At 39.8% G+C, this 72,089-nt stretch overlaps 2 protein-coding genes and 1 pseudogene across 2 annotated transcripts; 1 reads left to right on the forward strand and 2 right to left on the reverse strand.

Annotated features, from left to right (window-relative positions):
* The first annotated feature begins 22,430 nt into the window (after window positions 1-22,430).
* On the forward strand, window positions 22,431-24,333 carry LOC142171571 (cyclin-D3-2-like). The gene is made up of 4 exons (XM_075234519.1): window positions 22,431-23,181; window positions 23,263-23,464; window positions 23,575-23,705; window positions 23,806-24,333. The coding sequence occupies exons 1-4, from the start codon at window positions 22,696-22,698 to the stop codon at window positions 24,088-24,090; spliced, it is 1,104 nt and encodes a 367-aa protein (XP_075090620.1). The 5' UTR covers window positions 22,431-22,695; the 3' UTR covers window positions 24,091-24,333.
* A 6,315-nt stretch (window positions 24,334-30,648) lies between these two features.
* Window positions 30,649-32,357, reverse strand: LOC142161658 (ADP-ribosylation factor 2-B-like). Its single transcript, XM_075234520.1, has 6 exons — window positions 32,039-32,357; window positions 31,669-31,739; window positions 31,450-31,569; window positions 31,256-31,374; window positions 31,011-31,092; window positions 30,649-30,900 (listed from the first exon to the last, which is right to left on the reverse strand). Exons 1-6 carry the CDS (start codon window positions 32,184-32,186, stop codon window positions 30,895-30,897), a joined length of 546 nt encoding a protein of 181 aa, XP_075090621.1. The 5' UTR covers window positions 32,187-32,357; the 3' UTR covers window positions 30,649-30,894.
* A 16,590-nt stretch (window positions 32,358-48,947) lies between these two features.
* LOC142171938 (ADP-ribosylation factor 2-B-like) lies at window positions 48,948-59,904 on the reverse strand (annotated as a pseudogene).
* Between the last annotated feature and the right edge of the window lie 12,185 nt (window positions 59,905-72,089).

Genomic DNA, 72,089 nt, shown 5'->3' on the forward strand with positions numbered 1-72,089 from the left:
ATTGGGTAAGGCATCATTATGCTCTTTCGAACTTTGACTTAGTTTCTGATATTTCTCACGTTTTCTTTTTTTACCCTTTTGTAGGCCTCGGTACTTCATCACGAAAGATTTCTTTGGTATCGGGCTTAGGTCAACGAGCTTGATCTTGAGGTCAAGGAGCTTGCCGAGAAAAGATATATGTACAAGCTTATCAGCGAGCAACACGAAAGGGCCATCAGGAACCTTCAGGCCGGGTTGGATGAGGCTCATAGGGAGGCTTCAAACCTGAGGCGGGAATATGTCGATCTGGTAAAAATGGTAAATGACCGGATCGACCAACACCCATAGGTTCAGCAGAAGATTGACCGAATCGACCAACTACGAGCTTAACTGAATGAGGTCCAAGCCATGGCCGATGGTTGGAAGAGCAAAATGGGCCGGCTAGCTTCGGAGAATAGCATCGGTAGAGGTTTAACTCTGGGTGGCAAAAGAAAAAGCCGACAAGTGGTACCAATTGAATGATGGACTCCGACCATAATTGAGCTCAGATCCGGTAGAGCGGGATGCCCTCGGTAACGAATGTGAAGCTATAAAGTCTCAGCTTTGCACAACCTCTGCCGATGCTGAAGAGATGGTAGCCCAGTATAAGGCCGATGTCGAAGCAGTCGAGGCTTGCCTGAAGACTACTGGTGAGTACGTGAGGCGGCTATCCCGGAGGGACACCCTCAAAGAGATCCATGCCCAAGGCTTTGACCTGTTGGCCGAGATCGATGAGGCGAAGAGACTTGAGATAGAGGCCAAGAAGCTAGGTGAACTCGAAGATGATAAAGGCTCCGAGGGCTCCGAAGAACTCGAAGGCCCCAACGGCTCGGGTGACGAGTTGGTTTCTGGTGAAGATCAGGCGTAGATGCCTTAGGATTATTTTGTTTTGCTTTTTTGTATCCTGTACATATATTTTGTTGAGGCCATTTTTGTTGGGCCTTTGTAAAGATATTTCGGAATATAAAATATTTCTCTTTTGGCAATGTGAAAGTCTATTATCTTAGCATCTTTTTACGATTACAAATATTTTTAATGCCTTATCGCAGAATCAAACGTAGTAATAAATTGCTTTTCGGAGGTCCAAACAAGACCTGTCCTCGATATAATTTTTGCACGAACTTGTGTAAGCTGGGAGTGAATGAAAATTTCCCCAAGATACTTCTTAAATGTTGTTAGATTGTATCTTTGTCGAGGGTAACCTTTGAACAAGTTTACAATTTTGTTGAAGGCCTTATGTTTTGATTACGGGCTTCGGAGGTCTCCGAACCACTTTTAGGGTGGCCGTAGCCTTTTACGTTTGAGCACTGCCTAATAGGTTTTGTGCCCTCGAGTTTCGATAACCCGAGCCGCCCGAATTTATCTCGGAAGGCAGTCCCCGAGTGGGGGTAGCCCTTTGGGCTCGGATAAGGGCGGCCCTTGGGCTCGATAGTTCCCGGGTAAGAGTAGCCCTTAGGCTCGATACTTTGAAGAAGCAAAAAATGTTTGTTAGCAAGGTAGAAACTTTCTTCTTTCATTTCTGTGTGTAACGTATAAGGTTATAAGCATGCAAAAGCTCGTATTATGTCCGGGGTGATCTATGCGGGCACGGTTCATTCGATCGTTTGGCCCTTACAATAAATCCTAACCACTGATCCTAAACTGTTCGAGCACAAAGTTTCCTTCCTTAATAAATATCATGACTCGAGGGTGATGGCCCCCAGTGTTCGAGGTCGATCTTCGAGCAGGCTCGGATACTGCTGATGCGACCATTGACTCTAATTTAAAACTAGTCTTCGACTCTAAGTTAGCATGATTTATTGTTGTCTCGTTAAAAACCTTACCGAAAAATCCATTTGGGACAAAACCGGTTCAAGAGAAAAAGAGTACAATGCGTGCTTTCAGACCTGATAACTACATTTTCCTTTGGATGTTGCCTGTAAGTGTTAGCCCAATGCGTAATTTAAAAAATAAAGAAAGTAAAAGAGGTTGTACCTTAGCAGTAGTAGCATTCTAAATGAGTCACGTTCCAGTTGTTTGGTAGTTGTGCGTTGTTTCCTGCTTCGAGTTCAAACGAACCTTTATCGGTAATCTCGATGACTCGATATAGATCTTCACAATTCGGTCATAACTTTCCTTCGTTCGAGTTCCGAATGTTCTGTGTTACCTTTCTTAACACCAAGTCTCCGATATTGAAGTGTCAAAGGTTGGCTCTTCGGTTGTAATATCTTTCTATATGCTGCTTTTGGGCGGCCAGCTGGACTAGAGCGGCCTCGTGCCTCTTATCCAGTAGTTCTTAGCTCGTGCTCATGGCCTCGCCGTTTGATTCTTCGGTTGCATATCGGAACCTGAGGGTCGATTTTCCCACCTCGATCGGTATTAGCGCTTCGACACCATAGAACAATGAAAATAGAGTGGCCCCGGTACTGGATTTTGAGGTCGTGCGGTATGCCCACAAGACTTCGGGCAAGATTTACTTTCATTTTCCTTTGGTATCGGTTAACCTTTTCTTAATGTTTTGAAGGATTGTTTTGTTCGTCGACTCCGCATGTCTGTTCCCACTAGGGTGATAGGGTGTTGACAAAATCTTTTTGATCTTCTGGTCCTTGAAAAATTTGCTTACCTTGCTTCTGATGAACTTCTTCCCGTTATCACATATTATCTCGGCTGGTATACCGAACCGGCATATTATGTGGTCCCAAATGAAGTCGATGAGTTCTTTTTCCCAAAACTTCTCAAACGCTTGAGCTTCGACCCATTTAGAGAAATAATTAGTCATAAATAGTATAAATTGAGCCTTACCGGGTGCCCATGGTAGGGCACCGACGATGTCCATTCCCCATTTCATGCATGAACGGCCAGGGCGATAGGACCGAGTGTAGTAGCTCTCTGGGTTGGTGGATCATTGGTGTGTGCCTCTAACAGTCGTCGCATTTTCGCACAAAGTCCTTCGCATCTTTCTCCATATCGATCCAGTAATAACTGGCTCAGATTATCTTACAAACTAACGATATTGCCCCTGAATAGTTTCCGTTGGTGCCCTCGTGAACTTAAATTAAAACATATTCGGTTTCTCCCGGACCCAAGCATATGGCGAGTGGGACATCGAACGTTCTTCTGAACAGAGTATCTTCAGACAAGTTAAACATGGTTGCCTTTATGGGCAGAGCTCTCAATTCTTTGGGATCCGAGGGCAACTTCCCAGTCTTCAAATAGTCTATATACTTGTTTCTCCAGTCTCAAGTTAAACTTGTTGAGTTTATCTCAGTATGGCCTTCTTTCACTACTGATTTCATGAGTTGTACGACCGCTCCCGAGATGAATTCATCGTCATCATCGACGAACCCAAGTTAGCAAGAGCATCGGCTTCGCTATTTTGATCCCGGGGCACGTGTTATAGGGTCCATTCCTTGAATCGATATTGCATTACCTGTAGTTTATCCAAGTATCTTTGCATTTGTTGCTCTTTCACTTCGAATGTCCCATTGACTTGATTTACCACAAGGAGAGAGTCGTATTTAACTTCGATCAATTCGGCCTCTAGGCTTTTAGCCAATTCTAGACATGCAATCATGGCCTCATACTCGGCCTCATTGTTAGTCAATTTCATAGTTCTAATAGATTTCCTAACTACGTTACCCGTACGCGGCTTCAACACAATGTCGAGTTCGGACCCCTTTGCATTCGAGGAACCATCCATAAAGAAGGTCCAGATTCCCGAGGAGGTCCCTGAGGTTAATAACAATTCCTTTTCATCTTCGGGTATTAAGGTCGGCGTGAAGTTAACCACGAAGTGTGCCAAAATTTGAGATTTGATGGCGGTTCGGGGTCGATGTTCGATATCGTACCCGTTAATTTCCACGGCCCATTGGTTAGTCGTCCCGAGAGCCCGGGTTTGTGCATTAAGTTCCTCAATGGGTAAGTAGTTATGACACATATGGGATGGCATTTAAAATATAGATTTAACTTCCTTGAGGCGCTTAGCAAAGCAAGCGCCAATTTCTCCAGATGAGGGTACCTTGTTTCGGCCTCGCCTAGAGTCCTGCTAACATAGTAGATCGGAAATTGCGCACTTTCCTCTTCCCTGACACAGGCTCCACTTACTGTTATCTCGGATACCTCCAAGTATAGGTACAACTGCTCGTCTACATTCGGAGTATGAAGCAAAGGTGGAATCGAAAGGTACCATTCAAGTTCTTCCAAAGCTTGGTGGCATGTATGTGTCCACGTGAAGTTATTCTTCTTCTTCAATAATGAGAAGAACCGATGGCTCTTATCAGAGTACCTTGATATAAACCGACCCAGAGCGGTTATGCGCCCGGTTAGCCTTTGACCCAAATCCTCTATAGCTTTGATTTTGTCGGTATTGATCTCGATCCCCTGGTTGGAAACCATGAATCCAAGGAACTTCCCGGACCCGACCTTGAATGCGCATTTCTCCGAGTTCAGTTTCATATTGTACTTCTTCAGTATGCTGAAGGTTTCCTGCAAATATTCCAAATGGTTCTCTACTCGCAGGTACTTAACTAACATGTCGACAATATAAACCTACATTGATTTTCCTATTTGTTCTTCGAACATATGGTTTACTAGGCGTTGGTAAGTGGAATCGGTGTTTCTTTAGTCGAAACGACATTATGTTATAGCAATAAGTGTCTAATTTAGTGATGAAGGAAGTTTTTTCTTGATCGCCCGGATCCATCCGAATTTGGTTGTACCCGGAATAGGCATCGAGAAAGCTGAGTATCTCGTGTCCGTCCATCGCATCGATCATGCAATCGATGTTAGGAAAAGGAAACGATTCAACTCTTTATAATCTACGCACGTTCTTAATTTATTTCCCTTTTAGACACTACCACTATGTTATCTAACCAATCTGGATACTTAACTTCCCGAATGGAACATATTTTAAGGAGTTTGGATACCTCGTCTTTTATGAATGCATGCTTGACTTCGGACTTCGGACTCCTCTTCTGTTTAACCGGGTGGAACTTCGGATCCAATCTCAGCTTGTGAGTAGTTATTTCTGGCGGGATCCTTGTCATATCAAGATGGGACCATGCGAAACAATCTATGTTAGCTATAAGGAATTCCATGAGTTCTTTCCTCAGCTCGAGAGGTAACACCGTGCCCAGGTATACCTTCTGATCAGGCAAATGTTCGATCAATATGACTTGCTCTGGCTCCTCGACCATTGACTTGGTGGCATCGGAATCGTCGGGGGCGATGAACGACCTAGGAACTCCGTAATCATCATTCACGCATGTTTGTTGCTTCTCCGGTTCGGTCGGGACCGGTGTCGGTGATTGCTATTTAGTTTCTTCTTTCCTAACCGACTCTGGTTCTTTGATGTTGAGAGGGCGGATATCAGGATCACCTCATCGACTTCGAACATTTCTTTTGCGGCCGGCTGTTCTTCGTAAACAATTTTGATCTCTCACGGAGTGGGGAACTTCGTGCAGTGTCGAGGGTATTGCCCTCATGTTGTGAATCCATGGCCTTCCGAATAGAGCGTTATACCTCATGCCCCCTCGATGATGTAGAACTTCATTTCCGGAATAGTTCCAACGGCAGGGTTATCTCCTCTTTAGTAGTTTCACATGCCATGTTGAATCTGTTTAAGACCCGGACCATAGGCAATATTTGGTCTTGTAGACCCAGCTGCTCTACGACCCTCGAGATTTATTTATGTGTACAAAAATTACCAGGGCATCGTTATTCGGTTGCACGATGCCTTCAGCGTCTTGATCATTGAAAGAGACAGTCTCCTCCGGCATGTAATCTCGGGTTCGTTTTTCCCTTGTAATGGACACCTTAGTGCGCTTCAGCATTGGCCCCTGAGAGATGTAGACTCCACCGATGATCATGTTGATAACGTTCTGAGGTTCCTCTTGCTCAGCCTGCTTATTGGAGTCCCTGTTCCTGAAGTGAGTTTTGGCTCAATCACTCAGAAACTCTCGGAGGTGTCCGTTATTGAATAATCGGGCCACTTCTTCCCTTAGCTGACGGTAGTCTTCGGTCTTGTGACCGTGGGTGCCATGGTACTTACATATCAGGTTAAGGTCTCTTTGAGCAGGATCAGTCTGCAATGGCCGAGGCCATTTGGTATCCTTGATGTGTCTGATGGCTGATACGATGTTGGCAGCATCGACGCTGAAGTTGTAGTCTGATAGCCTTGGTGCCTCCCTGGTCCCGATTGGCCTGTCGAAACCGTTTTTGCTCATGAGTCCCAGGTTATTATGACCTCGATCGCTTCTTTTTTCATTCCTCGCTGGGTTACGTCCGGATCCACTACCCAATCGATCTCTGCTATATGGTTGGTACCGATCTCTACTCGGTCTTGGTTCATAGTTGATGGCTCTTTTAGACTTGTCATTAGTTCTGATGGGATACACGGACCTAGAGGGGGGCCCTAGCTAATCATCCTCCACTCTGATTTTCGATTGGTACCTGTTATGGACGTCGGCCCAAGTTACCGTCAGGTACTCTATCAAATTCAGTTTCAGTTGCTTGAACAATCCTTCCTTTCCATTTGAAACCTCGACACGAACTCCCTGAGCATTTCGTTATCTCTTTGCTTGTCTTTAAAGAGGTCTGATTTTCTAGTCTCGACTTTGATGGGCCCAACATGAGCTTTTACGAAGGCATCCGCAAGCATGGAAAACGAATCAATGGAATTAGGGGGAAGATTATGATACCATATCATTGCTCCTTTAGACAGGGTTTTCCCGAACTTTTTCAGGAGAACCGATTCAATTTCGTCATCTTCCAAGTCATTTCCCTTTATGGCACACGTTTATGAGGTCACGTGTTCATTCGGATTAGTAGTCCCGTTATATTTTGGAATTTCGGGCACACATAACTTCTTCGGGATCGGTTTCGAAAGCTGCGCTCGGAAGGAAAGGTTTTTGGACGAACTTCTTGGAATCCAAGCCTTTCAATATCTAGGGTGCTCCTGGGATTTGATCAACCTTGGAGTTTTAGGTCTCCACTTTTTTGTCGTTGGCTTCGATTTTTTTTTCCTCCTGATTTTACCCGTTTTGTCAGTTCCTCAAGCATCTTTATTATCTCGGGGTTGGTTCCGGGTTCAACTTCACCCGGGCTTTCTGTGGCTGGTTCATTTCTGTGAGTATTTTTTCGGGATGGTTTAGGCTCAACTCTATTGGGGGCGCGGCTTTGGCTCTGCAACTAGGCTATCACTATCTGTTGAGCCTGTAACATTTTGAAGATCACCCGCAAATTGATCTCATCACCTTCGTCGTGGTGTGTACTCCGGGACATCGATCGGGCTCCCCCGCGAACGTTGTTTTCGGGGTCGGTAGGCAAGTTTGCGTTGATAACTATATGTGAGTTAGTATCGTTCGGGTCCGTGACTGGAACTCCGTTGGGGTCAATATGGGTACCTCGTTGCTGGGTACTACATTGTTGTTCTCGCCCTGGTGGCCAGACTCAGCACCAACAATCAAAGGTGCAGATTAAGAGTTCGATATTTTTAATTTGACCTGAAATTAAAATATCAAAGAACAAGTGTAAAATAGAGTGTGTTATGAAAATTTGTATCAAATTACCACTATTATCCCTAGTCCCACGGTGGGTCCCAAACTGTTTACCCTAAAAAATGGATAACAATTGAATTTATATGTGGTTTTAGGGATATGCGGATTAATTCAATATAAATGATAAACGGCATTAGATTAAACAAGTAAAAGACGTAATATATTGTCAAACCAATAAGAAGGGTGGTCCCAGACTCATTAACGGCTTAACGAAGTGCTTGCCTTCGATCCCAGGCTTACACTAATGAAGAACTGATAAACAAAAGTAAGAATTTTGGATAACATAGAGAATACGAGTATATTGCCTTGATATGCGAGCTACAATGTGTTTGATGAACAGTTAGTTTCCCCTTTATATAGTAGGGGAATTTCACCTTAAGTACAATTCTAAAAAAAAGATAAAAATCTTTCTTTATGCTAATCACTAATTCACTGCTGATACGTGCCGAGATTTACGTCATGACATCCGGTTGGGCACGGATGTCACAGCTCTTTGTTAGTCGTTTTCGACCGCTTGGTAATGCTCTCCGAAGTTGAGGGACTCGAATCAGACCCGGGAGATGTGGCCCCGATGCTTCCGAGGACGGATGTTATGCTCGATCCCCGATGTAAGAGGTTTTCCACCCAAACTCCGATTCCTTATGATTACGTTCCAGTCCCGTTTGTCTTACCGGGAAACCGAGATGTTCAAGAGGCTCGATCTTATCTCTATACACATATAACGGTGACTTGACTTCCCCTTTTTCTTTGCTTAAATATAAGGCTTAATCTAGATGACCAAGTCTTTGGTTGAACTGAATTTCCATTGCTCTTCAAAAAAGCATTTAAAATGAACGTGAACTACATCTTTTCTGTTATAAAAAGCTTACTGTTCCTTAAAAGAAGTCTTTAGTTACTTTGTCCTTCTTCTTTTCTCCAAGTCAATAATACCAGATTACCTAAGATTCTTCATGATAACATGGACGCAGCCTTAATTATCAGAGGATTTCTGGAACCCGTTAAAGCAGTTAATAGTTTGAAACTCCAAAATAAAACAAAACAAAAGTAAATTCAAGCATCTTATGTTACATATATAGAACAGTTTGTTCTTAAGAGTCAAACGATTGCATAGTACTTGACTATTATGTTATACTCCATTTTAAACTCAATTTTTTACTATCATGCCATATTTCTTATCATTTCCAGAATTTCTAATTAGATTTTACATCTTGAGGAGTGTTGGTCAATCGTGTTACATACTAGGGAAATAACTATATGACTCAAGTGGCAAAATCAGGAATTCTAATCAGGGCGGAGGGAGAGTAGAAGCTACGGATTCGGCCGAACATAGTAGCTTTGATTCAAACCATGTATCGTCGTAAGAAATTTATTGAATATGTGTAAATTAGTAATTTAGAACTCAATAACATAAAAGATTTAAAATTCCTAAACATGTAAGCTTCAAATCATGGCTTCGACTCTTATTCAAATAATGGATTAAAAAAAAAACTTGAAATTAGACCTTATAACCTAAAAGATTTTTGACCACTACACGTCTAGCACCATGTAGCTCTACCCTTGCATGGGGTACAATAAGCACTAATTCTCAGCATTAAAATATGACCTCCCCCCATCCCACCCCCGCATTAGTTGCTTTAGAATAGTAGGGAGTCCGAATCAAAAGTGTGTTCAATGAGGAGAAGTTAGCAGGTTTTGCCAAAGAATATATATATATATATATATATGATACCACAATTAATGTTGTAAATGGTCAGGACTTGCTTATGTACTTCTGACAATTTTTTGACAAGGCTGAATAAAATCATATCATATCTCCTATTGCATGAAAAAATCCACTTTGTAAGGTAAGAAGAATAACTCGACGATAAGAATAATAGTCAAGGCTGAATTCTGAAGGCAAAAACAGTCTTTCAATAAAGCACTAGAAAGATGAAAAGGAATATTTGCTTCGTGCAAATAGCAGAGAAGTAGTAGGAAGCATTAATTCACGAGTAAAAAGTTTACGTTCCAAAACCAACTTGTTTAAAACCGTCTTCTCTTTCATGCTTTCCTCGCAAATCGAGCCATTACTAAAGCAGAGAAAAGCTTTAATTTATAGCCCAAAGCACTTGAAACAGTTCACTAACACAATTCCGTTGAATCTGAAATGTTGCTTTAATTTCTGGAATCTGCATGCATGGTGAATATCTGCATCTTACGAAGATGATTCCCTTTTCAAAAGGATAACAAAAAAAGAAAGAGAGATGTGTAAGTAGGAAAGAAAATGAAGTGTTTCTATTTCAGCATTTGTTAATTGTTATGCTGGTTCAATGACTTGCAGCTGGCAATGCATTGGGGGTGATTCAGTAACTTTATCGTACGTAATGCAATAAAAAAGACGATGATAATATACTTTCTCTGTTCCCTGTGGTTTAAAATAAGTTATAAATAGTTTTGTTTTTGGCTAATAAGTTATAAATAGTTGCATGAATATTAATCATTTCATCAAGAGTAAATTAACATTTTAAAGTTAAATTGTACTAAATATAAAAAAATATTATTCTTTTTTGGAATAGGATAAATGGAAAGAGTGTCATATAAATTAAGATAGTAAAGACATGGGAAGAGGTTTAACTTATATATATATATATATATATATATATATATATTGTTATCCTTAGCCCCACGGTGGGCGCCAAACTGTTTATCCGAAAAATCGGATAACGTTGAATTTATGTATGGTTCTAAGGGCAAGTAGATTCCTTTGATCTGAAAATAACAATACACGTATTTATGGTGCAAAAATAAAAAATGATGAACAAAGATATTTAGTGAGCTTTAGAAAGATAAACACAATGAATTCTTAATCTCACCGAAGATGCCTTCTATTACAATCTATCTTGCCTTTTATAGCCAAGGATCACTACTTTATCTATAGCAACACGATGGAATAATATTACTAGTGGAGGACCCATGATGGTGTGTCTCCTCCTTAATTCCCGCCGAGATTCTCTCCTTTGGTGCGGTTGTAACAGCTTTTTGTCTGTGAACTCGATACCGACTCGAGCTCGGCATCGGATCGGAACCTTGGCCATGGTTTCGAGCTAGGTGATCACTTTCGGGCATCGATGTTCGGGACCTGTATCGGTCGACGTTACCTCGGTCGATTCGAACGCCCCGAGCTCGACGCCCCCATCTCGGAATTCGTTCAGGTTCTCCATGAAGATACCCCTTGACTGAAATATCATCCTCGATCGATCTTCATGATCGAGGATCGGTTTTAACCGTATACAGATAGCCCCTCGTTTTTTGGAAAGGAGATGACGAGAAACGATGTGACTTCCCTAAGGTTTGACCGAATCAATGATGATGTTTCTATCGACTTTGACTATGACGTGCGTGATAGTTGTCCCATCAATTTGGTTTTATCGAGGCATTTAATGTGTGTCAGTCGGTGGTTAACGTAAACTCTGAGTAAACATAGCTTTTTCAATGTTTCAAATTCGATTGGGTCCTTGTTCGAACTCAGCAGCCCGTAGGCTTTAATATTTGAGTGTTTATCTCGAACTCGATATAGAAGTGGCCCGTGGGCTTAATATTCGAGTGTTTATTTTGAACTTGAGATAATGTGGAAGCCCGTAGGCTTAATATTCGAGTGATTATTTCGAACTCGATGTTGAAGTAACCCGTAGGCTCACCGGTCGACTGAGTATTTCGAACTTGATATAGAGGTAGCCCGTAGGCTTAATATTCGAGTGTTTATTTCGAACTCGAGATAATGTGGTAGCCCGTAGGCTTAATATTCGAGTGTTTATTTCGAACTCGAGATAATGTGGTAGCCCGTAGGCTTAATATTCGAGTGATTATTTCGAACTCGAGATAATGTGGAAGCCCGTAGGCTTAATATTCGAGTGATTATTTCGAACTCGATGTTGAAGTAACCTGTAGGCTCAACGGTCGACTGAGTATTTCAAACTTGATATAGAAGTAGCATGTAGGCTTAATATTCAAGTGTTTATTTCGAACTCGAGATAATGTGGTAGCCCATAGGCGTAATATTCGAGTGTTTATTTCGAACTTGAGATAATGTGGAAGCCCGTAGGCTTAATATTCGAGTGATTATTTCGAACTCGATGTTGAAGTAACCCGTAGGCTCAACGGTCGACTGAGTATTTCGAACTTGATATAGAAGTAGCACGTAGGCTTAATATTCGAGTGTTTATTTCGATTCGTTGCTTTTGTGCGGCCAACCGGATGAGGGCAGCTTCTCGTCCTTCGTCCGATAATTCAAGGCTGGTGTTCATAGCCTCGTTATTTGATTCTTCCGTCGTGAATCGAAATCTGGGACTAGGCTCTCCGACTTCGACAGGTATCAATGCTTCGGAGCCATATACTAAGGAGAACGGGGTCGCCCCTGTACTGGATTTCGATGTTGTTCGGTACGCCCAAAGGACTTCGGACAGGATTTCTCTCCATTTTTCCTTAGCGTCGTTCAATCTCTTTTTCAGGTTTTGAAGAATAGTTTTGTTTGTTGATTCGGCTTGTCCGTTTCCGCTGGGGTGGTATGGGGTTGCTAGTATCCTTCTTATTTTGTGGTCTTCGAAGAATTTTGTGATTTTGTTGCCAATGAATTGCTTCCCATTATCACATACTATTTCGGATGGTATCCCGAATCGGCATATGATATGATCCCACAAAACGTCGATAACCTCTTTTTCTCTTACTTTCTCGAACGCCTGCGCTTCAACCCATTTAGAAAAATAGTCAGTCATAAACAAAATAAGTCTGGCTTTACCTGGGGTCGATGGTAGGGGGCTGACGATATCCATTCCCCATTTCATGAATGGCCATGGCGATAGGACCGAGTGAAGTTGTTCTCCGGGCTGATGGATCATTGGAGCAAACCTTTGACATTTATCGCATTTACGAACAAATTCTTTTGCGTCTTTGCCCATATCGATCCAATAATACCCTGCTCTGATCACGTTTCAAACTAACATGTCGGCACCAGAGTGATTGCCACAAGTGCCATCGTGTACTTCCCGGAGGATGTAATTGGTATATCCCGGACCTATACATACCGCCATCGGTCCATCGAATGTTCTTCGATATAACGTTCTGTCCGCAGTCAAAGTAAATCGAGCATCTTTAGTTCGAAGGGGCCTGGACTCTTTGTGGTCTGAAGGGAGCTTTCCCTTAAGCTAGTAGAATTTATTTCAGTGTGCCCTTCTTCGATTACAGATCTTGAAAGTTGAACGACAGTTTTCGAGTTCAAATCATTCACCTCGACCGATGATCCCAAATTAGCAAGCGCATCGGCCTCGTTATTCTGTTCTCGTGGAACATGTCGTAGACTCCATTGTTTGAAATGGTTCAAAGTGATAAGCAGTTTGTCCAAATACCTTTGCATTCTGCTTTCTCGGACTTCGAAGGTTTTGTTTACTTGACTCACCACTAGCAAAAAGTCACAATTGGCCTCAACGACCTCCGCTCCCAAATTTCTAGCTAGCTCGAAACCTGCAATTATGGCTTCATACTCGGCCTCGTTGTTAGTTACCGTGATAGTTTTAATAGCTTGCCTAATAATGTTACCCGTGGGAGATTTTAAAACTATGCCTAGCCCGGACCCCTTTACGTTTGAAGCTCCGTCCGTAAAGAGGATCCATGCCCTTGTCGATAAATTTGATTTTAACAGTAGTTCTTTTTCGACTTCGGGTACGAGGGTCGGCGTGAAATCAGCCACGAAGTCTGCTAAAATTTAAAACTTGATGGCCGTTCGAGGTCGATATTCGATATCATACCCGCTGAGTTCGATGGCTCATTTGACCAATCACCCCGATAGTTCAGGCCTATGTAAAATATTATGAAGTGGGCAGGTGGTTAATACGCTTATGGGGTGGCACTGGAAGTACGGTCGTAACTTCCTAGAGGCGCTAACCAGTGCAAACGCCAATTTTTCCAAGTGCGGATATCTAGTTTCCGCTTCCCCTAAGGTCCGACTTACGTAGTAAACAGGAAATTGCGTACCTTCCTCTTCTCGAACCAGGACGTTGCTTATGGCGACTTTTGATACTGTCAAGTACAGGTAAAGTTTTTCGTCGGTTTTTGGAGTGTGTAGCAGTGGTGGGTTCGATAGATATCGTTTCAGTTCTTGTAATGCCAGTTGGTATTCCGGTGTCCAAGCGAAGTCGTTCTTCTTTTTGAGTAGAGAGAAAAATTTGTGGCTTCGATCTGATGATCTCGAAACGAATCGGCCTAAGGCTGCTATTCTTCCTGTTAACCTTTGTACAGCTTTCACGCTGTTCACGATGGTGATGTCTTCAATGGCCTTGATTTTGTCTGGGTTTATCTCGATTCCCCGATTTGACACCATGAAGCCGAGGAACTTACCCGAGCCGACTCCGAAAGCACGTTTTTTGGGGTTGAGCCTCATGTTGTATTTCCTCAGAATATCGAATGTTTCCTGCAAATGGGTCAAATGGTCTTCTGCGCGCAGGGACTCATCTTTTATGAATGCGTGCTTCACCTCCGATTAGGGTCTTCATTTTTGCTTCACCGGTCTGAATCTAGGGGACACACTTAGTCGATGTGTCGTTATGTCCGGCGGGATTCTTGTTATATCTAAATGGGACCAAGCAAAGCAATCGATGTTATCGATAAGAAATTGAATGATTTTCTTCCTGAGTTCGGGTCTCAAACCCCTTCCCAGGTATACCTTTCGTTCGGGCCAGTGATCGATCAAAATGATTTGCTCCAATTCCTCAATAGTTGATTTGGTGGCATCAGAGTCATCGGGGGTCACGAAGGATCGAGGGATCCACTGATCATTATCTTCTTCGATGCTCTGCTTATCTGGCTGGGTCGGGGCCGATATCTTTGGTTGCTATTTGGCATTCCGGTCTTCGACTGTGCCTCCTTTTGAACCCGATCCATTCACCGGTGAAGACGAAGATGTTGGTTTTGCTTCCTCGATGGAGAACATTTCTTTTGTGGCTGGTTGTTCTCCGTACACTATTTTGACACCTATCGGTGTTGGGAATTTGAGGACCTGGTGTAGGGTCGAAGGTACAACTCTCATGTTGTGGATCCATGGCCTTCCGAAAAGGGCGTTATATTTCATATCGCCTTCGATCACGTGAAACTTTATTTCCTGAATTGTTCCGGCGACGTTTATCGGTAGGGTTATCTCACCTTTGGTGGTTTCGCATGCCATATTGAATCCGTTTAAAACCAAAGTTGCAGATACAACACGATTTTGTAGGCCGAGCTGCTTTACGACCTTCGATCTGATGATATTGGCCGAGCTACCTGGATCAATTAACACACGCTTAATTTTAATTTTATTCATGAGTACGGATATTACTAGTGCATCGTTATGGGGTTGGATGATTCCCTCTGCATCTTCATCATTGAACGATAAAGTCCCTGAGGGAGTGTAATCTTGAATTCGAGATCGCTTTTCCCTCACAATCGGCGTTTTAGCGCGTTTGAGCATAGGTCCCTGAGGGGTATCGACGCCGTCGATGATCATGTGAATGATGTGCTGTGGTTCTTCTTCTTCGTTTTGCTTGTCGAAGTCCTTGTTTTTAATATGGTTACCTGCGATTATCCCTAACTGTCTCATGTGCTGAACCGTGATTCACCCGATCTGTGACGTACGGCTGGTATCAGTCTCTGTTTGACCTTTGTTCTCTGTTGGTTTCCTCCAGAATTTTAGTGGTTGCGCGGTTCTGACGCGTGGGTTCATACGAAAATCCCAATTGATCATCTTCGACCCTGATTTTTGATTGATACCGATTGTGTATATCCGCCCAAGTTATTGCAGGGTATTCGATCAAGCTTTGTTTCAGCCGACGTGGTGCTGTCGAACTCAGTCCGTTCAACCCTTGGGTGAAAGCTTGTACGACCCAATCGTCTGTGACTGGTGGCAAATCCATGCGTTCCATTTGAAACCGGGATACGAATTCCCTCAGTATTTCGTCACCCCTTTGTTTTACTTTGAATAGATCTGATTTCCTCATTGCGACCTTTATGGCACCAGCATGTGTTTTTACGAACGAATCTGCTAAGATGGAAAAAGAATCGATAGAATTCGGTGGCAAGTTGTGATACCAGATCATTGCTCCTTTTGCGAGGATCTCTCCGAACTTTTTCAATAATACGGACTCGATCTCATCGTCTTCCAACTTGTTGCCTTTGATGGCACATGTATAGGAGGTGAGATGTTCGTTAGGATCGGTCGTACCATTATATTTGGGAATTACGGGCATACGGAACTTTTTTGGGATCGGTTTCGGGGCCGCGCTAGATGGAAAAGGCTTTTGTATGAATTTCTTCAAATCCAGCCCTTTCATCATGGGCGGAGCCCCCGTGATCTGATCGATCCTAGCATCATATGTTTTGATTTTTTTGTCGTTGGCTTCGACTCGTTTTGTGAGTTCCTCGAGCAGTTTAGCAATTTCAGGAGCGGTTCCTGATTTTCGCTCGTTTGATTTCACTGTGCCGGGCTCCGTTCTGGGGGTTACTTCTCGAAGAAGTGGATTGGAGTTAGAATTACTTTGCATACGAGTTTGGCTCTACAACTGAGCTATCGCTACTTGTTGGGCCTGTAGCATTTCGAAAATCATACGTAAGATGACCTCGATTTCCCCCGTGCTGTGGGTGTCTCGGGCTATGAGTCGAGCGCCACCCTGAACGCTTCTTTCCTGCTCGGAACATTGATTCGCTTCTAGAGCTATTCGTAAATTGATATCTACTGGTACTTTGGCTCGAATTTCGGGTTTCTCGATTCGAGCCTCGTTGCCGTTATTGGGTAGCCTTTCGGCCACGGGCACCAAGTTGTTGGTTTCATCCTGAAGGCCGGCTTCGAGATCGATTGGTGGAGCCATTGCTGGTATGAAGTTGTAAGCTGGAGTGCACTGTATATTTGTATCAAATAATCACTTGTTATCCTTAGCCCCACGGTGGGCGCCAAACTGTTTACCCGAAAAATCGGATAACGTTGAATTTATGTATGGTTCTAAGGGCAAGTAGATTCCTTTGATCTGAAAATAATAATACACGTATTTATGGTGCAAAAATAGAAAATGATGAACAAAGATATTTAGTGAGCTTTAGAAAGATAAACACAATGAATTCTTAATCCCAGCGAAGATGCCTTCTATTACAATCTATCTTGCCTTTTATAGCCAAGGATCACTACTTTATCTATAGCAACAGGATGGAATAATATTACTAGTAGAGGACCCATGATGGTGTGTCTCCTCCTTAATTCCCGCCGAGATTCTCTCATTTGGTGCGGTTGTAACAACTTTTTGTCTGTGAACTCGATACCGACTCGAGCTCGGCATCGGATCGGAACCTCGGCCTTGGTTTCGAGCTAGGTGATCACATTCGGGCATCGATGTTCGGGACCTGTATCGGTCGACGTTACCTCGGTCGATTCGAACGCCCCAAGCTCGACGCCCCCATCTCGAAATTTGTTCGGGTTCTCCATGAAGATACCCCCTTGACTGAAATGCCATCTTCGATCAATCTTCATGATCGAGGATCGGTTTTAACCGTATACAATATATATATGAATTGATAATGTAAAAATATTCATACAACCAGGTTAATTATCTATATGATAACCACAAATATTTATCATGATAAGTATTAATAATTGGCAAGCTAATAAAAAAGTAGCTAACAAATTATTACTGGTTAAACTAAACGGATAGTGCAAGAAAAATCCTATACATCACATTGTTAGTGTATATATATACTAGTTAAATCTATAAGGAAAAAGATGGACAGCAAGCACTGCACACACACATACATTTATGTATAGCTATTTTTCATTTTCTTCCAAATTACTAAACAAAGACAGGAGAGAAAGAGAAACATGAACTTTAAATATAAGAAGACATTGGAAACGACATAAAAGTGCATAATAATGCGTAACGACTTTATTCTGAATGAAGAAATTAAAATGGAGTTAAAATAAAATAATTGGCAATTAGAACTATAGAATAGAGAAAGAGAAAAAGTATCAAAAGGCAAGAGCGAATGTGATGCTTTTTTCCTTCCCGAAAATCCTAAATTTGGTTTTACTAGCAGAGATCTACATCTTCAAACAAGGACCACATTAACACACAACGTTTTTTCCCTTGACCAATGACCCATCCCTAGCTCTACCCTTTTAGAAAATTTGAATCACCAACCTACACATGTTCCCATCTTTTCATGCCCCTCATTCTTTTCTTTTCCCATTTGCTAGTTTTCCAATTACAAACTTTCAAATAAATAAATAAATACAATTGGAGCAAATACAAAGAACCGAATTTAGAATCTAGACTCAGTATATTTAAAATGAGCCTGATCTAATTATATGTAAAAAAAAAAATTCATCTCTCCCTCTCTCTCTATATGTATATATATATATATGCATAGACTAAAAAAAGCAATAACTGACAATTTCACACAGTACTTGTTTTTAGATCCTCTCAAGAGCAACCTATTTATTGCATAGTTTGCATGATCATGAGTCACGACACAGTAGCCTTAGTTTTATTAACATAACGGGGATATATTAGTAAGATAAATAGAATGGATAATAGATATGAATAATTAATATGCTGGTAGACTATAGTCTATAGAAGTTATACATTCTTGAAATGACAACACCGTTTGCAGTACGTAATTCAGACCTTTTTATCCGGGAAACAGATGAAAGACTGGAATCAATGGAATTCGCACTTCATTCAGACAATATGGATGTGTATTTATTTGAGTATCCTATGAATTGTTCAATATTATTTAATTACTACTATATTTTGTTGTCGTTATCTTCCTTCTTTGCATTATTTATAGCTAAGGCCTAAGCTCATGTAAAACTAGCTAGCTCAGCTCTTCTTCTTTTTAAATAACTTTTAACCACATTTAGCCGACTTAGAATCACATGCATAGATCAAATAAAGTGGTTCATTAACTTTACTAGTCAAATAGAAGAGAAACGAATTTCGGTTTATTTCCACTACTAAAATGTGAGCCAGGAAAAGGAAAAACCGATGTGCTGTTCTTCAGAAAGAATTTATACCACAAATTTGGTTAAATTATAGTTGTCGTACATTTTAGGTTTGTAAAATCATTCCACCTTTACTAATCTATCAATTAAGTTCATCCCAATGCAAGTACGATAGACATTTTGAGTAGAAAAGAAACTCAAATACTTAATAAGCACTACAAGGATGGTACTTATTAAACATAATGAGTACTTAATATTTATAAGCGAAGGTACAAGACAGAGATTTGCAGTTCTGCTGTTTTGGTTCCTTTGCCATTACTACTTTTTTGTTACACATCATATACTTGGCCTTTTAAGTTGCATGTAAATTTGATTTGGTCGCATAAATGAAGTTATAAGTTTTAAATTAGAAAAAATTATTTTTTTGTGGAATATTAGTGCGGTTGTTGATGGCTGAACTATGGGTTTTTCTATTTAAATTAAGGCCTCGTTTGTCCATAATTTTTTTTTCCTTTTTTAAAAAAAAATGTGTTTGTCCATAAAATTTTGCAAGTTTGTGGAAATTTTTCGAAAATAAGTTTTTTGAAAACCAAAAAATGGTTTTTACCACTTTTTCAAAATTTTCAGAATTTTTTTTTCCCCCACTCACAGAATTGCAATATTTTTTTAAGTGAAATTCATATCCAAACATAATTTCAAATTTCAAATATCATTTTCCAACTTAACTCCAAATACTACTTTTTTCAAAAATTATAATTTTTGTGTCCAAACACATACGGTTGAGCATGAAGGTTTAGATGTTTTTTTTTGGACAATAGGGTGACGTGAAATAACAATATGGACAGAGAGGCCGAAGGGGGACACAAAAAATTGCATACAGAGCTCTGTCACCCACTCACCACTCGCAAGCTCGCAACTTGGGCATAACTTTCAATATTCAGAAACTTATACTGCATTTTTTTCAATTCTTGTTGAATATTTCAGAAGTTGCTATTTGTTCTTCGCAATTCCATTTTGGGTGACCTTAAAATACAAAAGATGCACAAAACAGAAAAGGTACAGGAGTAGTGTTAGGGCATGACTCTTTGATATCGGGCGTGGCGCGACTATGGCAAGGATTGGGCGTGATGGCCTTTCTATTGGCCAATGTGCGGGCAAAACGATCATGCGGGCAATGGACAAGACATTGTCATGTGGGCTGTTGTGGGCAAGTATTGGCCATGATCTTGAGACAGGCAAGACATGCTTGACAAAGGCTTGACAAGACAGTGTGAGCTATGTGGGACGGCACGGCATGGCATGCGCGCCAAAGTCAATGACCCGGGCACTATGAGTTGTGACAGTGCCAAGTGCGGACTAAGCTAAAGCAAAACCGTACGGGATGATGGCAAAGGTTTTAGATAGCTAGGACAAGGCTATGTAAAGTAAAATACAAGCAATGGCATGGGTGAGATAAGGGTTAATATGGACAAGGCAGAAACTCGGCCAAGGCATGTGCGGGCGACAGTGGCGCCGGGCGTGTGCGGCAAAGTCATGAGCGGTAGGTTGCGGAAAGACAGTGATGCGGAGCAATGTCAAAAGGAGCAAAGGCTGAGCACAATGCCAGCCTTGGGCATGTAGTAGCTGGCTAGCAAAAGCGCACATGCAGTGCGCATGCCAAAGTAGTTGGTGGTTACCTTTTTGTAACTACTTGTATCCATGTCTGCTTTATGCTTGTATCCACTATCATTTCGTGTAGATCATGGCCTATGTAGTTGGGAATGTCAACTACAAGATAGGAACAGATTTAACATTACCCCGCTAAGTGACAAAAGCTGTAGACAACAAGTGTCAATATGCTGTCAAGTGCCAAAGGCCGCCTATCTCCTATAAATAGGTGCCTTTGGACTTAGTTAGATTATGTGGGGAATTTCGTGTGAAATTCAGTAAGGGAACACAAGAGAGAAACGTGAGGTTTTCTAAGTTTTTCCAAAAGGGCTAAGGCTAGGCATTGTGCACGTCTTAGTGTTGGCTAAAGGATAACTTGTGTTCTTTGTCAAAGTGGGGTTGTGATCGACTTGTGATCATAGTCAAGTGAGAGTATTCTTTGTAAGTTTTCGAATTAGTACAAAGGAATTGAGATTTTTCCGTATTTGATTGTGTTCTCTTTACGTTTGCTGCCTAAAATAATCTAAGTACAAATTTGCTGAAAATTTGATTAAGTGTTGGGAAGGCTGAGTCAAGTGCGCAACTTGATTGCCGCGCAGGTATGACTTTGGGCCGAAAAAAATCGCCCCTGACAAGTATAATGAAGATGAGGTACTTACCTACCTTCAAGGAAGACAAGGGAGGAAGAGAGAATAAATTAAGAAAATATAATGGTCCCTTATGTTTTCTAAAATAGTTATTTAAATATACTTACGAGAAGTTTGATCCTTTAAGGAATTTTATTTTTTATTTCACAAATGGGCATGCTAGATCATATATCTATATACGGATTTGTTAAAAGTGAGAACTTTTGGTTCCCGTCAAATAATTAACAAAGTATGGATGTCAGATTTAAAATTAAATTGAAAAAAAAAGATTTAACTAAAACATCAAGAAAATCCCGTCAAATTTCATAAACAGTAATAACAATCTTATAATTTTTTTATAGGATATGCGAGGGATGAGATTTGGGGTGTTCTCAAGAATCAAACTGAAAATAGTAATAGTTGTTGGTTTGATTTAATTTTTATTTTAAGCAAAATAAATAAATAAAATCAAATAGAGCTATATATATAGCTTTATACTACATATTAATTTTCTGCACTAGTCTTGTTTTTTGCTTTTACATATATAAGAGTAATTTTTTTCTTTAGAGAACCGATTCAAATTGAACCGATTCCCGTACACAAATTAACTTAAAATCGAATTAATTGGTTTGATTTTCTTTAGAGAACCGATTCAAATTGAATCATGGATCGCGGAGATGGACGGGAGTGAGGTGACCATTGTGTCTGTTGAAAGATTGAAAAAAATGTATTAATTAGTTTTTACAGAAAAATCTAAAGTTACGCATATGACAATGAGATGGTAGGTGAGAATAGAAATATTGGTTTATTAGTTTTATAGAATAACGTTAGTTTGACAATTATTTATTTTTTGGAGTCTTAACTTGGAAAAGGAAAGACTTGGTTTATTTTGAAATTTAAACATTGAAAAGAATCTAGGGGTCTTACTAGTACTCAATTTGTCTTTTCTTATACGATGAAATTATAAGATCGTATTAGCTTGATATTCAGTCAACTAATTATAGTATCCCTATTATTTCTCTTCAGCATTTGTAATCAATATTGCTGCTGCAATTATTAGTACTACCATTTGTATGAACTCTTCCTAGATCTAATCAGCCACAATCATTACAAAAATTAATGATGTCTTTAGTATTAATCCTTCATTAACTGTCTTAAATTTCACATTTTAAGATCTAAGAACGAAGTTAGAAAACTAATTGTAGTACGGTACTTAAATAACTACATTATGGAGTATTTTGCTAAATAGGTATAAATCTATGTTCTTGATACATGAGCATACACAGAAGAAAGAAATTACAACTAGGAATAGGAAGATATAAACTTATTCGTTTACATCAAATTATAATTAATTTACCATAGATAAATAATTTAATAAGATATAAATATACAATAATTAAGTGAAAGAACTATATGTACAAACACATGCCACAGATTTGGTGTAAATATTGTGTGGGGGTAAATGTTTACAGGAATAGGAATTTTGAGTGAATGTGCGCTCTTTCCCCTGCGCGGCAAACCCCCCACCAAAAACCCTTTTGAAATAAAATAGTAAAACATAGAATAAGGAGTTATATATCACTGTGAAAAAGATATACGAATTTTTGGAAAAAAGGACAGGCGTGAAAGCTATCTCAGATAAAATCCCTCCTCTGCTTACTTCTTTGGTTACCCTCCCCCTTCCCCACCTTTACTCTCTTCTCCTTTTTGGCTCTTCCCATTCTCTCCTTCTCTTTCTTTATTTTCTGTCCTGTAGAGAGAGAGAGAAAGTATAAGCAAAGCAGCAGATATGTTACTGGGTCCAAGATTGAGTTTTGGCTTACCTTGAAGATAATGAGTAGAGCCTCCATTGTCTTCTTCCGTCAAGAAGAAGAAGAAGAAGATGGTTTTCCCTTTAGATACTCAGCTCCTAAATCCAATCTTTGATGTCCTTTACTGTGAGGAAGATCGATTCTTGGACGATGATGATTTAGGAGAATGGTCTAGTACTTTAGAACAAGTAGGAAATAATGTGAAAAAGACTCTACCTTTATTAGAATGTGACATGTTTTGGGAAGATGACCAGCTTGTCACTCTTTTAACTAAGGAAAAAGAGTCTCATTTGGGTTTTGATTGTTTAATCTCAGATGGAGATGGGTTTTTAGTGGAGGTTAGAAAAGAGGCATTGGATTGGATGTTGAGAGTCATTGCTCACTATGGTTTCACTGCTATGACTGCTGTTTTAGCTGTGAATTATTTTGATAGGTTTGTATCTGGACTCTGCTTTCAGAAAGATAAGCCTTGGATGAGTCAACTTGCTGCTGTGGCTTGTCTTTCTATTGCTGCTAAAGTGGAAGAGACCCAAGTCCCCCTTCTCTTAGACCTCCAAGTATGTCTCTATTCAAGTGTGCAATCCTGCTGTTTGTATAAATGTCTAAATGATTAATGCTGGCTCTGTTGTATTGTTTAGGTGGCTGATTCAAGATTTGTGTTTGAGGCAAAGACTATTCAGAGAATGGAACTCTTGGTGCTCTCCACTCTTAAGTGGAAAATGAATCCAGTGACACCACTATCTTTCATTGATCATATCATGAGGAGATTTGGATTCATGACCAATCTACATTTGGATTTTCTTAGGAGATGTGAACGCCTCATTCTTGGTATTATCACTGGTGAGATATCTACCTGCTTTCGGTTATTTAGGCTGTTACTTTTGGAAAAAAAATTGAAATACACATTTGTTTTATTGTAATTGATTCCACTGGTTGACTATCAAATGCAGATTCTAGGCTCTTGCATTATCCTCCATCTGTTATTGCAACTGCAGTAGTGTATTTCGTGATCAATGAGATTGAGCCTTGCAATGCAATGGAATACCAGAATCAGCTCATGACTGTTCTTAAAGTCAAACAGGTCTGCTTTCTTTCACATTTGAATTTTAGCCTCTTCTGGCATCTTAATATCTAAACTTGATTAGTCTATTGTGTCACTAATGTTCTTGATCAATTAACAGGATAGTTTTGAAGAATGCCATGATCTTATTCTAGAGCTAATGGGCACTTCTGGCTACAATATCTGCCAAAGCCTCAAGCGCAAACATCAATCTGTACCTGGCAGTCCAAGTGGAGTTATCGATGCATATTTTAGTTGCGACAGCTCTAATGATTCGTGGTCGGTAGCATCTTCAATTTCATCGTCACCAGAACCTCAGTATAAGAGGATCAAAACTCAGGATCAGACAATGACACTGGCTCCACTGAGTTCTGTTTCTGTCGTTGTGGGCAGTAGTCCTCGTTGATCAGTATCTCATTCTCTAGATTATCTAGTATTACGGCTATGGTTACTATATGATCTCTCTTTTTTGGTATGTTCTCTTAAACTGCAGTTGCACAATGCTCTGATGTTCCATTATGTTTTACTGGACTTTATTCGTTGGATGGTTTAGACGGATGTGAACATCAACTCCACCCCCTCTTCCATAGGAAATGGGATTGGTGGAGTTTTCCCTTGAGTTGAATCAATGCTGCTAAATTATGTCGAATACGATCATTTTCATCGTTGAATTTATGATTTCAAGATTCATTTCTTGTCAGTCGTTATCAGGGCGGATCTACCTTATGAGGTAGGGGTGCCACCCCACCCGCTCGCTTCGCTAAAATTCTTACTATGTACATAATATTTCTGTGAAGAAACATATATATGGATAGAGTGGCACCCAGAAGTCACAAGGTGGAAGCGGGTGCCATTGGTTCAGCCTTGCCTTTGAAGGCTTTCCTTAGCCTCATGAATGCAAGTTCGATTCTCTGTTGGAGCAGCTCCTTTGATTTTTTTCTTTTTTTCTACTTATTAAGATTTCTTTTATTTTCTGTTGAGCCCTAGTGCCTCACATCTTTTCCTTCTTTTTCGGTTCTTTCCCTCCTTTACTTCCTTTTATTACTTGCTAAGTATCTCTTCTTTGTTTTTTTAACTTTCGGTCCTCATTTTGTTTCTATCATTATACCTTACTTTATGAACAATTATTTTCTATAGTTAATTTGAATTGATTTTAATTAGCATATAATTTCTTTTTTTTTTTAATGAAACGATATTAATTTTGTATATTGGAATATAATTTGAGCAATATCTTCTTTCATGAAATGTCATAGTATAGTTAAGCTACTCTTTAAGCAAATATTTATATTGGAAGCGCTCTTTCATGAAATGTTATTGTTCTTTTGCATTTTTATTTAGAATGTGTTTAAATTAAGCGTTAAAAATTCGAACTAAAATCGAACTTATTTGCTTTGTGAATGAAAGGCCTATTCAGCTTAACTAAAAACTAACCGACCCGACCTATTATTCTTATTCTGTTTTTGTAGCTAATGACATGTATACTGTATGCATAAAATGGTGACACCCGCAACTTTCGAATCTTGAATCCGACTCTGGTCGTTGTGCTTTTTATGATCCTTTGTCTATCAAAAGATGAATGCTGCAGTAGCCATAACTTTGATCTGATTCTTGGATGTGGGATCATAGATAGAGATGGATATCCCTAGTTTCTCTGCTATTTCAAAAAACAGATATTATATGTATTGAGAAAGGTTTTCAAGGTAGGACAGGTTGGCAGTGGACTATGTGCTTCTGAACTACGTAGTATATTAAATTAGAATGTAGAGAGATATGTCTCGAGGGCAGGAATAGATTGTCGGCCAGTGGGATTTCAGTAGTTGTTGCATAGACTTTTCTCCTATGCTTTGACCTTATTTTGAAAAACAAAAGCATTCATATACTCTTGTTTACCTAAAGCTAATCCAGGACTAATAGGAGGTGCAACATTTTGAATTCACTGTCCCTAAGCAAGGAAATAATAGAACCCTCGTTACTATGTCGGCGTTGTCTACATGATAATCTAAATAGTGCAAGTTTTATGCATACTTTAGCTGCTTAATGGTGTTCATGTTTGGTGTATACTTTGTTACAAATTCATAAAAAAGATAAACTCAAAGAAACATAGTGGTAGGTACCATTAGGATTAGACACTAGTACTATTACTTTTAATTTTTAAGAAACAAACTCATGTTTAAATGTCGTATTATATAAAAAAAAGTTCAATTTTACGATCTCAGTATTTCAATGATAGGGGAAAGCGAAATTGCTTGATGTATATTAAATGCAACAAGCTCGATTTGCATCACATATTGAGTTATTTCAAAGTAAATTATAAATAATTGTCGATTGTAATATAATGAGTGTGTAACATATAAAACAGGAATACGACGTTCTAATAGATCATGTAGAAAAGTTAGATTACTGAACGCATAAAATGATTGGTGTGACTACTAAATGGATTTCTAGCTGCCACATTTCATACTACAGTAATATGATTTCCTTTCGTGGTACAATAATGGAAGTGGAACGTGCAATTCCCTCAAGCAGCACAATTAGCGAGAATACATTTTATGTCACGGACGTAACCAATCTTTGGGTCCTCTGTATCGGGCCTTTTGGCTTTCTTTTTTCTTTCAGTTTTTAAAGTCGTTATGTTATGATACTCTTAAGTCAGCATAATGATTCGTTAGGAAGCAGCAGTGTTATTTAGGGGAAGAGCTAATTTACTTGGGATGGACATTGGACCACCCAATAATTCTAGTTCTGGAATAACACTATAATAATATACGTTAAACCTTGCAAGTTTGACCACAACTCTAGGAGTAAACTCCGCTGGCAATTCCTAGATAGTAGAGTTTGTTTTTTGGCCCCTTTTCCCTTCTGCAGTAGTTAGTAGAGTATTATACATAATTTTCCACCAAAATAAAAGAAGAAGAAAAAGTAGCTTGTGTTTTGAATATTTCCCTAAATTGGCTGTATGGCCAAGACAAATGAGGCTGGTTAACTGTTTGCTAGTTTCTATAGAATTTGAGTCAAGACAAACAGAGGGGTCTCAGAGAGATGAGAGTGACCCTGGGGTGGGGAGGATTATATCTATATTTTGGGAATTTCTTTTTGTTTTCCTTAAGGCTATGTAATGGTATACCTAATACAATATTTTTTATTAAAAGAAATGCTTTGTAATCGTATACCTAATACAATATTTATGTCACAGCTTTAGAAACAATGGTCCAACGTGCTACCTACCATACACCATATTTTGGCAAAACAGATGAAAATCTTGATACTCCAATAAAGTGGATATTAAAATCACCAACGAATTAAATGCAAAATAAACCAGGCTTAAAAGCAAGGAGGCATATACATATCTGTTTCGGTATGCATTCGTAGATAACCAAGAAAAGGGGAAATTGCTTAAATTAAAGGTTAGGCAACTTCATGACCCTTTCCTCTGTAGGGTAGTAGCATTGAAGACTGAGGAAAATTATTACCATATTAATCAACTCTTTGTCTTGTTCCACATTAAGCTAACCCCATATTTTAAGAAAAGATGATAAAACATTAGAGAATCAGAAACAAGGTGATGAAAAAGGCAAAACAGTGAATCCACAGAATTCATGTGATCAAACAGAAGAGGAATTATGGTTGGAAACAGCTAAGGGTGAATTTGTTTGTTATGTCATTGATTCAATTCCTCAGTACTCCTTTGTTTCTATTAATGCCCTGATGAAATAGGTTGAGTACCAAATATTTTTCGGGTGGCTGTAGTCAAATTTTCAGAAAAACTGTCTGTTTTTTCACGTTGTGTACTATAAGTCCTTGCAAAAACAAGACCAAACAAAAGAGGATTAATTGTGCTATAGCACAAGTGTCATACAATTCATAAGTCGTAACTAATTCGTTTGAGGCCCTGCACTAATTGCTCTATGGCTCTTCCAAAATATTTCCACGACCCCCGACTATGTCCAGAATGTATGAGATGTCTCATCTTAAAAATCCACTAGTTAGATATCAATGTATAGATCAACAAAGTAAGAACGGAAATAATGGACAAAATATAAAGAAAAAGCAGTAATGTTCTATTCAATGGTATCACTGGAGGAGCTAGAGACCAAGGTACAAGTTTGCCTTGAAAAAATTATTTTATAGTTACAAATTATTAATTTAAAATTTAGTGACTTAAAAGGGATATAATTTTGAACTCATAAACTTCAAATTTTGACTTCGCCTATAATAATATGTCTCAGAGTTTGGAGAGTTACTATGGTGCATCGAAGCAGCAATTACTAAGAGAAAGAAACAATTAGAGTAAACTTAAGAAATATGTTAAATGGAAAAAAAAAACAATCAAAGAGAGCTTTGGGTCATGATATATTTGTTGAGGTTTAATTTGATCTAGGTTTGTCATTAGGGGGTAACAAAAGTTTAGTGCGTCAATGGTGGAGCGTCGTATCAGCCAATTATATTTGTCTATTCCTGACATTTTCCAGTACAATACTAGTGATTTATCTATATTAGCATCTTTTAATGCTACTGTATAGTTAGCACTAATTATAAATTTAAATTTTTGGTATATCAAATTTCCTTTTATTGCACAAATTATACCATTTTGTTGGGTTTGCGGGTCGGATTTAGCTCCGATTAGCTTTTGTTCATAAATCTTCATTTTGTTGGGTTTGTGGGTCGGATTTAGCTCCGATTAGCTTTTGTTCATAAATCTTCATAAGTCTGAATATTCTTCTACCAAATCGTATGTATTTTGTGGGTCTTGTGGGTCTTCTACTTCTTTTTCGTATTTAAGTATTTTTTCCCAAATATCTATTTTTATGTCAGTAGGTTTTAATTCTTTGATAAAATATAGGACTAGTATTTTATATTTTTCTACCAAATCTTTTCCTTTTATTTTTTCAAAAATATCATTATCAAATATTACTTTTTGTTCACTTGATTCTTCATCCTTATATTCTTCTCTGCTTATTATTTGTATATCGTTTTCAGTCATTTTCCTCTATATCTGATAGTTCTTTTTCTGATTCTATTTCTGTTTCTAATTCAGGTTCTAATTCATAAATACTATCTTCACTATCTAATTCATAATCTATATAGTCTAGTTGCATGTATTCTTCATTATCAGTGTTAATTTCTGTTATTTGTTTCTTTTTAGGGTTTCTAGGTAATTTACAATCTTTGGCTAGGTGTCCTAATTTTCCACAATTGTAACAAGTACATTCGGATAATTTTTTCTTAATTCTATATGGTCTTTTTCTTTTGTAATCTTTTATATAATATCTTTTCCTCGGTTTTTTATACTTATATTTTAACTTATTTCTTCTATATTTTTTATATTTTCTTTTATAATTTTTCTTTTTATAATAATTATCTGTACATCCAAACTGGGGTGCAGTTTTAATTTTACAACATGTAAGGTTTTTTATCAGTGTTTTTTCCATTTTAATTTCTTCTTTATGTTTTTCACATAATTCTATAAACCAATTCTTTAAATATCTAATTCTAGCTCCTAAGGTATCTTCTAATCCTGCTTTTTCCCAATCTCTTATTATTTTAGAACTAAAAGGTTCTGGTAATTTTGTAAAGTATATTTTTCTGATTTCTTTTCCTTCTTCAACACTATATGTTCCTTTATAGTAATATTCTTTAAATGCACACGTATATTCGTCTATGTAACACATGTTACATATAGCTAGTTTGTTCATTAGATTTCTACTTACTGTTTTTTCCTTTTGTTGCTCTTCTATTTCTGTTGTCATACTACTAAATTCATTTCTTATAGCTAATTCATATTTTACTAATATGTCTATAGTTGTTGTAGCTGATTCACCATCGAATTTTTTATTACTTCTTAATGCTTTTATACTTTCATCATTTAGATTTTGTATCCATAATTTTACTGTTCCTATTATTGTCCTTTCTATATATCCTGGTGCTTCTGGAATTGGTATTTTATTATCTATTAATTGTTTTGATATATATCCTACCCATAGTTGTATTATTTTATTAACGTCTTCTACGCAATCTAAGTCCAAAAAGTTATATTGTTCATTTATTGTTTTTGGTATCCATTTTCTGTTTAATCTTTTATCCCATAATACTTTACTTCTGTCACTTCGTTCATAATTATTATTGTAATATGTTGGTATTATTTGTTTGTATTTTCTTTCTTTTGATGTACTTGGTTTTTCGCTAAAAAATAATAACTTCAAATATAGGAAGAAGATATAAGAAAGTAGGAGAAAACATATATTTAATGTTAGAAAAAGAAACTGCAAGATTAGAAGATAGTTTAACAGCAATGACAAGAATAATAAAAGAAAATGAAGAAATTGATAGGAAAAATGAAATTGAAAAAATTAGGCAACAAGCTAAAAAAGAATTACAGCAAGTGAAAGAAAACAAAAACACCCGGATTAGTAGGCCTGGTCCAGATTAGATTTTGGCCACTACATTATAGTATGTTTGTTGAGATGTATTGTTGGAAGGTTATAATGTTGTTGAATCTTTGAAATAAATGATTATCAGCTTCCATTACATTTATGTCTCAATTTGATATTTATGTCTTACATTCTCTTAATAAAAATCATTGGTGGTCAATAACTATTTGTTCCAAAGCCAGTTTATAGTTAGGCCAACAAGACAGCTCACAGGGGAATGAACTAATTATGGCCTAGGTTTAAATAAAACATACTCAGCAGATAATAGAAGTAAACATAGGTGGCTGTGTGGGACTTATTTGATTAATGCTGTTTATGTATTCAGGTAGGAGTTCTTAAATTACAAATTAAAAGACCAATCCCATCAATATAATTGGATGATACCTCATCAATTTTCATGCATGAAACGCGTATGCCAGTAGTTTCTCACATTTATGTCTAAAAACACACACCCAATACTGATTCAACCACATTTGTAAAAATCTCTTATAAAAAAAATGATGTAAGCTTAATATAAATATGTATACTAAGAAAAATTTCAACCACATGTAACGAAAAGCTCAAAGATATATTCGCCCCTGCCCCGTATTATTCAACAAACAGAAAGAAAAAATGGGTAAGTAAGCAAAAGTATGGGAATGACTTATTCGTCATTAATCACTATAGGTAAAAGAAAATATGAAAAGTCTTGCAGCAGAATGTATAGCCATAGCATATTAATTTCAACCAACGCGTTTTGATTTAAAGACTTGGAACTTCTTGCGCTGGTTGCAACTCTGAATTTATGCCTGCAATGATGATTTATTAACCAAGTAAAATTACAGTTTGTAAACTTTCTTTTTAATTTGTTAAAAAAGATGAAAGAGAAGAGATAACTAAAAGGCCAAAATGTTCTTGCCTTGCCAGAAATATTATTTGATAACCAATCAAGACCTTCATAAAGCCCCTGTCCAGATGTTGCACAAGCACTCTGTATGTACCTAAAAAGACATAGACAACACACAGCCACACTCCTTAGTTATTTTGTTTGGAAACTGTTTGCATAAAATACAAGAAGGTCCAAAAATGCAAAATGATATTATGATTAAGCTAAGGCTATGAAATGTCTTTTTAAGGCCGTATAATATGAACGGGAGATTTTACCAGCGTCGTTGACGGAGCGAATGCAGACCAAGTTTATCACTAATTTCTGCAACACTCATAGCATTTGGAAGGTCTTGTTTATTGGCAAACACAAGAATGGTAGCGCTTCGTAATTCTTCCTGTATAAATCATAGTCATTAATTCAACTAATGCGGAATTGATACTTGTAATTTGTACATCAGTTTTGATAATACCTCATTAAGCATGCGATGGAGCTCATCTCTAGCTTCTGTAATTCTATCTCGATCATTACTATCTACCACAAAGATAAGACCCTGAGTGTTCTGAAAGTAGTGCCTCCATAGAGGCCGGATCTGTAAATTAATACAACATAGTTACAAAATAGGTAACTCAATTAACCAAGTAATTAGCTTTGATTGGGATATTTTGGTATTAACCTATTGAATTAATACCTTATCTTGTCCACCCACATCCCATACAGTGAAGCTCGAATTCTTGTATTCCACTGTCTCTACGTTAAATCCTGGGGATTAATATATCAAGAGATTAAGCTTTGCACATAATATTAAGAACTTTTATATTATTAACGAAATTTAACCGTATACCAATGCTCAATCTATGGTTATCATATCAAACCTAATACGAAGAGTTACCTGTTATATGTCAATTTCAATGCACAGAAAAAATTAATAAAGACAAAAAAAGCATTCAAATCATAGGAAAGTCTTTTCTTTTTGGATAAACTCTCTTTTCTTTTTGTTTGTAATTGAACGTAAAGACTTTGTAGTAATCAAACGGATAAAGAGTCGAGATAGCAAATACCAATTGTAGGAATGGTAGTGACAATCTCCCCAAGTTTTAACTTGTACAAGATGGTTGTTTTACCAGCTGCATCGAGTCCCACCATTAATATTCTCATTTCTTTCTTTGCAAATAGCATTTTTACGAACTTGGATATTGACATGCCCATTGCTCTACAATCGATCAACACACAACTACTAGTGCAGAGAATTCACTTATTTTATCTGCAATTTCCAAATAGCCTAATATATATTCAATGAAAGAGTAGAAGTTTTTTAATACAAATAATGAATCGCATTTCCAAAACGTAAAGGAAAAAATAAAGAATATGATTCTGATCAGTTTCGAGGAGAATAAAGGGTGCAAATTAATTCTATTACACTTGAGGCTAAGAAGGCATCTGTCCTTGTCCCATAATGTGTTTAGTCCATTGGTGATTCGTTTCCCAAAAGCAGGTTCCCTTTTTAAACTTGAAAATCTATGTACTACTTGTATGAGAAGTAACGAATCGTATTTTTAAGTAGTAGCCACTGAGATTAATTAATTGTCCACCTATTGCGTGGCATCTCAATACAGCAACTTTTTAATCTTTCATACTGAGTCCTTTTTCGAAGAGAAGACAAAATAGATGCATCATCTAGCATTGATTCTTGCATGAACTGTCGATGTATGTTTGATTTAGACAATGGGAAAGGAAATAGGGACATATGTGAAAAGGAAAGGACGGGAAGCCAAGGCCGAAGCCCGAAGGGAATGAGGAAGATTATCGAAACTTGCAAATTCGATTTTGGAAATCAAGTTATATATATTCCATTTATCCTTTTTTTCTCCTCATGGAGTCATGGAATACAAACTGGGTACGGGTAAAAACCGGGCTCATGATACACTCCGGCTTCCAACAGGGTAAAACGAGCTCGAGATATGATTGCGAAAGATCGGAATCGAAGCAAGGATATCCTCGAGTCAGAGTATGGGAGCCGACCATCGACCCTCGATAATATCGGGATCATGATTCGAGATCGACCTAAAACCTGAAGGACTTCGGAGAGCGTCGTCGGGCAATCAAGCATGACCAACAGGAGGCCGTAATATCTGTGACCGGCCGGATATCACGGCGTGGATCTCGACACGTATTGATGTAGAACCGACAATCAATTAAACAGAAGATTTTTTTACCTTTTATAGAGTTATACTTAGAGTAGGATTCCCCTACTATATAAATGGGGTCTTATAATTCATTAAGCACGTTATAACACGCATTCCAAAGCAATATACTATTATTTTCACTGTTATTCTAAGATTTTCTTTCAGTCATCAATATTGACCATTGTGAGCCCGGATCGAGGGCAAATAGTTCACTAAGGCTGAAGACATCCTCCCCGCATAGTTTGAATTTACTGTATTTCAATTTGTTCGTTTTAATCCAATTTATCGTTTTGTATCAAATTAATCCGCGTATCCTTAAAACCACTTACAAATTTAATTGTTATCCGATTTTGAGGATAAACAGTTTGGCGCCCACCGTGGGGCTAAGGATAATAGTGGCAATTTGATACAAATTTCCATAACACACCATACTTCTCACTTATTCTTTGAAGTATCTTTGATTTCAGGTCTGCGTTTAAAATGTCGAACTCCCAATCTGCCCATCTAAATACGGATGCTGAGTCTGGCCACCATGGCGAGAACAACAATATAGTGCCCGGTAACGAGGTGCCCCCCCGTTGATCCCAACGGAATTCCAATCGTGGACCTAATTGACGCCAGCTCATATGTGGCCATCAACATGAATTTGCTCACCGATCCTGAGAACAACATCCGCGGGGGAGTCCGGTCGGTAGCCCAAAATGCTCGTGAATGTGAAGGAGATGGGATCAACTTACGGGTGATCTTCGAAATATTGCAGGCTCAACAGGTAGTGATAGCACAACTGCAGAACCAAAGCCGCGTTTCCAATAGAGTTGAGCCCGAATCATCCCGGGAAAATACTTGCAAAAATGAACCAGCCACAGATAGGCCAAATGAAGCTGAACCTGGGACCAACCCCGGGATAATAAAGATGATCAAGGAATTGAAAAAGCGGGTGGAAACTGGAGAAAATAAAATTGAAGCCAACGACAAGAAGGTGGAGACTTACAACTCCAGGGTCGACCAAATCCCCGGAGTGCCACCGATATTGAAAGGCCTAGACTCCAAAAAGTTTGTTTTGAAACCCTTCCCTCCGAGCGCAGCCCCGAAGCCGATCCCTAAAAAGTTTCGCATGCCTGAAATTTCTAAGTACAACGAGACGATTGACCCAAATAAATATGTGACCTCATACATGTGTGCCATCAAGGGGAACGACCTAGAAGATGATGAGATCGAATATGTCGGGGAGACCTTGTCAAAAGGAGCTATGCTATGGTATCACAACTTACTCCCCAAATTCTATTGACTCATTTGCCATGCTTGCAGATGCTTTCGTAAAAGCACACGCCGGAGCCATCAAGATCGAGACCAAGAAATCGGACCTTTTCAAGGTAATGCAAAGAGATAACGAGGTGCTCAGGGAGTTCGTGTCAAGATTTCAAATGGAACAGATGGACATGCCGCCGGTGGCAGACGATTGGGTCGTTCAAGCCTTCACCCAAGGACTCAATACTCGAATCTCGTTGGCTTCGCAATAGTTGAAGCAAAATCTGGTAGAATATCCGGCCGTAACTTGGGCCAATGTGCATAACCGATATCAGTAAAAAATTAGAGTCGAAGATGATCAGCTTGGGGCCCCTTCCGAGTCTGTTTATCCTGTCTGAGCTATTGATAGATCCAAAGGAGATATTGACCGTGAACCAAGGTCAAATAGGGATTGATATCATCCGTACAACAGTGATCGTAGGGGTAACAGATCTGGATGAAACCCCGTGAGAAATGAAAGGAGAAGCGATCAGAGTCAAAATAACCGAGGACTCATGAGCAAAAACGGTTTTGACAGGCCCATCGGGCCTAAGGAAGCGCCGAGGTTATTGGAGTTCAACTTCAACGTCAATGCTGCTGCTATCATATCCGACATAGGACGCAACAGAGGCACCAAGTGGCCTCAACCTCTACACTCCGATCCAGCCAAAAGGGATCCCAACTTAATATGCAAGTATCATAGCACACACGACCACAGAACAGAGGATTGCCGATAATTAAGGGATGAGGTAGACCGGTTATTCAACAACGGACATCTCCGGGAGTTCCTGAGCGATCAAGCCAAAAATTATTTCAGGAATAGAAATTCTAAAAAATAGACTGAGCAGGAGGAACCTCAGCACGTCATTAACATGGTCATCAATGGGGTCGACGTTCCCAGGGGAGGATGTTAAAGCGCACCAAAGTATCCATCACGAGAGAAAAACGGACTCAAGATTATGTACCAGAAGGGACCTTATCTTTCAACTACGAGGATGCTGAAGGCATCGTGCATCCCCACAACGATACACTTGTAATATCTGTACTCAAAATTAAATTTCGAGTTAAGCGTGTGTTGATTGATCCAGGTAGCTCGGCCAATATTATTAGATCGAGGGTCGTGGAACAACTGGGTTTGCAAGACCAAATCGTGCATGCAGTCAGGGTTCTGAATGGATTCAACATGGCATGCGATACCACTAAAAGGGAGATAATATTACCGGTGAATACCGCAGGGACCATTCAAGAAATGAAGCTCTGCGTGATTCAAGGAGACATGAGGTACAATGCTTTGTTCGAGAGACCATGGATTCACAACATGAGGGCAATACCCTCGGCACTGCACCAGGTGCTGGCCTTCCCAACGCCTGGAGGAATTAAAATAGTTTACGGAGAGGAACCGACCACAAAGGAGATGTTCGCAGTCGACGAGGTGATCCCGGTACCACACTTTCGACATCGAAAGGTCTGAACCTGATATCCAAAGATGAAACCAAATAGTAATTATCGATACCGGTCTCGATGGAACAAAAGAAGCAGGGAATGGATGAAGACGACGACTACGGAGTTCCCAGGTCTTTCATAGTCCCGATCATTCCGACGCCACCAAATCAACAGTCTAAGAATTGGAGCAAGTTATATTGATCGGACACCTTCCTGATCGTAAGGTACACCTGGGCACGGGGTTAAGTCCCGAGCTCAGGAAAAAACTCATTCAATTTCTTATAGCTAACATAAATTGTTTTGCTTGGTCCCATCTTGATATGATAGGGATTCCGCAGGAGATAACCACTCACAAGCTAAGCCTGGATCCGAAGTTCCATCTCGTCAAGCAGAAAAGGAGACCTCAGTCCGAAGTCAAGCATGCATTCATCAAGGACGAGGTATCTAAACTCGTTAAAATAGGGTCCATCCGGGAGGTTAAGTACCCGGATTGGTTAGCAAGCGTAGTAGTAGTCCATAAAAAGGGAGATAAATTAAGAATGTGTGTAGACTATAAAGACTTGAACAAGGCATACCCCAAGGACTCTTTCCCTCTGCCAAACATCGATCACATGATCGATGCAATGGCCGGCCACGAGATCCTCAGTTTTCTCGATGCCTACTCCAGGTACAACCAAATTCGGATGGACCTGGACGACCAAGAAAAAATGTCCTTCATCACTAAATACGGTACCTACTGCTATAATGTAATGCCATTCGGCCAACGCTTAGTAAATCGGATGTTCGAAGAATAAATAGGAAAATCGATGAAGGTTTACATTGACGATATATTAGTTAAGTCCCTCCGAGCAGAGGACCATTTGAAATATTTGCAGGAAACTTTCAACATATTGAAGAAGTACAACATGAAGTTGAACCCGGAGAAATGTGCGTCCGGAGTCGGGTCTGGAAAATTTCTAGGATTTAAGGTATCCAACTCGGGGAATCGAGATTAATCCCAATAAGATCAAGGCCATCGAGGACATCACCTTTGTGGATAGTGTTAAGGACGTATAAAGGTTAATCGGGCACATAGCCTCTTTGGGTCAATTCATCTCGAAGTCCTCCGATAAGAGTCATCGGTTCTTTTCATTGTTAAAGAAGAAGAATAATTTCTCGTGGACTCCTGAGTGCCAACATGCCTTGGAGGAACTTAAGCGGTACCTCTCGAGCCCGCCTTTGCTTCATACTTCGAAGGTAGATGAACAGTTGTACCTGTACATAGCGGTATCTGAGGTAGCGGTAAGTGGAGTCCGAGTCCGAGAAGAGAAAGGTACGCAATTTCCTATCTATTATGTTAGCAGAACTCTAGGCGAGGCCGAAACTAGGTATCCTCACCTAGAAAAATTGGCGCTCGCTTTGCTAAGTGCCTCTAGGAAGCTAAAGCCGTATTTTCAATACCATCCCATATGTGTTGTGACCACTTACCCCCTGAGAAACATAATGCATAAGCCCGAGATCTCGGGACGATTGGCCAAATAATCTGTGGAGATTAGTGGGTACAAGATTGAATATCGACCCCGAACCGCCATTAAATCACAAATTTTAGCGGACTTCGTGGCCGACATCATGCCAACCCTAGTTCCTGAGGTCGAAAAGGAGTTGTTATTGAACTCGGGGACCTCTTCCGAATCTGGACCCTCTTTACGGATGGTGCCTCGAACGGAAAGGGATCTGGACTTGGCATCGGGTTGAAACCACCGACGGGGAATGTATTTAGATAATGTCTTAGAACTGTAAAATTGACTAAAAACGAGGCCGAATATGAGGCCATGATTACAGGTCTTGAACTGGCTAAAAGCCTAGGGGCCGAGGTGGTCGAAGCTAAATGTGATTCTCTCATCATGGTGAATCAAGTCAACGGAACGTTCGAAGTCAAAGAGGAATGAATGCGAAAATACCTGCATAAGCTACAGGTAACGCTACAACGGTTCAGGGAATGGACTTTACAACATGTACCTCGGGATCAAAACAGCGAGGCCGATGCTTTTGCTAACTTGGGATCGTCAGCCGACGACTATGAATTCAACTCGGGAATGGTCGTACAACTCATGGAATCGGTAGTAGAGGAAGGCCACGCCGAGATAAACTCGACAAGCTTAACCTGGGACTGGAGAAATAAGTATATAGATTACCTGAAGACCGGAAAACTTCCCTCAGATCCTAAAGAATCGAGACCTTTGCGTACGAAAGCGGCCTGGTTCAGCTTGTTCGAAGACGGTACCCTATTCATAAGAGTATTCAATGGCCCACTTGCCATATGTTTGGGGCCGGGAGACACCGAGTACGTTTTGAGGGAAGTCCACGAGGGCACCTGCGGGAACCATTCGGGCACCGAGTCATTGGTTCGGAAGATAATCAGAGCCGGTTACTACTGGATCGATATGGAAAAAGACGCAAAGGAGTTCGTACAAAAATGCGACGTGTGTCAGAGGCATGCTCCGATGATCCACCAGCACGGGGAGCCGCTGCATTCGGTCTTGTCGCCCTGGCCATTCATGAAATGGAGGATGAACATCGTTGGTCTCTTACCTTGGGCGCTCGGTAAGGCTCAATTTTTCTTATTTATGAATAATTATTTTTCTAAGTGGGTGGAAGCCCATGCATTTGAGAAAGTCAAGGAGAAGGAGGTTATTGATTTCATATGGGACCACATAATATGGCAATTCGGAATGTCGGCCGAGATCGTGTGAGATAGTGGGAAGCAATTTATCGGCAGCAAAGTGAAAAAGTTTTTCGAGGACAACAATATCAAAAGGATCCTATCAACGCCCTATCACCCTAGTGGACATAGGCAAGCATAGGGGTGGCATGTGGGCCGGGCTCGATCCTAAGTGGGCTTCGCGGGCTCGGTCCTAAGTGGTCCGGTCCTAGGCGGGCCGGTCCTAAGCGGTCCCGGACTTCACGGGCTTCTCGTTGGAACCGGTCCGGGACCATGAACTAGCGGTCCCATGTTAAGTGGGCCGGTCCCAGGCCTAATCGGGCCCAAACGGTCCTAAGCAGGCCCAACGAAAACTTTTTATTTTTTAAATTATTTTTATACAAGTTAGAGAAAAAAATGGTAATAAAAATATCTAAGGCAATTCCTAGTAAATTATATTATAGAATTGTCACCTAAATTTTTTAATTCAAATTTAAAGACAAAAATATTGTAAAGAGATATTCAAAGCAATGCGTTATAATATATATACTATACTATACTATATATACATCTTAAGATATATAAGCTATATTCGATTTACTATATATACATCTTAAGATATATATATATATATATATATATACACACACACACTAAATATACATCTTACTATATTAAGATGTATATATAGTATATCGTAAGATGTATACTATCGAATATGGCTTATATACTATGTATATAGTAAGATGTATATATATATATATACACTATACTATATATACATCTTACTATATTAAGATGTATATATAGTATATCGTAAGATGTATACTATCGAATATGGCTTATATATTATATATATATATATATATATATATATATATATATATATATATATATATATATATATATATATATATATACACACACACACTATATGTATAGCTTAAGGTATATAAAAAGACAAAAATATTGTGAAGAGATATTCAAAGCAATGCGTTATATTTTTATTATAGCATTAGAAAATCATGGCAATATCTTTCTTAGTCTTCCTCCCCCCTATGGAATGAGCACAAGAAGGTGCTAATACCACCATTGAGAAGAAAAAGAAACTAATCAAGATGTGCCAGAATACAAGTTACATATTAATTTACATGGTATCTCTTGCAAATTTCATAAATCCTTCAAGGTCCGGAGGAATTTTCGTTGGTGGTGGCGGAAATGAAGCTTGATCATCACTGCTTCCAGGCGAAGCATCATCCTCCACAAGTTCAGCTAGCATTTCTTCGTAAGCTTCGTCTACCTCTGGTTGTGATTCAGCAAGTCCAAAATTTCTTCTTTCCGAACGGATCCAATCTCTGAAAAGTACTGATTTTTCCAAGCTCTCCCTCATAGACGCTCTATAATCACCGAGTTGAAGTCTTGCTTGACTGAAAGCGCTCTCTGATGCCACTGTTGAAGCTTGAATAGTTAAAATATCTCGGGCCATCCTTGAAAGAATCGGAAAGTGTTCTTCTTTGTCCTTTCACCATTCCAAAATATTAAAGGAGCCGTCGGGATTCACTTCCTCAATTTCCTGTGACAAATAAACTTCAAGCTCATTTAGTTGTGAAAAATCACTAAGTGCTAGGTGCTCTTGCTCCCACAGTTCTTGAGAACCTTGAGAACCCCTGAACCCTGCCCAAGCACTAAGTGCTCTTACTCCCACAGTTCTTTTAGATGATTGAGAACTAGAAGAAGAAGGAGTTGGAACATTTGGTCTAGCATGATCTAATGCAACTTGATAAGCATTATAAATAGTTTGAACATTTATTTAAATTGAGGCTATTGCGTCCGCAAGTGTAGACAACTCCTCATCTTCAAGTGCTAAACCATTATAAGCAGTTTCATACCAAAATTGAGGACCTCCTAATTTCATAGTAGGATTTAACAATGCAGTAACACCATAAATAGGGGGAATAGGGAAAAAATATTTTTTAAATTTTTTTCTCATGGAATCAATAGCAAGTTGATAAATTTTCCCACCCTCTGAAAAATGATCAAATAAATTAGCAAGTTCTGCAATATAAACTAAACAGTTAGAAATAGTAGGATAATATTGCCCAGAAAATTCATTTGTAGCGATATGAAATTTTTCTAAAAAATCTACAAGCATTTTAACATTAGCCCAATCCGCATTTGTAAGGTGCTCATCATCATCACTTACATGAGCATTAAACGTTGAGTTTATGGGGTTTCTATATTCATATGCAACAACTTAACTTTCATACATGTAATTCCATCTAGTTGGACAAGGTTTAGGAACCTTTCTTTCTCTTAGGCCAAATTCATCGCATCTTTTAAAATATTCTCTAAGTCTACTTCTACGGTTTGAATAAAAAAGCCAATTAAGAGCCATTTTAACCTTTTCAATTTCAACATTTAAAATTCGCATACCATCACCCACAATTAAATGGTAAATATGACAAATACATCTAACATGAAAAATGTTACTAAATGCAGGACTTAGTGTAGTGGTAAGCAAGGCTACAACATTTGTGTTACTAGTAGCATTATCCATTGAAACTGATATTATTTTATCACTAATGCAAAAATATCTACAAATATCCGTAATCGTGCTAGAAATAAACTACCATGTGTGGCGTGAATTAATTATTCTATAAGCAATAATGCGCTTTTGCATTATCCAATCCTCATCAATCCAATGACTGGTAACAGTAAGGTAATCACAATCATTACCACTTCTACCAATATCAGTTGTAATAGCAACACGACAATTTATATGAGTAAATAAATAGCGCAAATATTATTCATATTCGTGTTTATATTTATAAATATCACTCTTTACGGTTGTGCGAGGAAAACCTTTATAAGTAGGATTATAAACTTTTCTAATATGATGCACAAAGTGAGGGTTAGAAGGAAAACTATAGGGTAAGTACATAACAGTAACCATTTTTGCCAATTCTTCCCGATCTTTATTTGGATCATAATATAAAATACCACCGGTAACAGTGTTAATTCCCGGTTGAAATTGATTTGACCCGGTACTAAAGTTAGCCTGACTAGGTGCACTTGTCCCCTCGGCCAAAGCTTTCATATGAAAATATCTAGATTTATCTTGAGGGTGTAGCAATATGTGTTTAGTCAAACTTCCTGTCCCCCTCCCGACTTCCAACATATTTAAAAACTAACTCTTTGCCATAAGTTTTATACTTAGCCCTATTTTTTTCTCTTAGTTGAGTAAAAAATGACCAAACAAGAGATGTTTCTGCCCGTTTAGAAGGTTGTCTAAAAAATATAGGGGCAGTAACAGGAGGGTCAGACGGGGGATCATTTGGATTATTATTAGTTGGGTTAACTTCAGGAGCAGGACTAGTGGGTGTATCGTCATCCGGTTGCATTTCATCAAAATCTATTTCTTTATCATCATTTTCATCAATAGTTGGATTACCATAAAGAGCATTCATATATTCATGGTTTAATTGTTCACCGGGTGCAATATTATGGAAAAATTGACTCTCGGTAAATTGTAATAAACTATTATCGCTATCAAGAATAACAGGTGTAGGACGGGTAACAGGTTTCGGCCGGGGAGCCAGGGAAAGTGGAGGAGGAACAGATTGACCACTAGATTCACCACTCTTGGATTTTTCCTTATTTTTACTAAATATTTTTTTAGGGAATAAGCCATCTTAATTAATCAAGCAAAGTAAATAAAACAAACAAAACTATAATATTAAAACTTAAGAGTTGGAACGAGTTTACCGAATTGACGAATAACTTGTTAAAAAATAATTATCATTGAAGACTTGAAGACTTCAATTCACCAACTTCACAATTTTGCACAAATTGTAACAATTAAGTAAGCAATTATAGAAGAATATTAGAGAGAGATTGATAATTTTGTGAGAAAAATGAAAGAATAAGGGGGTATTTATAGTTGAAAATAGGGAAAAAGTATAATTATAAAAAGTTTGGGGTTAAAACAAAATTTGGGGGGTTAATGGCTATTTTGCAAATATCCAATGGCTATTTTGGCAGACCAAACGGCTAGTTTTTAAATGGCCAAACGGTCAAATTTTTTTTTTAAAATTATCCGTTGGGCCTGTTTAGGACCATTTAGGACCGCTTGAACCGGCCCACTTCTGAGCCGGTCCCGGTCCTAAACGGTCCCGGTCTCGTGGGCCTCCCCTATGAGACCGGCCCACTACCCGGCCCACCACCCCACGGTCCCGGTCCTATCCGGTTAGGACCGTTTAGGCTCACCGCCCATGTGGGCTTGCGGTCCTAGGCCGGTCCCGGTCCTAACCGGCCCACTAGCCACCCCTAGGCAAGCAGAGTCCACGAACAAAACCATACTCCAAAACCTCAAAAAGAGGTTGATCGATGCCAAAGGAAAATAGAAGGAAATCTTACCCGAAGTTCTATGGGCATATCGTATGACCTCAAAATCCAGTACTGGGGCCATTCCGTTCTCGTTGGTCTACTGTGCCGAAGCCCTTATACTGGTAGAAGTATGAGAACCGAGTCTCCGGGTCCGATATGCGATCAAAGAGTCAAACGATGAGGCAATGAGTACGAACCTAGAACTGTTAGACGAAAGGCGCGAGGCCTCCCTCGTCCGAATGGCCGCCCAAAGCAACAGATCAAAAAATATTACAATCGAAGAACCAACCTTCGACACTTCAGTGTCGGGGACTTGGTGTTAAGAAGGGTGACGATGAGCACCCAGAACCCGAACGAAGGGAAGCTGGGACCGAATTGGGAAGATCCATATCAAATTATCGATATCACCAACAAAGGATCGTACAAACTAGAAACGGTGAACGGCTACCGAACAACTAGAACATAACCCACTTAAAACGATACTACTGCTAAGGTACGACCCCATTCATTACCTTCATTTAAATATATTACGGACTGGGCTGACACTTGTAGGTAATGACCAAGGAACGATATGACTATTAGGCCTGAAAGCACGTGTTGCACTCTTTTTCCCTTCGAACCGGTTTTGTCCCAAATGGGTTTTCCGACGAGTTGACCCTGTAAATGGGGCACCCTCTTGGGTTAATCTGGTCTTAATAGTTGTTCATAATCAATTATAGAATCGTCAATTAACCTCATGTTAACAAAAATCTCGTTGCAAACCTTCACAATACTCATAACGAGATGCAAGGCATGAAGACCTCATAATTATTTACCCGAATTAACGAGTCACATTTAATTCTACCTGGGCGGGAACCTACCTTGTAGGTTAAAAATTAATAATTACAACACGAATTTGATACAGTGGATCGTGCTAACTTAGAATTGGAGACCGACTATGAACCGGCATCAAGGTTCGCATCAACTGTATCCGAGCCCTCTCTAAAATTGGCCTCGAACACTAGGGGTCACTACCCTCGGATAATGATTTTAGCAAGGAAGGAAACTTCATGCTCAAACAAGTCTAAGTTTGGTGAATAGGATTTGTTGTAAGGGCCAAACAGTCAAATGATCCATGCCCGCATAGATCACTTAATCCATAACATACAACTTGTACACATTGGCAGTCTTGTATGTTGCACAGAAATAAAAGAAAGTTTCTACCTTGCAGATACATATTATGTCTCTTAAAAACTACTATGTTTCGTACCTAAAGGGCATCGGGCCCAAGGTCCACCTCTGTCCGAATTTTAAAAATCACCCCCTCTCGGGGACTATCGTCCTGGGAAAACTCGGAAAGCTCGGGCTTTAAAGCCCGAGGGCATAAAACCTATTAGGCAGTGCCCGAACTTCAAAGGCTATGGCTATCCCTATTCGGGGACTATTATCTCGGGAAAGCCTAGATGGCTCAGGGTAATAAGCCTATTGGGCAACACCCGAACTTAAAAGGCTACGGTCATCTTAGAACGGCTCGGAGACGTCCGAGATCCGTAACCGAAACATAAGGCCTTCAAAATTTCTAAATCGGTTCGAAAAATTCTCTCGGCAAAAATTATAAGCAATTCTAAGTAAACACTTCAGGGAAAGCTTCTGGTCATACCAAGCCCCTACGAGTCTTAAGCAAAATAACATGAAGAACGAATATTGTTCGAACTTCCGGACAAGACCTAATAATTACGTGCTAAGGCATTCAAAATCTTCACAATAATAAAGAAAAAAGCAAAAAGAAACAAGTCTGAAATTTGCCGAAGGAAAACAGCCTTATATATACATATACATAAATATTTACAAAGGCTAAACGGCCTCAACGAAATACAAAAGTACAAAAATAAAATCTACAAGGCACCTAAGAAGCCTGATCCTCCCCGGAGCCCGCCTCGTCACCGGAGCCATCGAGGCCTTCCCCGTCCTCGGATCCGCCAGAACCCTCGGAATCTTCCTCATCCTCGAGGTACGCCAGCTTCTTGGCTTCGGCCTCGAGCCTCTTAACATTTTCTAGATCGGCCAATAAATCAAACCCCCGGGCATGAACCTCCTCGAGAGCCTCCCTCCGGGACTGCCGCTTCACATATTCGACTATGGCCTTTAGGCATTCTTGAGTTGCCTCAGTATCGGCTTTGTACTGGGCCACCATCTCTTTAGCGTCGGCCCAAGTCATTTCCGCCTCTGACTTGGCTGCTTCGAGCTCCTTGACAAGGGGATCCCGGGTGGCAATGACCGAGCCTAGATGAGACAAGAAATTTTTAATTTCTCGGGATCGGATCTCAACCTTCTCATTCGTCGAACGAAGTTAGGCCTCCGCCGAGGCCATCTGCTCCCGGACAGCCTCCTTTTCTGAAGCCAATCGGTCCATCTTGCCTTTTCACTCCTCAGCCATCGCCTTGACTTCATCCATATCAGCCCGGAGCTGGTCGACCCGATCAATCTTCTGCTGGACCTATGGATTCTGACTGTTAGACACCGTGTCTAGCTCATCATCACTAATTTCAAAGATTTTTACATGTTCCAATAGGTCGGCATATTTCTTCTGAGCAGTGTCCAGCTTGGCTCGGAGGCTATTGACTTCTCCTTCACGTTGCTCGCTAAGAAGCTTATACATACCTATCTTCTCAGCAAGCTCTTGACTTCGGCCACGAGTTGGCTCAGCTCATCCCGGTACCAGAGGAAGGTTTCGTGGTGAAGTAGCAAGGCCTGTATATACGAAGAAGGGATATTAGAATTATCAAAGATTAGTTCAAATATCAGAAGATATATTAGAATCATCAAGAATTACCCGGTTCAGCGCATGTTGTGCTTCGTTGAATAGGCATGGCACTTCTACCTCATTCATTTTCGCCTGGTCTTCTTCGGTCACCAAACACCAGAGGTAACTGGCTATCCCTACAGGGGCGGAAAGGATCCGGGCGTCCTCCGGAACGGTGATAACAACGGTGTCATGCCCCGATCTCGGGGAGCGCGACTGATGCTCAACCGAGTAAACCCAGTCGAGCAAGCCTAATTTAGATTAACCTCTCATCATTACTCATTAATGATATACCAAAACATCATTAGATCATGACTTTTAAATTGAATACATTTGGCTCAATGGCCCATATTTTCTTTCTCGTGGTGGTTTCACAGCTCTATAAATAACTGTAAATACCGTGAACATAAATACATGACAAAACTTAAATCTTTAATTATATGACCCATAGTGTACATGGAGCTTCTATGACAATAGATACCTATATACATAAAATGAACTAGACCCAAATACCCACTAGGACTGTAGCGGGCTCACCATAAGCTGAGTAGTGAAGAAGATCCCTATCAAAGGTCCATATCATCTTATAGAAGTATACGTGCATCCATTAAAAGATGCAGCGCCCCCGGCAAAAGAGACATGAGTACATGTGGAATAGTACTCGTATGTAAGGCAGTCAAAACAACATATGAAAATATGGTAACTCAAATAAGAGGCAAATAAAGTACATCAAGAAACTACGAAACATCCAATAAAATCACATTTCAAGTATTATTATACTTGCATCATTCTAACCTTCTTTTAGGATCAACCGCGCCATATGAACTATACATGGAATACATAATATAATGTAACTGTAACAACACGTACAAACAAGGCCAATAAAAAATGGCACCTTCCTCTCTTACTTTTAACATATACATTTCATTGACAGTCCTTAGTGTTCACATATCATATTTTACACCTATGCGTCTTACAGTTCAAGGGCATGGAAATACAACATGAATATGATGAATCATGGTAACAGTAAAAGGGCTTAGATATCCGTTAACGTCAAGCAAATTTATAGATATTAAGTCGGGGATCCTCTATAACCACCTTCACACAAAGTGACCCTGCCGCCTCACCCTAACATATGCGGGTGGAGGTGTGTCACGATACCACAATCTCTACATAAAGCGGCCCTGCCGCCTAACCCCAATATATGCGGGCGAAGTTGTATCACCATAACACAATCCCTACACAAAGCGGCCCTGCCGCCTTACCCTAATATATACAGGTGGAGGTGTATCACCATACCACAATCCCTACACAAAGAGGCCCTGCCGCCTCACCCTAATATATGCGGGTGGAGGTGTATCACAATACTACAATCCCTACACAAAGCGGTCCTGCCGCCTCACCCCAATATATACAGGTGGAGGTGCATCATAATACCACAATCTTTTTACAAAGTGGTCCTACCGCCTCACCCCAATATATACGGGTGGAGATGTATCACAATACCACAATCCCTACACAAAGCGGTCCTGCCGCCTCATCCCAATATATGCGGGTGGAGGTGTATTCCACAATACCAAAAGCTCTACACAAAGAGGCCTTGCCGCCTCACCCCAATGTATGCGGGTGGAAGTGTAATCCCAATCTAAGAGAGTAGTTTAGCCAACATACCTTGCTTTGAGCTTTCCTTAAATTATTATATCATTCCGAAAATTCTAGCAATCCCAATCTCTTTTGAGACATAACAAAATTGAACACAAATTAGGAAGATATTCATGGTTTCAACTCATTTGTACATTTTATCAAACACTAGGTGTGCAAATTTAACTACAAGGTTCTTCTACAAGATTTCCTTCACTCCTCAATCCAATCTTTACCCATTTGAGCTCAACAATCTTCCCACAAAACTTATTGGTACATGCTTGTATAAATAATACTCTCATACCCAAGAATCATACTATTAATCAACCATCTTCTACCCAAATTCGAAATTGAAGACTAGGGGTTTGAATCTTACCTCTTGAGTGAAGATCTTGTGAGATTTCCTTGTTGGCTTTCAAAGCTTGGGCAAGATCTTGATGAACAAAACACTTCATCTACTTCCTCTCTCTAGAACACTCTCACTTCTCTCTAAAAAATCTCAGATAATTGCCCCAAAATAAGCCCCAAAGCCTATTTATCAAAATGGGGTCGGGTTATGAAAATAAAAAAATTAACCCTCCAAAATCAGGTCTGCGGTCGCATAATGGACCGCAGAATGGGTATGCTGGTCGCACAATTGACAGTGAAATAGGTGCCCAAAACTGGGCTGCACCGATCCATTCTGCGACCAGTTTTGTGGTCCGCATACCACTTCTGCGGCCCGCAGAATGATTCTGTGATCGCAGAATTGGCCGCAGAATCACCTTCTACTAGCCTTTGTTAATTTGGTCATAACTTTTTGTAGGAGTGTCCAAATGACGAACAATGTGAAGCGTTAGAAACTAGACTCGAAGAGCTTTAATTTTATAGGTCATCCATCACATAACTCCTTATATATATATATATATATATATATATATATATATATATATATATATATGTGTGTGTGTGTGTGTGTGTGTGTGTGTGTGTGTGTGTGTAGATATGCTCGTCCAAAGGTTGGTCTTGTGCGTACTCATTTGGAACTTTTAGCCTATCATGTAATTTACAACTTGACTTGGACTTAGGGCTTTCCTTAGACCCCACATTACTTATAATATGACTCGTAAACTCATTATCATAACAAATTGATATCCATCATATTAATAGTCCTCGTCTGCACACAAAATAATATAATTAGCGCACATCAACTTTCTTAATAGCGCTTAAGTACGTCAAAATTTTTCGGGGTGTTACAGATGGCCCACTTCGACCAGGAACCGTGCTTAGAGCAGGGAACCAGTTGGTTAATTTCGGGCTCGAGCTCGAGCTCGACCCGCCAACCTCCAAAGGTGGACTTTTCCTTGGTACCTCTAAGTCACCCAACCCGGTAAAATCCTCCGGTACGGATGAGCCTATATCGTCAAAAAAGCCTTGGAGGGGATCATCCGCTCCATGGGCCTCCTTATGGGATCGCTCCTTCGTCGTTCGGGCTTCATCAAACATTAATTCCGTGAACGAAGGCTATCTCGAAATATCTATAATATCGGGCGGGGCAGGACCGGCATCTCGCGAATCCTCGGCCCTTACCTCGGCATCAGCCTCGCAAACTTGAGGGGGATCAGCTTCAGCTGTTTCCCCCCGGCTTCCACCCGCTCCTCGAGGACAGATGGAACATGGGCCATGAAGATGCCGTCCTTCTCAGGCTCATCTCTAAGAGGGAGAAGTGATTCCGAGTCAAGAACTCGGGAGCTGGAGGTTTCCTTTGGCTTACGAACCAACCTTCTTCTCATTTTCTTTTTCTCCGAGCTTGGTGAACTCAGGGCCCTTTTTCTTTTCTTCTCCGCTGTTGTGGCCCCGGTCTTTCCCGAAGCGGATGAACCTGCAGGTAAGTCCTCGTCCCCGACCGAGGGCCTAAGCTCGACGGTTTTAGGCAAACCTACAAAAGGGAAGTAAAAAAATAATAATAAGAACATAAGGCTGAGAGAAGAATCCTAACACAACCTACTCGGGAAATTCTTACCATAGGAACGGGCCTCCCAACGACCTTTCGAGAGTTTGCGCCATGAGCGCTCGGAGTAGGGCATTTGTGAGACGATACCTTCAACCCACTCCTTGAATCGAGGAACAACATTTGGGACTCCGGAAACGGCTGCACCACCACGGATACCAATGAGAAAAAGAGGGATGAACACAGAATAAACATTCGAAGGAAAGTTTTTACTTACATGATGCATTCCACATCTCGGGGAATGGCCTGAACTCGACCGGAATCAAATCCGAGGTCCTCTTTGGACAAAATGACCCTGCCAGCCTCGATCCCGGTCCTCGTCGATGCTTGAAAATAGGGCTTTGCTGGCCCGACGAACAAGCTTTATCAGTCCCCCCTAAAGATTCGGGACTGTATAAACGGAGTAGATGGTCGATGGTGAAGGCGAACGAATCGATTTTATCCACAAAAAATTGGAGGAGGATCACAATCCTCCATAGTGAGGGGTGAATTTGGCCGAGACATTACTCATACCTCTTGCAGAAGTCCAAGATGACCGAATCCACCTGGCCCAACGTAAAAGGCTAAGTATAGACACTTAGTTATCCCTCAACGTAAGTAGTAATGGCCTCCTCAGGGTCGGGGACCACTATGTCCTTTTTAGTCCAGTTATAGTCTTTTCGGACTAAGGGGAGATCGTCTTTGGTGATCGAGGAAATATACCTCGATGCCTCCTCGCACCGACCCTGCACCGGGAAGGGTTTCTCGACCTTGAAGTCATTGGCAATCGAACAACCCCACGGGAATGAACATCTTCAAGGGAGGTTCGGGAGCCGATTCGTCGATGGCCATGTTAGTAGTGGATCTCCCGTGGTCGACCACATCGGAAGTGGTCTCATTGGTTCCGACAGTCGTTTGGGAGGTAGAAGTAACCTTTTGGGGGACATATTTTGAGGTTTTTGCCATTGTTCTAAGAGAAAGCTTGAAGAAGATGGAAAAGGGTTGAAAATTAGAGGCTCAGATGTGTTGACTTGAGTGGATGTTGAGTAACGTTTTCGAAGGATCTCGAATACCGGAGGTAAAAATGCTAGAATGTGAAAGAGAGTAGTGAAATCCTGAGGGTACGAGGGTAGACGGTTTAATATAAAGTAAAAAATGAATGAAAGAGGGGTTATTTATAGTGGTGCCGTGACGCTTCGCCTCTAGGGACAGCCGACCGGCGGCTGACATGCATTTAATGCCATTATGACATGACTGACGAGACGTTTCGAGTTTTTTGTTGTTTATGTCACGGTGTATCGAAGAAGGAATCGGGACGCTCATGTCGTTTCTCATCAGCTTACTTTCCGAGAAACGAGGAGACTTTCTGTGCGGGTAAAACCGAGCTCATGATACACTCCAACCTCCAACAAGGTAAAACGAGCTCGAGATATGATTGCGAAAGATCGGAATAGAAGCAAGGATATCCTCGAGTCAGAGTACGGGGGCCGACCATCGACCCTCAATAATATCGAGGTCATGATTCGAGATCGACCTAAAACCTGAAGGACTTCGGAGAGCGTCGTCGGGCAATCAAGCACGACTAACAGGAGGCCGTAATATCCGTGACCAGTCGGATATCACGGCGTGGAGCTCGGCACGTATTGATATAGAACCGACAATCAATTAAACAGAAGATTTTTTACCTTTTATAGAGTTATACTTAGAGTAGGATTCCCTTATTATATAAAAAGGGGGTCTGATAATTCATTAAGCACATTGTAACATGCATTCCAAAGCAATATAGTATTATTTTCATTGTTATTCTAAGCTTTTCTTTTAGTCATCAATATTGATCATTGTGAGCCCGGATCGAGGGCAAATAGTTCACTAAAGCTGAAGACATCCTCCCCGCGTGGTTTGAATTTACTGTATTTCAATTTGTTCGTTTTAATCCAATTTATCGTTTTGTATCAAATTAATCCGCGTATCCTTAAAACCACTTACAAATTTAATTGTTATCCGATTTTGAGGTAAATACAAACTATTAGTATAAGTTATATAATATGCGATCTGACCAATAGAGTTACATGTCTCAAACAACCACACAAGAAAGAAGACCTCTAGCTAGATCTAGAGAAATACATTACATAATAGGATGGATAAAAAAAATAATTTTGGGATAAAATATTATTGCTTTATTCCTTTCTTGAGTCTTTTAGCTGTAACCTTAAATTAATTCAACTTGGAAACACCAGTTATATTGACTAACAATCTCTAAGATGAATATTTAACTGAACCAAATATTTACTGCAACAGAGACAGTAATAAACAAATATTAGTAGACGAATTCTCAAGATTTTTTTGGAATTGAACTGTGGACACATCACCAATTGGTTAAGAGTTCGAATCATATGAATATAAAATGAGAAAAACTATGATCCCTTTGTTCTTGCATTTGTCCCACCGACGACTGGTAATCCAGAGTCTCAACCCTTCTTTCCATTTGGCTTTGTACATCCACATCCTGTGTAGTACTGTGTAACCTGTCATTAAAGATCTTTAAACAGGAATTGTGAACCGGAATACTAATCCAGCTTGTTTTTGTTCCAAATCCAGCTTACAGCTAGGTCAACAAGACAGCTCACAAGGGAATGAACTAATCATGGCCTAGGTGTTTGGTGAGAGTGGGTTGCTCTAGTGGTGAGCACCCTCCACTTCCAACCAAGAGGTTGTGATTTCGAGTCATCCCAAGAGTAAGGTGGGGAGTTCTTGGAGGGAGAGAACCGGGGGTCTATCGGAAACAGCCTCTCTATCCCAGGGTAGGGGTAAGGTCTGCGTACACACTACCCTCCCCAGACCCCACTAGTGAGATTATACTGGGTTGTTGTTGTTGTTGTGTTTGGTGTGCGAGTATTACCGGACGTTTTAGCCCAACACTAGGTTTAAAAAAAAAACATACTCAGCAGACAATAGAAGTAAAAATAGGTGGGCTGTACGTGACTTATTTGGTTAAGGCTGTTTAAGGATTCAATAGGAGTTCTTGAATTACAAATTAAAAGACCCAACCCATCAATATTATTTGATGATACCTCATGAATTTTCATGCATGATGCAGTGCAGGTATGCTAGTAGATTTGTCACATTTATATGGTAAAACACATACATTTGTGAATTCAATGTTTTAAATCAGTGCATAGAGAGTATATATCTTATACTCTTTTGTAATAATCTCCTATGATAAATTGATCCAAACTTTACAAAAATATGAAAAAAAGTTTCAACCACACATAAAGTATGAAGAAAAGCTCAAACTTTGCGCCAATTATTTAACAAAAAGAAAGAAATAACAGTTTGTGCAAAAGTATGGGAATGACCTCGCTATTAATCATATAGATATAAAATCATATAAAGTCTCGCAACAGAATCCGCCACAGCATAATAATTTCAACCCACGCGTTTTGATTTAAAGACCAGGAACTTCTTACGCTAAATGTAGCTCTGAATTTATGCCTGCAATGATGATTTATTAACCCAGTAAAATTACAATTAATAAGATGGTGTTTGGCTAAGCTTATAAGCTGGTCAAACTAGTTTATAAGCGCTTTTTGGCTTATCTACGCGTTTGATAAAGTTAAAAGTGTTTATAAGCCAAGTGCTTATAGTCAAAAATAAGCCAAAAGCCATAAGTTGGTCACCCCCAGCTTATGAATTTTAGCTTATAAGTACTTTAAGTTTGACCAAGATTTTTACTATTTTATCCTTAAAATATTCTTTTTTAGAACAAAACTCCTACATCGATAATCATTAACTCAAGTATTTTTTCAACCTATCCCCGGGCTCTTCAAGTTTGCAATTCTCATTGACTATTTAAGATAAACGAATCCTTTATTCCTTTGCATATTTGTATCAATGTAATTGTGTATTAATCTTTGAACTGAATGTAATAAATGAGACATATCAATTTTTTGGTGTATTGCTTTCTAAGTGTTGTGATGATGAAAACAATGTTTGTTTCTCTTCAAATATTTTGTCCTATTTAGATTCATTTTTTACTGAGAAACTTTTGTCAATTTATTAAGTATTATAACTTATGATTATATGCTTATCATAAAATAAATTATATTTTTCATAAAAATTATCTTATCTAAGCACAATTGTATTTAAAATAAAATGACAAATAGAATATTTTGTATTTGAATCGATCTAAAATCTAAAATTTTGAAGAAATTATGCCTTTATAAGTGTAAATAATTATAAGGTTATTTAAGTCATTTTAACAGAAAAAGAACTTATCAGTATTTTTTTATCAAATACTGCAACAACTTATTATCAATTTCAGCACTTGTATCCAAACACGTAACTACTTATTTATTAAATCAGTTTCAGCAATTAAAAATACTTTTCAGCACCTAATGCTTATCAGCTATTTCAAATCAGCTAATCCAAACAGGCTCTAAACCTTTTTTTTGTTGGCTGAAAAAGATGAAAGAGAAGAGGTAATTAAACTAAAAGGCCAAAATATTCTTACCTTGCCAGTAATATTATTTGATAACCAATCAAGACCTTCATAAAGCCCCGGCCCAGATGTTGCACAAGCACTCTGGATGTACCTAAAAGATGAGAAGCATTTATTACCTTTTAAAAAAAAAAATTAGTTTCACCCTTGTTGGTCTAATTTTAATTAAGCGAGACATTTAAGAGAAATATAAATAAGGCTATGAAATATTATTTTTAAGGGGCATACAAAAATAGATAATATGGACAGGAGATAGTACCAGCAACGCTGACACAGCGAAAGCAGGCCGAGTTTATCAGTGATTTCTGAAACACTCATAGCATTTGGAAGGTCTTTTTTATTGGCGAAAACAAGAATAGCGGCGTCTCCTAATTCTTTCTGCATAAACCATCATTAATTTCAGCCAACTTGAATTTGATACTGGTAATTCTAGGGGTGTCAAATGGACGGATTGAGTCGATTTTGGGCGGGTTTAAATGGGTTGAGTCAATAATTTGGCGGGTCATTTGACTCGTCCAACAATTACTTGGGCTAAAATAGGTGGGTCAAGATGGGCTAAAATTCGGGTCATAACCCAACCCGCACAATCCTTATTAAGCTTTAATTAATATGTGTTATTTTCTTATAATTTTTTTTCTTTTGTTATGGTTATATATAACATATCAAATAAAAAAAAAATAATATTTCTAAGATATTTTGATAAAGTTACTCATGGATCAATTTAGGCTAAAACTTTTTCCAACTTTAAATGGGTTGAGATGGGTTGTATCAAGATGGGCTAAGTTCAATAAATAGGCGGGTCAATAACCAACCCAACTTTGAGCGGGTTGGCCGGGTCATTTGGGCTTTGGCCAAATTTTTTTTTGTTGGTAATTTTAAATTTTTATTACCGAGAAAAATATGTACAAGCATAATAAAACCCTTCACTCTCATTCTAGAGTTGAACATGTAGCCCCAACTTTAGAAGTCTTGGTAAACTAATCAGCACCAAATCTAAGGATAAAACTAGCTAAGGGTAGAAGTTAGATTCTATAGTTTCATTGCTAAGTTGGGTCTCAAACTCCCTCGATAATGGACTTCTTGGATTATTAATCGACCATGTCCTCACTTCTCCTCTTCTGATTGCGAAAGGTTCTCCAATTTCTCTCTTGCCATATGTGATAGACAATACACGTTAATAGCATTCTATATATGGATGTTAATGGTTGCCTACCCGATGCAAACTGTGTAGCCCATTTGATCTCCTCATGCCAATTTTGACAGCCCTATGTAATTCCATCTCTATCATTGCTATCTACCACAAAGATTAAATCCTGAGTGTTCAGAAAGTGGTGCTGGATCTGTAAAATTAGTACAACAAAATTACAAAATAGGGATTTCGATTGACAAAGTAGTCGGCTTTGATTAGGATTTTTTGATTATTGAATACCTTATCTTGTCCACCCACATCCCATATTGTGAACCTCGAATTCTTGTATTTCACCGTCTCCGTGTTAAATCCTGGTATTAATATATAAGACTTAATTAAATTATTCGAGATTGAGAAAATATCAAGTTCTTCCTTTGGAATTGATTAAATAGGCTTTATAGTAATTAAAGGTAGACAGAGGTGAGATAGCAACTACTAGGAACGACAATGACAATTTTCCCAAGTTTTAACTTGTACAAGATAGTTGTTTTTCCAGATGCATCGAGTCCCACCATTAATATTCTCATTTTTTTCCTATGCAAATAGCATTTTTACACACTTGGATATAGCTCAGGTCATACTTTCAGTGCCACCCAATCGCGGTCGTCACCACTTTTCCTTTAAGAAGCATATTACACAAACTCGAGTTGTCGGGTAGGCTCGCCAAGTGGACCATTGAATTAAGTGAGCACGACATCACTTATCAGCCTCGTATAACAATAAAACCGCAAGTGCTCGCCGACTTCATCGTAGATTTTAGCGCAAAAGAAATGTATGAGGCTGAAAAAGAAGCCACTCAAGCTTTCCTTCGAACACAGGACCTTTGGGTACTACACACCGCTAGCGCGTCAAATGCATGCGGGTTTGGAATGGGACTTATGCTCGAGGTCCCCACCGGCAAAATAATTCGCCAATCCATAAGGTGCCCAGATATGGCTAACAACGAGGTCGAGTATGAGGCCGTAATTGCAGAATTGAGACTGGTACTCAGGTACGGGGCAAAGCAATTGAAGCTCTATTATGATTCTCAGCTCGTAGTCAACCAAGTTACTGGGACTTTCCAAATCAAAGATCAGAGGTTGCAGAAGTATCAGACCGAGATTTGTAGATTGCTGCCCAATTTCGAAGAATGCCAGCTCGACCAAATTTCACGAACTCAGAATGTCGAAGCAGATGGCGTCGCCAAATTGGCCGTGCCACTAAAAGAATAACTCCCGGGGATAAGAGTGTAGTTCATCTCCTCAACTCGGCATTGAATCACATCGAGGTAAAATCTATAAATTTAACTTGGGATTGTCTTAATTGTATTATAAACTATTTGCAAGACAACACCCTCCCAAACAACAAAAAATGAAGCCAAAAAGATGAGAATGCAGGTCGCCAGGTACAACCTCCTTCACAACGACTTGTATAAGAGAACGTACGGTGGACCCCTTGGCAAAATTCTTAGGCCCGAACCAAACCCAGCGCGTTCTCGAAGAAGTCCACAAAGGTCATTGCGTCCGATGACTGAGTACTTATTAGGTGCCTCATACGGGCTGGGTATTATTTGCCCACCATGAAAAAAGACGCCCTAGAATTTGTGAATAAATACGAGCAGTGTCAAAGATACACCCCGATAATCCACCAAGCAGGTGAATACCTCCACCCCATCACCTCTCCAGGGCCTTTCATTAAACGGTGAATGGATATCGTGGGACCGCTTCCGCCAAGACGAGGTAATGTAAATTTCCTTCTAGTTTAACTAACTATTTCTCTAAGTGAGTGTGAGTAGGATCATTCAGCTAAGTTTATGAACAAGAGATAATCGCCTTCATATGGAAAAACATCATCTACCGATTCGGCCTACCTAAAGAGATAAGTTATGACAACGGGCCCCAGTTCACGGGAAGAAAAACCACCGAGTTATTTGAGAAGTGGCATATTAAAAGGATACTTTCAACTCCTTACCATCCAGCCGACAACGGGCAGGCATAATCCTCCAACAAATCTATTTTAAACATCATGAATAATAAACTCGAGGACGCCAATGGACTGTGGCCGAAAATACTCCCCGAAGTATTATGAGGGAACATAACGACCCCGAAGACGATCACATGAGAGACACCTTATTCTCAAGTCTATGGAACAGAATTAGTAATACCAGTCGAAGTCAGAGAACCCAGCCTGAGGTACTCCCATGAAAGTAGCACTGATAATGACGAGAATATGAGACAAAACCTTGACGAGGTCGAGGAGCGACGCGATATGGCATACATAAGTATGGTCGTACAAAAACAGCAAGCAGATCGCTACTACAACAAAGAGGTAAAGGTTCAATTGCTCAAGATCGGGGACTAAGTACTCAAAGCCAAGACCCAAGCAAACAAGGACTTCACAGAAGGCAGGTTGGGAACCAACTAGGACGGACATTACAAAATCACAAGCAAAGAATACAAAGGTTCATTCCAAATGGAAACTATAGAAGGGAATCTCCTACCAAATAATTGGAATATCAGCCATCTCAAGTACTTCAATTTTTAAAAAATAAGAAATGCCCCGTAAGCCGTACTCTTTTTTTCCTCACTTGAGTTTTATCCCAATAAGGTTTTCTCAAGGAGATTTTTAATGAGGCGACGAGTGGGACACTTCGAGTTGGAGTACACGAGAGCAAACATATTTTTCATTGCCCGACTCCTCAAGAATCTCCAAGTCGAATAATGAAGGGACTAGATATGCTGGTTAGATATACTGGTACTGGGACTGGAACGCCGGCCAACACTCGAAACTTATAATTTTCTCCAAAAGTTACCTATAGGCAAAATGATGTAATCAAAGCAACGATGCCGAAATAATAAAGATGAACATTTATTAAAACTGCTCTCCAACATGGTACGTTCGATCAACTTGAACAACACCTATCGGCCCTCGGCCACAACTCAGTCAAAGGTAAGTTCGACCAATTCGAACAACTCCTATCGGCCCACGGCCGTAACTAAACAAAATGGTATGTTCAACTCGAACAACACCTATCGTCCCTCGGCCACAACTCAATCAAAGGTAAGTTCGACCAGTTTGAACAACTCCTATCGGCACACGGTCGCAACAAAATAAAATGGTACGTTCAACTCAAACAACACCTATCGACCCTCGGCCATGACTTAATGAAAGGTAAGTTCGACCAGCTTGAACAACTCTTATCGGCCCTCGGCCACGACCTAATGAAAAGAAAGTTCGACTAACTCGAACAACTCTTATTGGCCCACGGCCACAACCTAATCTAAGGTACGTCAGAACAGCTCGAACGACTCTTATTAGCCCTTGGTTACTTCTTAAACAAAAAGGTATGATCGGTCAACTCGAATTGCACTTATCAGCCCTCGTCCTTGACCTAACTCAACGACATGTTTGACCCATTCGAACAACACTTATCATCCCTTAGCCTAACACTTATCAGCCCTCAGCCTAAACTCGAGTGGAAGATAATAATGGAAAAAACACAGAAGCAAAACATAAGTACAAAAGGAAGAACGCACAAAGACAAAAGGTACATATGAAACCAAAACAAACCTTTGTATTCATAGAAAAGTTTTTATAAAGGCGTTCGAAGACGCCAACAAAAGGTACAATCCAAAATTTGAACAAAAATAAAAAAAGATAAACATTTAATGGTCTTCACCGCCTTGACCTCCACCATACTCTCCTTCCTCGCCTCGGTCGTAAGCAAAGTCATATCAAGCGCTATCCGCAAGTTGATCCACACCTTCCTCATTGCCTTCCTCGGAATTAGACAGAGGTGTGGCAAGATCATAGTCACAGGCGAGCCGGGCCTCACGAGCTTGGGCTCGAGCCTCTTTAATAACCGTCTCGAAGACAAAGCCCGTCTTGTTCAACTCACAAATCACGTTCGAGTGGTCTTCAGTGAGGATCCAGTCCTCGTACCTCTCTCGGGGAATGTCAAGAAACTCAGAGGCATGAGACTTAGATGGACGCTCGAGCAATTGGGCTTTCTCGGCCTCAACATCAGCAACTCGCTCAAGTAATCGGGCGTTATCGTCCTCAATAATAATAACTCGCTCCAGTAGCTCGGAGTTATCCTTATCCAAATCTCCTATTTTCTCCTAGAGCCTGGCCTCCTTAGCTTCGACCGCATAGAACGTTTTCTCATTTAGAATGAAGAGCCCTGTTCGTTGATCCACGTCCAATCCGTATTCAATAGTGAGTAGATTCAGTCGTTGGTAGAATAGTACCCAACAAGAGTCAGGGTCTATTTCCACAGGGAGTTTAATATGGGTGTTAGGGTATATACTTGATGAGAGCAAATGAAATAACTAAATTATGCTTCCAAACAATGAATTTTGTTTTCTACTTCTAAATTATCACTAACAATTATAAACTAATGAGAAGAAACTAGAAAGCGAATGATTGTTTTTGTTGTTTTTACCAAATGGTTAAAAAGCCTAGGGATGTGGCCTTCACCTAGGTGTTTGCCTAATGGGTTAATAACGTTAACACATGTTTTACTGATCAGGGTTGTATTATAGCTCTCAACTCTAAGTTACCTACTAAATACCTCTCGGTCATAGAGTGATTTTGTCCAATTTGGCTTTTTCAAGCCTAAATGGGTATCAAGCTAAATAGTTGATATGAGCTCAAGTCGGGTTTTCCCTATCTCTAGTTCAAACCCTTTAATTAGGCTAATCAAATCCTTAATTAGCCCAATTTCTTGTTAGCCAAGTTTTCCTAGAATAGGTCCCTCTTTCTCATGTAAAGACCAAGTCAAAAAGGCATGAATCAATGTTTGCAACCATTAATTCTAAAAATAAAACATAAACAAGGCTAAATAATCAACACCGATTCATAAACACGCATTAAATAAATACCCATAAGGTTTACACACTAGGGTTGGGTTCAACCCTAGTAAAAGTCTAGCTACTCATAGTAGAAAATATAGAAAACTAAGAAGAAATACTAATTAAACTGATAATGTAAGATTAAAATGATAAACTATGATGTTTTAATCCGAAAATAATCACAAATTTCCTAAAATAGAAAATTAACGGCTACAACTGCTTGACTTCCAAAACTTAACCTAAAAATGTGATTCCTGTCTATTTATAGTGGCCCAAAATTTGATGACAAAACTTCCCCTCGGGAGGTTCTACAGCCACACAATTCCATGTGCGGTCCGCATATTGCTTGGTCCTGCAGGGACTTGGATTCTGCAGCCGCACAATTTGGTCTGCGGCTGCAAGTCAGCTTCTGTGGCCGCATAATTCTTATGCGGTCTGCACTTTAGGCAAGGCTTCAAGTCTTGGTCATTTGCACACTCTCTGAACTTTTGAATTCTTGTTGGTGCAGACCCTATTCTACGGCTGCACAATTCATGTCTCATCTGCATATTAGCTTAAAGTCTGCAGGGCTTCTTCACTTGTTCTGCGGCTGCAGAGGGAATTCTGCGGTCCGCACTTTCTTATGCGGCCACAGAAATACCTCTTTGGAGCGCACTTCTTGTGTGTTGCGCCCCTTCTTGCCTAGTGAGTCGGAACACTCCTTTTTGAGTAAGATTTCTTCATGAGAGATCAAATTTCCAAAATTCCTGCAATTTGTACACTTTCATTAGTGTTGGGAACATAAATCAATATATTTGGACTAAAATAAAAGCAAAAAGGTACTAATAAGTGGTCAAAATCCACACTTATCAACTCCCCCAAACTCAAATCTTTGCTTGTACTCAAGCAAATAAATTAGTTCCCAACTCCTCAAAGTTAAAGGTCATTTCAGCTAGTCAATGGTGAGCCATTCATACTCAGTTGGGACCAATAATTAACCACATTACTCATGTATTATCAACAAGGTGACAAGTCGACATTTGAGCTTCAAGAATTGACTTTACTCATCAAGGACTCTTGTTCTATAATGTAGGTCATGGTGGACTCCAAACTCTTCCTCCTCTACTTTTTATTTGCCAAGCTCACTTAAAAAGTTAGCACTCAATCTTAAGATTCATGAAAGGTTCACTCTTCTCTCATAAGAGAATGTTACAAGTACGACTTCAAGTACCATAAGCTTGCCCCTCATGTAGATCACCACTAATGTAAGTTCACTCGGTTCGAAACCAAGTAGGACTTCTATCGGGTTGTAATGGAGGCTTTTGGATTAGGGTAGGATACCATATGGGTAAGTGGTTACACCTTTCCTCAAGCACTTCATATTTTCATTTCTCGGCTCACAATTACCAATTCTTAGATGCATTTTCTTTTATTGGGGGCTAGAGAGACTTGACATCACTCTTTCTTGTTTATTTCATTCTTTTTCTCCCTTTTATGCTCATGTTAGGTATCATTACCTCATTTTGAATCCATCAACCTTTCCACTTATTCTCTTTTTTTTTTTGCACTTTTTTTGTTCTTTTTTTTTCTTTTCTCGCCTTCTCTTTTCCTAAAGATTATTTATTTTCTCTTTTTTCGCCTTGATAACTTTTTCAAATTCCTAATCTCTCCCCCAAACCTATGCTTTAAGCCACTTACTTCACAAGAGTGTTAAGAAAAATTCGGGTGCCAAGGGAGGGTCACGACAAAATGGGTAAAGGCTTATAACATGATTATCAAATGAGAAAGACTAGAGTCTCAAAGAGGGTTGACTAGGGATAACGATATTGGTTGAAAATAGAAAGCTCAAACAGGCCAAGGAAAGCCAACAATCACTTCTCAAACCAAGTAAAACTTAGGATTTTGTCTTGAAGCACATTCAAGTCAAGTTCTAGACCATTCGCACGGATACTTGGACTAGCAAATATTTATCTCACCCTTCACGCAACTAGATCATAAAAGAGCCTAAACACCACCACCACCACTACTACTACTACTACTACTACTACTACTACTACTACTACTACTACTACTACTACTACTACTACTACCACTACTACTACTACTACTACTACTACTACTACTACTACTACTACTACTACTACTACTACTACTACTACTACTACTACTACAAAAATGGACTTATTTTCTTAAGAAGGTTGTCACGCCACCCATCGTTGGGATGAGTCACCCGGTTCAAACAAAAACTATCTTTGGAAAGAACCGTGGCGTTAAGAAAACCAAAGGTTTATTATCTACGAAAGCATAAAAAGAAGCTACTTAACAAAACAAGAACTAAAATAGAAAAATAAAGAAGCTAGTGAACAATAACTACTAAATATAGATAAATAAAAATAAGAAAATAAAGAGAATCATCAAATTATTACAGTCTAAATGTATCCAAAATGTGTCAATATATCAAATAAACTCCACCCCCAAATAAAAATAAGCATTGTCTCAAATGCTTAGCAAAATAAGAGTGAAAGAAGAGAGGGTGAAGAAAACTCCCTAAGGATCCTTGGACATCTCAGTGTCCCCAGCAATATCATCTCCCTCAGGATCAACCAACTGTATCTCATCATCGTCAAATCTAGGCATGGCGGGAGTGGTGATCATAGCACGCGTTGACTCAGCAGTGTCAGCAGCAAGGTCTGGCTCCTCAGACTGGCTAGCTGGTGCTATCGGTGCAGATGGTGCTGATGGATCTAAGAAGGACTGGTACGGGTCAAGTAACATATAAAAAGGTAGCTCCCCAGTTGTAGAAAGTCTCGTCACCTCCTTTCTGAGCTTGTCAACTGATTTCTTGCTTGCCTGAGACTTCCTCATCTTCTTCACGTCCTTTCCCAACTCCTCAATAACTGACCCGAGTTGCACCAAGGTATCCATGATCGTCTTCTGGTTGTACAGAATCTTCTTGAGCATCTCATCAATGTTAGAGGGGGCATATGGTGCCTTTGTAGTGGACTGCGCTGCAACAGTACTAGATAAGTCAGATATCTTTGAAGTAGTTGTCTGCATCTAGTTGTTGAGACTCGCCAATGTCTAGGAGACTCGCATCGCAGATACTGGAGCTGTGGGAATAGGCACTAGCCTCAGAGCTGGTGCCCATTGTTTGTATCAAAGTAAAGATGATTGTTAGTTGTAGTTTATTATTCAACACATTCAGGACTTATGTGAGTAAGGGAGAAATAACTGGACACAGTGGGGTTATGAGTATAACACATGTATGCAGGTAATGGAATCTGCAGTCTGCACATTTTTGACGTGCGGCCGCAGAAGGGAACTGCGGTCCACAGAAATTGGTTTTGCGGCCGCAGAAAAGAAGTGCGATCCGCACAATTTGCAAGTGCGATCGCACTTCAGACTCTCAAAATGCAGAGTCTCTGAAGACAGAGATATGACTGATTTGCGGCCGTAGAGGAAAATCTACGGTCTACACATTTTAACTTGCGGCCGAAGATCCATGCTTCCCTGAGTTGCTAAATTTCTAATCTGCGGACCGCACAAATTCAAGTGTGGCCGCAGATTTTAAATGTTACGAACAATCATATTTTGTCTACTTAGATTTTTCAATTTCTTGCTCAAATAGACATGGCAACATAGTAAAAACATGAAATTTCACTCACTCAAACCCATTAGAGCATGTATTATCGTTACCCAATTCAGATATACCCCACATGGACACATAGCCAAACTCTAATAACAGATGGCCTAAAAAGAACTAAAAATTAAACTAACACAAAAATTTAACATGAGATTGAAGCATACCAGATAGAGTGAGTGCAATGGGTTAATAATCAAGGTGGTTGTGTGTGAGGACAGTTAAAATCTCTTAAGAAAATCAACAGAGCAATAGTGTTTATTCAGAAAGGGAAAAATGTACAATGAGCTCTATTCCTCTATTTATACCAACTGTTTGATAAGGGGAAAGAGGCGAATGCGGCCGCACATTTTCATGTACGGTCCGCACTCTATCACCTGGGTGGATAGTCTCAGAACTCAATGTGCGGTCCGCACATTTCAGGTGCGGACGCAAATTTCACGTGCGGTCACAGATCGACCTCCGCACCGACAAGCTCAAACTTCAAAGAGTTGGCATTTTAACAATTTTTCAATATTTCAAATGTGCGGTCCGCAATAGAAATGTGCGGCCGCAATGCTCTTCTGTCGTGGCACATAGAAATGTACGGCCCGCACAAATAAAGTACGATGCACATAATTTTGAACACTTAGACATATTTTTGTCCATCTTTCTTGTAAGTCACACTTATCCCTGTAATCTACCTCAAATCAAGTTAAAACACAAATAACATCTAACTACATAAGAAAAAGGAAAAGAATATGGGTTGCCTTTCAAGAACCGTCTGATTTAACATCATGGCACGACGTAGAATTTTCTCAAATGAAGTGAATGACCGCCACCACGTGGCTATCTCCAACCTTGCCCAAGTAGTGCTTCACCCGGTGACCAATGACTCGGAATACTTCATTGTTTTTGTTCTTCAAGTCTAATGCACCAAAAGGTATCACACCAACAATTTCAAATGGACCACTCCACTTGGATTTTAGCTTCCCAGGAAACATCCTCAATCTTGAGTTAAACAACAATACAAGATCGTCCACCTTGAACTCTTTGTTCCAAATGTATTTGTCATGAAGATATTTCCTCTTTTTTTATATATAAGGACGAACTCGCATAAGCATGGTACTGGAACTCATCCAATTCATTCAAATGTGCAACCCTCAAGTTAGTGGCTACATCCCAATCAAGATTCAACTTCTTTAGAGCCCACATTGCCTTGTGCTCTAGTTCCACCAGAAGATGACAAGCTTTTCCGAACACCAAGTGGTATGGTCATATTCAGATAGGTGTTTTGTAAGCTGTCTGAAAAGCCCATAATACATCATCAAACTTCTTGGACCAATCCGTACGATTAGCATTCACCGTTAGACAATATACTCTTTATCTCCCGGTTGGAGACTTCCACTTGCCCACTAGCTTGTGGGTGATAGGGAGTCGTGACTTTGTGAGTAACACCATACTTGCTAAGTAAAGTGTCAAAAGCCTTGTTGCAGAAGTGTGACCCCTCATCGCTTATAATTGCACGTGGAGTACCAAACCTTGTGAAAATATTCTTCTTCAAGAAAGCCACTACACTTCTCGCCTCATTGTTGGGTAAAGTGATGGCCTTAACCTATTTGGACACATAACTCACAAAAGGGTCCATGAAGTCAATGCCCCACATATCGAAAATATTAATCCCCAAAATCATTGTTAGAGGCATTTCATTTTTCTTTGAAATTCCACAGGCCCGTTGACATTTATCAGATCCTTTCACTAACTCACTAGCATTCTTGTAAAGAGTGGGCCAATAGAAACCACAACTAAGTACTTTGGCTACTGTTCTTGCTCCACCATGATGACCACCATATGGCAAAGAATGACAAGCCCCAAGAATATCACATTGCTCTTCTTTCGGTACACACCTCGTAATAACCCCATCTGTACAAATCCGGAAAAGGTATGATTCATCCCAATAATAATCTTGACAATCCCTTTTGAGCTTCTTCCTTTGGCTTGAAGAGAACTCATCCAGAATGATTCCACACACAAGAAAATTTTCTAAATCTGCAAACATGGCACCCCTTTCATTGAAATTGCCAAAAGTTGCTCATCGGGGAAGGAGTCATTGATTTCAAGGCCATCATGTGGCCTCCCCTCTTCCTCCAAGTGAGACAAGTGGTCCGCCACTTGGTTTTCACTACCTTTCCTATCTTGGATGTGAATATCAAATTCTTGTAACAAGAGCATCTATATCATCAACCGAGCTTTGGAGTTATTTTTGCTCATAAGATAACGAAGCGTCGTATGATCTGTGTGGATAATAACTTTTGCACCCATCAAGTACGGGCGAAACTTCTCAATTGCAAACACCATAGCAAAGAGCTCTTTATCCATAATGCTATAGTTGACTTGGGCAGTATTCATGGTCTTACTAGCATAGTATACCAGATGGAAAATCTTGTTGTTACGTTGCCCCAAAACAGCCCCAACCCCTACGTCACTTACATCACACATGAGTTCAAAAGGCTCACTCCAATTTGGAGCGGTGATGATGGGAGTAGTTGTCAACTTGAGCTTCAGCAATTCAAAAGCTCTAATGCAATCATCATTGAAATCAAACTTGGCATCCTTCTCAAGAATCTTGCACAATGGGTTCACCACCTTAGAGAAATCTTTGATGAAGCACTAGTAAAAACCCGCATGGCCTAAGAAACTCCGCATACCCTTCACCGAAGTTGGGGGTGGAAGCTTAGAAATCACCTCAATCTTTGCCTTGTCAGCTTCAATTCCATCCCTTGAGATTTTATGGCCAAGGAACAATACCTTCCTCGACCATGAAATGGCATTTCTCCCAATTGAGCACCAAATTAGATTCTTCACATCTAGCCAACACTTTGTCCAAATTTGCAAGACAATCATCAAAAGAATCCCCAACCACCGAGAAGTCATCCACGAAAACTTCAAGGTAGTCCTCCACCATGTCCATGAAAATAGCTATCAGGCACCTTCAAAAAGTCGTTGGTGCATTGCACAAACCAAATGGCATCCATTTGAAAGCAAAAGTACCATAGGGACATGTAAAGGTTGTTTTCTCTTGCTCTTCTAGAGCAATGAGAATTTGGTTGTAGCCCGAGTACCCATCAATAAAATAATAGAAAGCACGGCTGGCAAATCTATCGAGCATTTGATCTAAGAAAGGAAGTGGAAAGTGATCCTTCCTTGTGACTTTGTTGAGCTTGCGATAATCCATACACACCCTCCAATCGGTCATCGTTCTTGTAGGAATCAATTCATTCTTGTCATTGGTGACCATCATCATGCCCCCTTTCTTTAAGACACATTGAACCGGAGAAGTCCATGAACTATTGGGGATGTGGTAGACAACCCCGGCATCCAACCACTTGATAATCTCCTTCTTGACAACTTCTTGCATAGCTTCGTTGAGTCTCCTTTGATGTTTAATAGATGGTTTAGCGCCATCATCCAACTTGATCCAATGCATGCAAAAGGTGGGGCTTATAACTTGAATATCCTTCAAGGTCCACCCAATAGCCTTTTTCCTCTTTTGTACCACCGCCAATGTGGAATCTTCTACCTGCACGTTAGTTAAACAAAAGGAAAGAATAACTGGTAAAGTAGAACAAGGGCCAAGAAATTCATACCGAAGATGTGGAGGCAATGACTTCAACTCCAAGGTAGGTGGCTCTTAAATAGAAGGCTTTGTAGGAGGAGTCTTCCTATTTTTAAGATTCAAGGACAATTTCCGGGGAGCATAGTTGTATAACCCCATTCCTTGCAGAGAGTTCACACATTCCATGAAGTCATCCATCTCGTCATCATCAAAGTTGAGCAAGAGGGCTTCCAACATATCACCAACATTGATTGTAGCACTTGTATCATCAACAATGACATCTGTCACCAAATCCACAAAAGAACACACCTCATTGCTATTTGGTTGCCGCATGGACTTACACACGTGGAATACCACTTTTTTATCACCAACCCGAAAACTGAGTTCTCCGGCTTCAACATCACAAAGGGCCTTACCCGTAGCAAGGAAAGGTCTCCCAAGAATAATTGGCACTTCATAATCAACCTCACAATCTAGATTGACAAAATTCGCTAGAAGAATGAATTTATCAACTCGGATCAAAACATCTTCAATCACACTCAACAACTTTTTCATGGTACGATAGGCCATTTGCAATCTCATAGAGGTGGGTCTTGGCTGCCCAATTTCCAAAGTCTTGAAAACCGACAAGGTCATCAAATTTATACTTGCCCCAAGATCACAAAAAGCTTTAGCAAACTCGGCACTTCCAATTGTACAAGGAATTGTGAAAGAACCGGGATCCTCCAACTTAGGATCCATTGAATGAACAATTGCACTCACTTGATGAGTGACTTTGATTGTCTCAAAATTCATTTACCGCTTCTTTGTCACAAGATCTTTCATAAACTTTGCATAATCGGACATTTGTTCTAATGTTTCGACCAATGGCACATTGATTGAAAGACCCCTCATTATTTGAATGAACTTCTTGAATTGATTCTCACCATTTTACTTGGTAAGTCTTTGAGGGTATGGAGGTGGAGGCTTAGGCAATGGTGCCTTAGCCTTTTGCACTACCGGCTCCAGTATTTCAATAATGTATTTCCTAGACGGGTTCACCTCCTCTTGAGTCTCTTCCACATTATCATCAATATTATTCCGAACTTCCTCATTAGGTTGCACAACATTGTTCGGGATCTCTTCTTCTTGCATCACTTGATAATCATCAAAAAGTTGACTTCTACTTGAAGTGGGTGCATTACTGCCTCTTCCACTTCGTGTGATAACCGCCATAGCATGCCCCATATTGTTACCAACCTTTGGGTTTACTACCGTGTTATTTGGTAGTGCCCCTTAGGATGAAAATTTAAAACTTGAGAGATTTGCCCCATTTGAACTTCTAGGTTGCAGATTGATATGTTGTGTGAGGCAAGTTGGGTATCCGAATTGGTATTCTTTTTCATCATTTGCTTGAACAAACTTTCAATATGTCCTATCTCATTGGTTGAAGAACTTGAACCATGGAACGATAAAGAGGTGGGTTGCTCGGTTGTTGGTACATTGGGGGCCTTTGAAAACCTGACCCCCGGTTTCCTTGATTGTTACTCCATCCACATTGATTGTTGCCTCCCCAATTTTCTTGGTTGTTTCCACTCCAATTACCTTGATTGTTGTTGTTATGCCAATTCCCCTATTGTTAGAATTTCAATTTCCATGATTGTTTTGTGGTCGTCATTGTTGTTGGTTTGGGCCTTGGAAGTTGTTTCTTTGCCCTTGAAATTTTTTCACATATTGCACTTCCTCCTCTTGGTCATTATAAGAATCATCTTGCTCAAAACCACCATCATCTTGCATATAGTTCTTTACTCGAGTTTGCACTTGTGGACCCTTGGTCCTCCTTTTGTTAACCATCACATTCACTCCTTCCATAGCATTAACTTGCTTAGGAGCTTGCACTTGATTTAGTTCGGCCTTCAGTAGTTGAGTCATGGTAGTGGTCAATTCGGCAATGGCTTGCCCATGATCTTGCAATTCTTTGTAAAGGTGGATCATATTCAGATCACCTTATGAAACACTGGCCCATGATTGCCAAGCTGACGACATTTCTACCATCTCATCCAAGATTTCACACGTTTCCCACCAGCTAGTTGATTCACTACACATTGGTTGTTTTTTTTAATCCCACGATAGAAGGTTTGTTAAATCATATTTTTCGTCATATCGTTATTGGGACATTCCTTAACCATTGTTCTGTAGCGCTCCCATATTTTGTGTAGTGGTTCATTTAGCTCTTGCTTGAATGTCAAGATCTCATCTCAATGTGTAGCAATGTGCCCGGGAGAGAAAAACTTAGCAATGAACTTTTCCGCCAACTCATCCCAAGATGAATTGAATGGTTCGGCAATCATTCCAATCAATCTAAAATGCTTTCCCCCGTAGAGAGAAGGGAAAACGCCTTAGCCTCAATGCATCCTCGGAAATATTAGTTTGCTTGATCCCCCAACATGTATCCACAAAGCCATTCAAATGTTTATAAGAATTTTACGTTGGAGCACCGGTAAATAAACCTCGTTTCTCAAGCAAAGTGTGCATCACATTGGTAATTTGGAAGTTGTTCGTCCTAATACGGGGATGGGCTATTGCACTAGCATAATCTTTGTTGGGTAATATCCGGTGTGGAGCCGCTCGTGGTGGAGGTGGGGGTGGAACATGCACATTGTCATGAGGTACCTGGCCTCTCCGGTTGGCTTGAGGTTCAAGAGGTACCTCCTCTACTTGTTCCTCCTCGCCATCCAATTCCCCCAAAGGCAAATTTTCGAGATCATTATTCGTCATTTTGGTACATGTAAATTCTCACACAAGTTAGAAACACGGAAGAGAAAAAAGATATTCCAAAAACACATTCAAATATATACCCCGGCAACAGTGCCAAAAATTGATTCACGTCCAATCTGTAATGAATAGTGAGTGAAAACGGTCGTTGGAAGAATAGTACCCAACAAGAGTCTGGGTCGATTTGCCTAATAGGTTAAGTACGTTAACATTTGTTTTACTGATCGGGGTGTATTGTAGCTCTCAACTCTATGTTACCCATTCAATACCTCTCGATCAAAGAGTGATTTTTCCCAATTTGGCTTTCTCAAGCCCAAATGGGTATCAAGCTAAATAGTTGATATGAGCTCAAGTCGGGTTTTCCCTATATCTAGTTCAAACACTTTAATTAGGATAATCAAATCCTTAATTAGCCCACTTTCTTGTTAGCCAAACTTTCCTAGACTAGGTCCTCTTTCTCAAGTAAAGACCAAGTTAAAATGGCATGAATCAATGTTTGCAACCATTATTTCTAAAATTAAAGCATAAACAAGGCTAAATAATCAACATCCAATCATAAACAAGCATTAAATTAAATACCCATAAGGTTTACACACTAAGGTTGGCTCACAACCCTAGTAAAAGTCTAGCTACTCATAGTAGAAAACGAAAAAAACAAAGAAGAAATACTAATTAAACTCATAATGTAACAGTAAAATGATAAATTATGATGTTTTAATCCCAAAATGATCATACATTTCCTAAAATGGAAAATTGACGTCTACAACCGCTTGAACTCCAAAACTTGACCTAAAAATGTGATTCTCATCTATTTATAATGGCCCAAAATTCGCTGACAAAAATGCCCCTCGGAAGGCTCTGCAACCGTACATTGCTTGGTATTGCAGTGACATGGATTCTACAACCGCACAATTTGGTCTGCGACTGCAAGTCAGCTTCTGCGGCCGCACAATTATTGTGTGGTCTGCACTTCAGGCAAGGCTTCAAGTGTTGGTCATTTTCACACTCACTAAACTTTTGAATTCTTGTTAGTGCGGACTCTATTATACGGTCGTACAATTCATGTGCGGTCCGCACTTCTGCTTAATGTCAGATGGGATTCTTCACAAGTTCTGTGGCCTCAGAGGGAATTTTGCAGTCCGCACTTTCTTCAGCAGACACGGAAATACCTCTGCGGACCGCACTTCTTGTGTGTTGCTCCCCTTCTTGCCTTGTGAGTTGGAACACTTATTTTTTAGTCGGATTTCTTCATGAGAGACTAAATTTCCAAAATTACTGTAACTGCGGGCAGCAAGGATAACAGGATATTTAAAATTAATCCAATATATATTTCGGTACAATATTGGTATTTCGGTATTTTTAAAAAAATATACCAAATACCAAATGTTTTTTAAATGTAAACCAAATACCATACCAAATACCAAAAATTTTGGTTTCACTATGGTAATTCGGTATTTACCAAATTATGCACAGCCCTACGTCCAACTGACTTCGCAGTTGAACCAACTAACTCTGGAGGTCGCTGCATTGGGTTTTCGTGCCCTTGCTCAGTTCGAGCTCCTCTCCTTTCCTCTTCAACGCTCCATCGAGAATATTGAACCTCTCTACGGCCACCATCAGTTCCTCATCCTTCTTTTTTAAATCCTCCCTCGAGGACGGCATATCGCCCTTCTCGTGAAGCTGCCTCTAAGTGTCCCAATACTTACCACGAAACTCCTGGTATTTACCCTTCAGTTTCACGTAAATCTCTTTCCGTCTTTTCTCCCTCCGCACGCTTTCTATTTATAGAATGACAGTTTGCAAATCAAGGAAAATCAAAAGTTAAAACTTAGAAGCAAGTTAAATCAAAGGAAAAAGAATGAAGGACAACCACACTTACCTTGAGGACGAGGCCTGCAATGTTCCTTGACAAGGTGCCATCAGTCAGTTCTTTGAGGGTCACACTCCATCTTCACCTCGATCTGAGTGATCCCCTCATCGATCATTTTGAGATCCTCGGGGTCCATGTCGGAATCAGACTCGTTTCCCTCATCGATGGGACTCTTGCCTTTTTCTCTATCAGCAGAAGAGTATCCCTAGTTGGCCTAGAAGAAGAGGTCTCCTCACGCCGAGAGGTGCAGAGCTATCACTAAATCCCCCTCTGCGACTGTATCCTCCTCGGAGCGTAAAGGTACAACTCCATCAATCTCTACTAACCGAAGCACCTCAGAGGTCGCCCAACACCCTTCCCAATAAATACCGTCATAGTATC

This window comes from Nicotiana tabacum, chromosome 17 (genome assembly GCF_000715075.1).
Source record: "Nicotiana tabacum cultivar K326 chromosome 17, ASM71507v2, whole genome shotgun sequence".
NCBI lineage: Eukaryota > Viridiplantae > Streptophyta > Magnoliopsida > Solanales > Solanaceae > Nicotiana > Nicotiana tabacum.

Excerpts from the sequence above, each read along its gene's own strand:
- LOC142161658 (XM_075234520.1), bottom strand. The coding sequence starts at position 32,186 with ATGGGCATGTCAATATCCAAGTTCGTAAAAATGCTATTTGCAAAGAAA. Across the intron at positions 31,740-32,038 it reads CACTACCATTCCTACAATTG|GATTTAACGTAGAGACAGTG; the intron begins GTATTTGCTATC and ends ATTAATCCCCAG. Across the intron at positions 31,375-31,449 it reads TCCATCGCATGCTTAATGAG|GAAGAATTACGAAGCGCTAC; the intron begins GTATTATCAAAA and ends TGATTTATACAG.
- LOC142171571 (XM_075234519.1), top strand. The coding sequence starts at position 22,696 with ATGGTTTTCCCTTTAGATACTCAGCTCCTAAATCCAATCTTTGATGTC. Across the intron at positions 23,182-23,262 it reads CCCTTCTCTTAGACCTCCAA|GTGGCTGATTCAAGATTTGT; the intron begins GTATGTCTCTAT and ends TGTATTGTTTAG. Across the intron at positions 23,465-23,574 it reads CATTCTTGGTATTATCACTG|ATTCTAGGCTCTTGCATTAT; the intron begins GTGAGATATCTA and ends TATCAAATGCAG.